General features: G+C 38.5%; 1 protein-coding gene across 3 annotated transcripts; it reads left to right on the forward strand.

Moving 5' to 3' along the window:
• The first annotated feature begins 4,662 nt into the window (after positions 1 to 4,662).
• On the forward strand, positions 4,663 to 29,833 carry MANEA (mannosidase endo-alpha). 3 transcript variants are annotated; one of them, XM_075747724.1, is made up of 6 exons: positions 4,663 to 11,205; positions 11,654 to 11,763; positions 17,441 to 18,033; positions 21,444 to 21,553; positions 23,945 to 24,021; positions 24,730 to 29,833. In XM_075747724.1, the coding sequence occupies exons 1-6, from the start codon at positions 11,035 to 11,037 to the stop codon at positions 25,364 to 25,366; spliced, it is 1,698 nt and encodes a 565-aa protein (XP_075603839.1). In that variant the 5' UTR covers positions 4,663 to 11,034; the 3' UTR covers positions 25,367 to 29,833. The 3 variants fall into 3 exon arrangements, with proteins under 3 accessions (XP_075603839.1, XP_075603840.1, XP_075603841.1); XM_075747725.1 differs by having other exon boundaries at positions 11,049 to 11,205; positions 11,654 to 11,741; XM_075747726.1 differs by lacking the exon at positions 11,654 to 11,763 and having other exon boundaries at positions 11,066 to 11,205.
• Positions 29,834 to 72,089: the final 42,256 nt, after the last annotated feature.

The raw sequence follows: 72,089 nt of genomic DNA on the forward strand, positions 1-72,089 counted from the left end.
AAAATGGTAAAACACTTTCCATTCTAGTTTATGAGCTCAAACTAACTGGAATGGAAGGCAGGAATATTTTTAACACAAATACATCTTCTTTCTTTTCTTTATGAGGAAAATCTGTGCTTCATAATGCTTCCACTATTGGAAGTTCTCATTCCGTAGTCGAATTCCACATATTCCCTCCCATTCCTTTGTGACTCCTTCAATGCCAGCACTTTCACAGTGCAGCCTGATTAGGCTGTAGCCTTTTGCCATCACAGCTGCACTCCTATTATCAGGCCACACAATACTTTTTGGTGGTTTAAGGTACTACATACCTTTGACTTACTTTAAGCCAGTATTTATGCTTCATATATGACTACAAATTTAAAATTGCTGTTTACTGGGAAATGAGACAAATAATTTATGTTAACCAGCAATCCTTTAAAAGAAAAATCACAAATTGTACATTTGTTACTATTCAATCACTTGTAGATTACTCATGTACCTAGTAGTCAAAATGAAAATGTATTAGTCTTTGTATGACAGTTATGCATCTCAATGTGAAATTTATTAGTGCTTCATTTATTCCTAAAATATAAGCTAGCAAAAAGTTGGAATTGCAAACATAGCACATTGTTCGATACTTGCACATCCTCATCACTGATGTTCCACCAAAAAGAAAGTCACTACTAATGATGATACTCACGTGTATAGGCAGTAATTAAGCATCTAGTTCTTTTGAACCTCACAGTTTTGAACACTGGTGGTAGTTTATTTAACTCTGCAGTGGGTAATGCAATCTCAATCTTTGCTGAGTCCCTTAGAAGACTGGAAGAACTGTTTTCATCCTGCAGAGCTATCCTGACCACAAAACAAAATCACCAGGCTGCTCTGTGTTGAGAAACTTAATGGGCACTCTAAAATGGGGCCTCTTAAAACTTCAAGACTAAAGCCTGTTTGAACATACAGTAATGGAAATCTATGCATGTGTGTTTGCATTTTATATGCAAATTGTCTTGTATGTCAATAAGAACAGTACTTATTTCTTCTGAAAGTTTGTATGCATTAATGTATGACTAGCAACTGAAATGATTGATTATTCTTAGAAGTGTGATGAAATACTATTCAGCTAATTTATTTCCTCTATTAATACTAACCAAACTAAGGATGCTTAAATGGTATTGGAACGCTCTGAAGCCAAATAGATATGTATTCAAAGAGTACTCACAGGCCAAATGTGTCACATTTTTTTAAACTCTCCCCTGCCTTGGCTCCTTTTCTTGCCAATATCATTTAATTCAGGTATTTTAAAAGCATATATCACCGTGTCATGTCAACATTCCTCTTCCTCTGAAGAACTATATCTTCTGCTGCAAGTGCTGAAAAAATATTAATAATTTAAAAAAAAAAAAAAAACAGTGCATAAGACTACCTTGGCTGAATTACATTTTCTGCCAGAAGAGAAAACAACATCATTGTCTCATCACAGTTCATTTAATCTAAGAGGAAGCACAAATGAGGCTTCTAATTTCTGAAGGAGATGAGACTCCAAATCAAATACATCTGTAGATTGATAAGTACTCCAGGGAAAATCTTGAAAACAATATGCAAATTCTTTCTGTACCCTTTTCTTTATGGGCAGAGAGAAGAAATTGTTTTCCCTCACCCTCTAAAATATTATGGAACTTTACTTCGAACAAGTGTATTAGAAAGAGTTACGTTTTAACTGGCTATACCTTTCCAGAAAAGGTCTTAAAACTTAGTAAGAAATGAAAGAAAGAAAAAAGCACATCCAAATATATCCTAACGTATGTGATGTGCAAAATATTTTCTGCATTCATTGCCCAATGAATAACCTTCAGAGAAATCCAATATATACAACACCACACAGTTCAATAAGCTTGGCAGGCATTCCTATATTAACAAGTTATACAACATTTTGGCCTCATAAAATTATTAGCTACATTAGATTATTTATTTCTGTAAGTAAAGGAAATTTCTACTTGCCTAGACATACAAAAAGTTAACGGAACTTTGAGGTGAGTATAGTATATGTCCAATGTCTACAGTTCCAACCTTTTTTCCAGCTTATCCTGTGTTTTGGTTTGGTTTTGTGTTTGCACTTTGTGGTTTGTTTTTTGGTTGTTTTGTTTTTAATTTCACAACAGAAATTAAAAAATATGCAAAACCCACTGTTTTTGAAAGAAAACCACCAGTTTTCTAAATTTCAAAATTACTTTAGACCCTGACGTAACTTCTATATGTATAGAATAGTTTCATTTCTGAAATGCTGGAAGAAATCTCTAATACACACAACAGTTTAGTGAACCACTCAATAAATCTAGGGATTAGTTTCATCACAGAAAAAGAGTATGACCTTTAATAAGGCTTTTTATATTCACAGCTTGAAGATCTACAGCTGTCCATGGCCTGCAGTCAGGTAACCTGGCTGTGCACTACTGAAATATTTCATTGCCCTAAATAGACTGTGCAACAAGTTTTTACTGTTTTCAAAATTACCTTTCCAAACTTGTGAGAAACAGGTGTATACCTATCCAAATCCCAAATCCCACCAAATAGTATAGTATCTCTGCTGCTGTTGAAACCTTTAGGCGAAAAATGGAGCAGGAATTTGCCACTTTTTGTAGCACAAAAGCAAGGTTGTCTTTAGCTTCTGCCCTGGAAAATGCAGCATGCAGCAATAAGAGGTTCTGGGAAGAAAGACTCAAAGAGGTGGTTATGTATCAGATAAAGTGGCAAAGATTCACAAAACTTCAAACGAGGAGCTCTGGAGTAAGAATGACTACCACAAGGAAAATATTTTGTTGCTCTCTCAGTGCCCAGACGGATCCAATTTTATCACTTAGTAAGCAAAGAACAGTATTAAAAATCAAGCATCAGGATTACAGTATTGACGCCACATTTTCAGTAGCAAGAGGAAAACAATGAAAGAGGGATGCATGTTCCACGTTTAAGGTAGTATTATCTGATTATCTGTATTCTGACTCTGTAGGAGTATTTTCCTATCTGGGAATATAGCTCAGAACTAAATTTCAGTATTAGATTAGGTTTCATTAGATTCCTGAAATTAAAAACCTCATTTGTGTTGTCACTAAATAAATTGTGATGGAACAGTGAGGTTTCCAGCTCCTGGCTTCTCACCTAACTTAGTCTCAAGGGAATTTTGTTTTCATACTTAGATCTGAAAATTGTCTGCTAAACATTCTAGAACAAAAACTGATTATAGTTCAGATTTGAAGAAGTAAGGAAGTGTAAGAAAGAGAGAGATTCATGATTTTTAGATGGATAGGACTATTGAGAATAGAATGAAAGGCAACAAGCACAGGCTATTCCCTCTTTTGTGTTTGTTCTGAAGCCAGAACACTCTGTTACAACTATTGTATCCATAAATAAAGAAAAAGAGAGAAGTTACAGGATAACATAGAATCATAGAATTTTGGGTTGGGTTTGGGTTGGAAGGGACATTAAAGATCATCTAGTTCCAACCCCCCCGCCCCGACATGGGCAGGGACACCCTCCACCAGACCAGGTTGCCCAAAGCCCCATCCAACCTGGCCTGGAACACTTCCAGGGAGGGGGCATCAATGGCTTCTCTGGGCAACCTGTGCCAGTGCCTCACCACCCTCACAGGAAAGAATTTCTTCCTGATATCTAATCTAAATCTACCCTCCTTCAGCTTAAAGCCATGACCCCTTGTCCTGTCACTCCATGCCCTTGTAAACAGTCCCTCTCCAGCTTTCTTGGAGGCCCCCTTTAGGTACTGGAAGGCTGCAATAAGGTCTCCTCAGAGCCTTCTCTTCTCCAGGCTGAACAATCCCAACTCTCTCAGCCCATCTGCAGAGGAGAGGTGCCCCAGCCCTTGGATCAATTTCATGGCCCTCCTCTGGACTCACTCCAACAGCTGCATGCCTGTCTTGTACTGGGGCGCCCAGAGCTGAACACAGTACTCCAGGTGAGGTCTCACAAGAGCAGAGGGTCAGAATCACCTCCCTCGACCTGCTGGTCATACTTCTTTTGATGCAGCCCAGGATACAATTGGATTTCTGCGCTGCAAGCGTGCATTGCTGGCTCATGTTGATCTTCTCGTCAACCAACATCCCAAAGTCCTTCTACTCAGGGCTGCTTTCAATCCATTCTCCGCCCAGAATGTAGCTGTGCTTGGGATTGCCCCAACCCACATGCAGGACCTTGCAGTTGGCCTTGTTGAACTTCATGCGGTTCGCACAGGCCCACCTCTCCAGCCTGTCAAGGTCCCTCTGGATGGCATCCCTTCCCTCCAGCGTGTTGACCACACCACACAGCTTGGTGTCATTGGCAAACTTGCTGAGGGTGCACTTGATCCCGCTTGTCCATGTCGCCAACAAAGATGTTAAACACTGCTGGTCCCAGTACAACCCCTGAAGAACGCCACTCGTCACTGGTCTCCATCTGGGCATTTAGCTGTTGACCACAACTCTTTGAGTGAGATCATCCAGCCAATTCCTTATCCACCGAGTAGTCCATCCATCAAATCCATGTCTCTCCAATTTAGAGACAAGGATGTCGTGTGGGACACTGTCAAATGCTTTGCACATGTCCAGGTAGATGACATCTGTCACTCTTCCCTTATCCATCAACACTGTAACCCCATCATAGAATGCCGCTAAGTTTGTCAGGCATGATTTGCCCTTAGTGAAGCCATGTTGACTGTCACCAATCACCTCCTTATTTTTCATGTGCCTGAGCATAGTTTCCAGGAGGATTTGCTCCGTGATCTTGCCAGGCACAGAGGTGAGACTGACCAGCCTATAGTTCCCTGGGTATTTCTTTTTTTCCTGTTTAAAAATGGGGGTTATGTTTCCCCTTTTCCAGTCAGTGGGAACTTCGCCAGACTGCCAGGACTTCTCAAATATGATGTACAGTGACTTAGCAACTTCATCCACCAGCTCCCTCAGGATCCGTGGATGCATCTCATCAGGTCCCATGGACTTGTGCACCTTCATGTTCCTCAGATATTCTCAAACCTGATCATTTCCTACAGTGGGTGGTTCTGCATTCTCCCAGTCCCTGCCTTTGCCTTCTGTGACCTGGGCAGTTTGGCTCAAGCATTTGCCAGTGAAGACTGAGGCAAAGAAGTCTTTGAGTACCTCAGCCTTCTCCATATCCTGGGTAATCAAGTCACCCATTTAATTCCGGAGGGGACCCACATTTTCCCTCATCCTCCTTTTGTCACTAACATACCTATAGAAATTTTTCTTGTTGCCCTTAACATCCCTGGCCAGATTAACTTCCATCAGGGCTTTGGCTTTCCTAACCTGATCCCTGGCTGCTCGGCCAGTTTCTCTGTATTCTTCCCGGGCTACCTGCCCTTGCTTCCACCCTCTGTAGGCTTCCATTTTGTGTTTGAGTTTGCTCAGGAGCTCTTTGTTCATCCATGCAGGCCTCCAGGCGGTTTTGCCTGCCTTCGTCTTGGTTGGGATGCATCGCTCCTGGGCTTGGAGGAAGTGATCCTTGAATTCTAACCAGCTTTCTTGGGCTCCTCTTCCCTCCAGGGCTTTGTCCCATGGTATTCTACCAAGCAGGTCCCCGAAGAGGCCAAAGTCTGCTCCCTAGGAAGTCCAGGGTAGTGAACTTGCTGTGTGCCCTCCTCACTGCCCTAACCCCACCATTTCATGGTCAGCAGCCGTTGAGCTTCACATTCCCCACTAGCCCCTCCTTGTTGGTAAGAATAAGGTCCAGCATGGCACCTCTCCTCATTGGCTCCTCTATCACTTGGAGAAGGCAGTTATCATCAACGCATCCCAGGAACCTCCTGGATTGCTTATGCCCTGCTGTGTTGTTCTTCCAACAGCTATCAGGGTGGCTGAAGTCCCCCATGAGGACTAGGGCTTGTGAACATGAGGCTGCTCCTATCTGTCTACAGAGGACTTCATCTGCTTGGTCTTCCTGGTCAGGTAGCCTGTAGCAGACGCTCGCTATACTGTCATCTGTCCCTGTCCTCCTTTTAATCCTGACCCATAAGCTCTCAGTTGGCTCCTCATTCATCACCAGGCAGAACTCCATGCACTCCAGCTAGTCATTGACATAGAGGGCAACACCCCTTCCTCATCTTCCCTGCCTGTCCTTCCTAAAGAGCCTGTATCCTTCCATCCCAACACTCCAGTCTCAACAGTCATCCCACCACATCTCCATGATTCAAATAAAATCATAGCCCTGCAGGCATGCACGTCTCTAACTCCTCTCGTTTATTCCCCATGCTACATGCATTTGCATAGAGGCATTTAAGTTGGGCCCCGATGAAGCTGACATACTGGCTGGAGTGGCTGCAATTCCTTTGTGCTGCACTTCAGGTATTCTCCTGCTGACCTGTGATCCTTCTCCCAGATCTGGGTATCTATTGCTGGCACTGGCATCAAACTCATAGGAGTGGGATGGACTGAGGTTCCCCTCCCCCAGCAACTTTAGTTTAAAGCCATTTTCACCAGCTTGGCAAGCCAGTGACCAAAGATGCTCTTCCTCTTCTCTGACAGATGGACCCCATCAGACCCCAGTAGATCAGGTTTCTCAAAGCGAGTTCCATGCTCTAAGTGGCCAAACTGGCTGTGGCACTAGCCCTGTAACCATTTGTTGACTCAACAGATTCAACTGGCCCTTTCAAACCCCTTCCCTTTGACTGGGACGATTGATGAAAAAACTACCTGTGCTCCAGAGTCCCTTACTGCTGCTCCCAGGGCCCTGCAATCCTTCTTGATACTCCTCAGACTGCTCCTAGCTGTATCACTGCTGCCCACGTGAAAAAACAGCAGCGGATAACAGTCAGTGGACTGCATGAGGCTTGGCAGTCTCTCTGTGACATCCTGGATATGAGCTCCCCATTAAGCAGCGCACCTCTTTGGAGAGTATGTCAGGTTGGCAAATGGGTGCCTATGTACCCCTTAGAAGGTATCACCCATAAGGTTTTCTTAGTTGTGCTGGTTGTTACACGGGGAGCAGACTGGACTGCCTTCCTCAGCTCCAGCATCTCTCCTGATGTGCCAGGTCTTTCCTCTTCAGTCTGCAGAGCGGTGAAAGGGTTCTGCGAGGACACCTCAGGCTTTGAGGGAGATCTCTTCCTCCTTGCCATCACAAGTTTCCATTATTCTGCATTATTGGCCTCCCTCCCCTCTGTGTGTGCTTGTCGGGGAGATTCTGGCTGTTCAGCTGTCGGCTGTGGCTCCATTGCAGACTGCATTTGGAGCCAGCTATCTAACTCTTTCTCAGCCTCCCTGATGTTACGTAGCCTTCTCACTGCCTCCTATAGCTCAGCCACCTGCTGCAGAAGGTCCTCCACCTGGGCACACCTTTTGCAGCCAGGTCTGACACCTCTCCCTGCCCCAGGAGAAAGGTCTGGGCACTCCCTGCAGCCTGAGGTCTGCACTGCAGCCTCTCCCTTCAGCAACTCTATCTGCATGGAGGCATTGGCTGTGCTGGGGTAAATGTTGCAGACCCCCCCAGCCAGAGCTGCAGCCCTTGCTGTCAGAGAAGTGCCCACCATTCTGCCTTGGGGGTCAGGTAAGATGGGTGCCCTTGGCCTGTCAAAGAACAGTGCCCAGTTGCTGGAGGAGATAATTATGGAAGCTGCAGGAAAGATAAGAATATACACTGAAGGCAGGCTAGGGAAAGGTACACCAAGATCTAACACAGAAAAATAAGCAAGCATAAGACTGAGAATTAAAAAGAAAGATAACACAAAATATTAAAAAATAAAGTTACCCAACAATATTACCACAATCATATTAACCTCCCTGGTTCCACCTAAACTGAACATAATTATTTAATTTCCTTAGTATGTAGAAAGGCTTAGAGGAAATAGTTTGATAAAATAGTTTTGGTTTGTTTTTTTTTTTTTCAATCAGCAAAAATGTTCTAACATAATAGAACTACGTCAGAACAACAAATTTTAGGTTTTTTTTCCTCTGATTAAGTGAATATATTTTTTATTTCTGTTTATTTCCTAAGAGTAGTAAATTTCTATCCTGTAAATATGTACTTTTAATGGAACATGACCAAATGAAGCTTCAGATTTACTTTTTCCACTCATGCTTTCTGATTATCTTATTTTCAAACAAACTTTCTTAGTTCCAGTAGGAGTCCTTCCACATGATAAAGAGAAAGTGAAAATTAAAATTATGTCCTCCATAAACAGAAGTGAAGAGCATCCTTATGCTATCTTTTCTTTTGAAAGACAGAATGGAAGAAGGAAAGAAGAATAAAAGAAAGAAAAAAGAAGAGAGAAAAAAGGAAAAAGCAAGAAAGAAGACAATGAAAGAAAGAAAATGCAGTAAAAGAAAAATTTTGTAAAACTGTGAGGAAATGATATGGATATGAAGTTTTCAAGTTTCAGTCTCCAGTCTATTCATGTGCCAACACATTTGTTATGAAAGCATGATATTACTGAATCACTTACAACATACTCCCTGTTAATGAAATTATTCAGATACTCGCAAGAAATAATATTAGAAATAAGTATCACTACAAATGTATTTCCCATCAGAGCACTCAGACAACATAAAGAAAACATTGTGCAGCAATTCTGCCTGTCAATTTTCTCAGAACTCAAGGAGAACCACGGGAGCTGTTGAATTTACTTGTTTATCTTGTTTATATCTACACTCATTCCAAGTCTTTTCATCCACATACGAGGTGAAATACTGCCTCTGTTGAAATCAATGAGAGTTTTGCTATTGATTTCAATGAAACCACAATTCTGGTCACTGTTTGTACTGTGTTTCTCAGGGCTTAGAGACGTTCTTGAAAAAAATAATCAGGCAAACTACACCGCAGGGATCCAACTCATTATAGTCACTTTTCAACAGGCAACGAGAAGAAATGCTTTCATTCTGTGGGAAAGCCATGCCATTTACCTAGTACAACAATTTGTATCAAGTCAATGTAGTGCTCATCAAGAAGAGAGCAGCTCTGAGTAGAAGGACTTGGGGGTGATGGTGGATGAAAAGTTCAACACGAGCCAGCAATGCATGCTTGCAGCCCAGAAAGCCAACTGTATCCTGGGCTGCATCGAAAGAAGTGTGACCAGCAGGTCGAGGGAGGTGATTCTGACCCTTTACTCCACTCTTGTGAGACCCCACCTGGAGTACTGCATCCAGTTCTGGGGGGTCCAGTACAAGAGAGACATGGAGCTGTTCGAGAGAGTCCAGAGGAGGGCCACGAAGCTGATCAGAGGGCTGGGGCACCTCTCCTCTGCAGGCAGGCTGAGAGAGTTGGGATTGTTCAGCCTGGAGAAGGCTCTGAGGAGACCTTATTGCAGCCTTCCAGTACCTAAAAGGGGCCTACAGGAAAGCCAGAGAGGGACTGTTTACAAGGGCATGGAGTGACAGGACAAGGGGTCATGGCTTTAAGCTGAAGGAGGGTAGATATCAGGAAGAAATTCTTTCCTGTGAGGGTGGTGAGGCACTGGCACAGGTTGCCCAGAGAAGCCGTTGATGCCCCCTCCCTGGAAGTGTTCCAGGCCAGGTTGGATGGGGCTTTGGGCAACCTGGTCTGGTGGAGGGTGTCCCTGCCCATGTCGGGGCGGGGGGGTTGGAACTAGATGATCTTTGAGGTCACTTCTGTAGCCAAAAAATAGGTCTGTAATGAAGGCCTACTTGTATTATATGTGATAAGAAACTATTCATTGTGACTTTAGGTAGAACACTAACGAGTCTTAGAATGAGCACCTGCTACACATCATGATAAAAAAGAGGAGCTACAAGACACTGCAAGGTCATTATGTACATACTTTTCAGAAAGTGAGGACACTAATTGCCTCCAAGAGCATCCTTATCTTCCTGAGGCATATAGTGAACAATTATCAACATCAAAGTATTGAGAAACTAGGGGAAAGGTAACTTGGGCCAGGGTCCCCATGACCACCAACCCATAAGCCCCCTACCCAAATTATACCACCTACTCAAAAGATAGAGGCAGAGAAAGGATCTGAGCATGCGTTCTAGTTTGCATACTAGGCAAAGAAATATAAACCAATTATTCTAACGGGGAGTGTACCACTTTGTAATCTTGGCAATACTTGTGTATAAATATGACAAGGGAACCTGTGTTAGGGGTGCCTAATTAGAGGAACTATCCTCCTGACACCCAGTGCTGCAATAAAATGAAATGCCTGCTTCTTAATGCTAAATTGGTGTTAAGGAGTTTTCTTTTATTCCCAAATTTTGGTGACACTTCCAATCCAAACCATTCTAGGATTCTTGATAGACTTCTGATCTTACATTAGAAAATAGGTATATACTTTTTTAATTGATCTGGTTACTAATCTTATTATGGCAACTATTCATAGCCCATTTTCACTATTTTACATAAAATAAAGAGTAAAGCACACCTGAAATGTTAACATAAGAAACATCAGTGAAACCATTTCTACATTACTGCAATTACATGCAATTACAGCGACTCTATAGTAGGAGTATTTATTACACTTCTATCCATGCATTTTTTTCCTGAGTTACTCCTATATAGCTGACATGGTATAAAGGTGGGCAATTACCCTAACGAACTGACTTTATCAACGCATCACCGTCCTGATCGCCTCACTCTAACGCGGGTGCAAACCACCATCCTTAGCGGTGCAGAGGTGCCACTTTCACTCAGGATCACTCATCGTCCACAGATTTCAGCCATGGGCTTTATCTAGCCACTACCATTGAGCAAGTTCTTTCTCAGTTGGGAAAGCAGCCAACAATCCAGCAAAGAACTTTAAAGAACTGAAGAATTTTTAGGTCTTGTGAGTAAACAAGGCTATTTCAAAGCCCAAGGAGGTCTAATATGCAGCTGCTCAAGTCTTTCCTCACAGAAGGAAAAGGCAGGGAGCACTAGCGAGCACCCAGCCGCAGGCAGCCTGACGAGCTTCCCCCCCCCTCCCCGGAGGCCCGCAGTAACCGGCGCCAAGCCCTCACAACGGCGCACGAACAGCGCGGCCGCAACCATGCGGTAACGGTACAAGCGCCGCCGTGCCGCCATTCCGCCCCCAGAACCGCTTCCAGCACCGCTCCGACCCCGCGCATGCTCAACTCCTGGCGCATGCGCATCTGCCCCCCCCCAGCCTCGGCGGAGCGGTGCGAGCCCGCCTTAGCCTTCCCCGGCTTGTCCGGCTGCCGCGCCCGGCTTCCCTACGAGCACGTCCCCCTTCCCGCCCTCTCACTGGCCGTCGGGCAGCGCCCCTGCTTCGGGTTGGTGAGTAATGGTAGCGGCCCGCGGAGCACCTGTTCTGGCGGCCCTTCCCGGGCCTCAGATGCGCCGCGAGCGCCGCCGCCCGCCGCGGGGGCAGGCGAGGAGACGGCCGGGCCGGGCTGGGCGCCGCGGCGTGCGGGTCCGCCCGGTGCTCCTCGGAATCGAGCCGTGCTGGGGAGGGCTGGGAGAGGCCGGGAGGGGAGGGGGACGTTGTCGGAGGGGCGGCGAGCGCTCGTCGGGCGGTGTCCGCCTTCCTCGCTCCTGCGAAGGCCCGTCGCCGTGCCTCTCACTCGTGGCTTCTGGCCGTGGGCTGGCGCTTGGCTGAAGGCTCCGGCGCTTGTCTCATCCGTGTAAGAGAAAAGTGCGAGCGCTTGTAATTGGGAGTCTTGCTCAGGGACGGGGGGTGAGGCGGCTTCGCTCGCCTTTCTTAATTCCAACTCTTGTCAAACAGCCTCGCTCTGCAGCTGCCTGTGCTGTGAACTGCCCCGGGAAGGTGGTTCCCCATGAGGAAGCAGGCCGAAGGTTGCTTTCTTTTCATGGTTCACAGCTGCTCGAAGTGAGGTGTGGGTTTTGATGTCCTGTCGAAGTAGGAGAGCGCTGTCGTGTTGAAATCAAATAGTCATATATATTAAATATAATTTTATGCTGGAGGCCATCATATCATGTTTAGAACAAAATGCAGCAGGATTGATTTTTGTTCTTGTTGCTGTCTTTCGTAAATTCAAATCTGGTTAGCAAAAAACCACGTTCCCTGTTTTATGAAAGCTAGTTATCCATATTAGAATTGTCATGTTTCAGATACCTCTTTCTAAATTAGGTGGACCAAAAAGAAACCTTATATTACTGGAAGTGCTTAAAAATATTTATATTTAGTGTATAAGCACAACTATAAATTGTCTGCTTGCCATATGTAATGTTGTCTTTTACCTTTAATGATTTTCAAGAGCTTTTTTAAAAAAGTTTTTAGAGGCTTTTCCTATGCAGACACTTCTTTGAGAAATTGCCCAGTTTTTCTAATACTAGAAATACTCTCGACGCTCTCACAAGGAAGATGTTGTCAGCCTCTGTTGCTTTTTTTGTTGTTATTTGTGTCTCCAGACTGGGATGTGCAATGTAAATTTCATGTTTCGGACAGATTCTTATCAGCCTTTGAGGAAGTTTACTAAAGCTCACCTGGTCAATCTCTTGGGAACCAAAGTACTGTTTCTAGGTGCATCTCTGCACGGAAGCTCCAGAATGAAGGGCTTTGAAGGCCTAGAAGCTTCAGTCTAGAGCTGTTCTGTCACTTCAGAGTTTTCAGGTTCTTCCAGCTGGGAAATCTTAGCAGAAGCTAAGCTTAGAAAACTTAGCTGAGAAGCTTTGATACCAGCCATGAGCTGGCAACCTCAGTGACTTTTGGATGATCTTACCCTTGCATCAAGACAGTCAGATTTTCAGAGCTTTCTTCTCTACTGCACTTTCATTTGTTATGGTCAAGGAACATCAGAACAAATAAATTATAGTATTTGCTGGTTCTTACCAAAATAGATACATCTGTTTTATCTGAACATACTTTGCATTGCATATTTCTCTTTTGGAATCAGTAAAACTGGAAAAAACAACCTATAGAGCAGAGTATTGAAACTTGAGTTACCATATGACCAAAACGATCTAGAGTAATTAACCCCCTTTTTTTTTTCTGTGACTGAAGAAGCATCCTTATTTTGGGAAACATGATGTGGAAAAAAAGCTCTGTTGTACCTGTACCTTTTTTTCTTGATATAGTGGAAAGGATAAACAGAAGGTTTGCCTGCGGGATATCTTAAGGCTGTAAATACCAGCAGTGAGGGAGAAAAAAACCACATCACTGTCAAGTACGAGCTTGAATGGGAGAGGTTATCCTTGAGACAGGCTTGCTATTAATTTTGGGAAACGGTTTAGAAAATACTTCAGCTTTTTTCATGGATGCATTTTTTTTTAATGGAGGTATTAGTTGTTTTAGGAAGAACAACTGGAGTTTTTTTACTACTGTGATAAGTTTCATACTATCTCTTCTCATATAAGAAACAAATTAATTTGGAACAGAGATGGTCATAGAGGGATAAATATACTTACATCTATTTTCTGCTTTTAAGTCTATATAGCAGCTTAAAAACTAAAAGTAAAATAACTCTGTAAGATTATTTTTTTTTGAGAAGGAGACTCGATGGTATGGCAATATAGGTTTTACTCTTTTGTGGTAAAGGAAGGAAATGTAGTATCTGTAATCATAAAAGGAGATGACACCAGTGTGCTTTTGGTCTGGACTTGAAGGTAACAATTCATGAATTGGAAAAGCGTGTGTGGTAGTGAAGAGTACATTGACAGAGTTAACTGAGGATCCTGACTTCTCCAGGCACCTTTCAGTGGAAAATTTCCCAAAGGACTTTCCAGTACGGAATGACTTAGTGATTAAAAAAAAAAAAAAAAAAAAAAGGTAGTGTAATGCACAGAGTGAAGAAAACAGTTTTCTTTTCACAGGAATGACCTCTGAGCTCATTTTTACCACTCAGAAACTAGATTTAGGGATGATAATAATTCTGCAGTCAGGTTGCATGCGTTAGCTGTGAACTGAATTGATAGAGAAGTTTTTGGAAAAGGAGCAGAGAGCAAAATTTTTAAAAAAAGATGTCTAGGATGCATGTTGAAAGTCATACTGTATTAAAATGTATTCCCCTAATCTCAGAAGGGAAGCATGCAGTAGAGCTGAAACAATACAGAAAAGAAACACCTCAAAAATGTTTAAATGCATCCAGTGATAGGGATACAATATCCAGACTAGAAATTTCTCTAAAGGAAAGCTCAGCGAATCTGATAGAATCAATTAAATTATTAGTGAAGTAGAAAGTGTAAATAATAATTAATAAATGTAAACAAATGCTTGCTTACTCTCCCTTCTAATTTGAGAACTAGGGGCATCAAACTAAACTAGCAGGTGAGTTTCTAAACAGGTGTTTTTTCATCTTGTGCAAAGAAATGACCTTGTACTCAAGAAGTCTCTGATCCACAAATAGCTGAAGGTGCGTATCTATTCTGGTAAAGCATTGCTATATATTGGACCTGTTCTTTGCCCATAAGCAAAGAGTGGTGATCTAAACTAACTTGGTCTTGCTTCCGACCTGTTACAGATGGGGGTTTTTTTGGTTTAGGTTTTTTTTTTTTTTTTCTTTTAATGTGAGTTCACTAGGTAAGAGAAAGAACTTGAACTACTTAAATTTTTTGACTGGTACACCAACATGGGTCAACAAACTTGGGGTTAGAATCCAAAAGCTGCTAACAAGTCATCACATGAGTCAGAGTAACTGTATGTGAGATTTTAATCTGCATAAAGCTGAAGTTCTTCAGGCTGACTTTTTCCTGCTGAGAAAGGGAACTGCTGTTAGATCCAAATGTACTGTCTACCTCAGTAAATTGAAGTCAGATTCTAAAATTTGGATGTCCGTAACACAAAGACAGAATCACAGCTATGCTATCTCTAATGGCTGTTGAATCAGAAATGTATTCTAAGATCTTTCCAGTTCCAAGGAGAGACATAACTTCAGGTAGCTGTTTCATATGGCATGTTTGCGCACTCTGTTTCCCCAATATTACCATTCTGCTGTGGCACTAGCGTTGATGAGCATAATTTGTCTGTCACTGTCTCTAAAGAGTAGCTCTGAACAAGACTAAATGACATAATGCAAGCATTGCCAACCTGTAGCACTTCAATGCAGCTTTTACAGTATAGGTATCTATGCCAGGGCTGAATTATGTCATCATCATTGAGACTGATGTCTCCCTAAAACACAAGCCTTTACCATAGGTATCACTTACTTGTTTTAGAAATTTTACATTTTAATGCTGAACCTCTGTATAAGCACACTAGAGGTTCATAATATGCTATGGTAGACCAGGGTCTGTCCTGATGATAGTCAAACTTTAGTTAGTGTGCTGCTTGTTTTTTAATATACTTCCATGATGAATATTCCATTGAAAAATATTTGTTGAAAGAAGAACGTGAGAAGATCAATACCTGACATTTCAGAAAAAGCACTTTATGATAGAGAAATCTTGATGCAATAGAGGAAGAATTTAGTAGCAAATATGTCAAAGAAAGAATAAAAAGGAACAGTTTCTTCAATATGGAATAGGAAAGCCCCAGTGAAAGACTTTATGAACATTCCTAATTATAGACATTGGAGTCATTAGTTCTTTTTACAGAAGAGATGAGATAATAATTGCAGAAGTAATTTATCACTGACAGTCCTGGATATTGTTTGAGGAAGATCAATACCATCTGGGTTAAATTAAACTGAATACATTGATACATTAGCCAGGTGAATAATATTGTTACCTTTAAAGAAAAGAAAAAATCATGACCCTTTAGAAAACTTCAGTTTGTGTAATCCCAAAATTGAGTTAAAATCACAGGGAGGGGTAGCATGATAGACTGGAAAGAAGACTGAAAAGGTCAGGAAAAATAGTAGAAGTAGTTTGAATGTATTTAAAGTTTCTTTCTTAGTAGAAGAAAAATGTTCAGGACTCCAAATAATCTCTTTGACAAAATTCTAAGATTTTGCGATGGATTGTGAGCTATAAAAAAACCAAACCTGTAATTTGAGGTAGTGATGTGAAATCTGTTAATGAAAAGCCTTAATTGAAGTATGGTAGGCATATATGTTGTAAAATGATTTTCCCTGACAGTAGCCAAAAGTATGGTTTCACAATCCAGTTGGGCAAAATATGCAGCAGCATTTTCGTTCTCTTCCCTTACCCAATCTGTGCTATTAACTCGTTTGTTGGCATTAGTGCTGTGGTACTCATTCAGCTGAGTCAGCTCTCTAACAAGGTAAAAGTGCACAGGGGTTTTTTTGTTATTTATTTTTGGGATGTTAACAGGGTTTTGCTGTTGAAGTGTAGGAGTCACCTCACTGTGAAAACCAGATAAATCCCAGAGGTTACTAAAGGTAGACAGCAAGGTGAATGGATTAAGGCTGAAAATGGAAACAGAACTTCCCATTTCGGTAGTGTCATACTGCTAATCCAATTCAGGCTGTGTTCTTAAAAAGCATATTCTAAAATTCCTTATCTAAAATGATCACAGCAGTAACAAATGAGAGTGTTGTGACAACTGAGCTATTAATGCACTTTAACAGTAGTAAAGAACATTGGTAGTAAATCTCAGTAAATTAAAGTAAGATTCTAACATTTTGAGGTCAATGACAGAAATACAATACCACAGCTATGCTATGTCTAATGGCTGTTGAATCAGAAATTTATTCTAAGATTTTCCAATTTAGTGTTGTCACTTTTATGCATAATCATGTTCCACATAATTCTGTGGTAACCTAAATTTTGTTAATTCTTTTCTCTGGCTCTCCTGTGTTTACTGTTGAACAGAAATTAAAGTTATAAATAAAGTAATTGGGCATTCCGTTATACTAATTTTCTTTCCCCCTACTTTCAGGGTTCAAATCTTGCTGTGTACTGTTGGTCTTGTTTTGAACTTAGTCCTGGAATTATACATAAAGTGTCACACAGCTGTGACATTGTACTAACAGGCTGCCAGCAGCTAACTTACAGTCTTTCTGGTTGAGGTACATCCTTAATGCTATGCTGTTTTTTGTTTACATAATTCAGAAAACAAATTAGAATTTTAGATATGTAAAGTAGCAAAGCATCGTCGTTTCGAGTTTAATTTGCCAAAGTATTTAGTCAGTGTGCTGGTTAATTAAACATGAAGTGGTTAATCTGAAGCCACTAAATAGCTTAGTAAATGAAACCTGCATTCTGAACATAAGCTGTATTTCTGTCATATTCTATTTTGTCCTTTACTCTTGTTCTGCCATGTTACTGTCCTTTCATGGCTTCTGCTTTTTTTCTTCTATTTTCTGTGTTATTTCTATCAGACTTGTCAAAACATGATAGTTCTGAAATAATGTAACAGAATTTCCATTTTTTCCATGGGATTTATTTGGGTTAGGAAAACAATGAAGTTCAAAAATAAGATGTTTTATAAAATGTGAGTCCTAGGTGATAGAACCTCAGAACCTGATGCACATTCTCAAATGCAGAAATACTGGGGTTTTTTTCCCCTCTCCCTTCTTTGCAAAGGGCAGTCAGCGTATGCATAGCATTTGTCTCCATGTTATTTCTATTATGTAGAAACTTTATGAAGCATTTCATACTGTTGAATTAGGTAATAAGAAATCTGACTTTAAAATATTTGTCTTTTGATCAGTTGCGGCCAAAATCCTTCTGTTTGGATTCTGAACTATGACATCATGGCAAGATTTCGCAGAAGAACATGCATCATTTTGTTGCTTTTCATTTTGTTTATTTGCTCCATAATGATGGCTTTGAAGACTCTGAGACCTGACAGAGCTGGCTTTGGGGATCCGTTTGGACTTGGTTTGTTGCCCGAACTTCAACAACGGATAGTACTTTTAGACAATAAACAGAATTCACTAAATAGGATTCAAGGAGATACTGTAACACGTGTCAGTAATTTGCATAGTATCGCAGTCAATACTATGAAAGCATCTATGCCTCCTGTAAACAAGTTGGAAGAAGAACTCTCTTCTCCTAATTATAACTTTCATATATTCTATTATAGTTGGTTTGGGAATCCGCAGTTTGATGGTAAATATATTCACTGGAACCATCCGTTGTTGCCACATTGGGATCCCAAAATTGCAAACAATTATCCAAAGGGAAGGCATAATCCTCCTGAGGACATTGGGGCCAACTTTTATCCTGAACTGGGATCTTACAGTTCCAAAGACCCTTCTGTCATAGAAGCCCACATGAAACAAATGCGTTCAGCTTCAACTGGTAATGAATGTTAACGTTTCAGCATGTTGTTCATTTATCCAGCCTTAAATACGTGAATGAACACAACTGACCAGTTCTTCCATTTTTCTATGTAATTCTGAAAATGTCTGAAACTAGTAAATGTCTTTGTATTTGAGTTTTAATCCTCAGCCAAAACCTACATCTTCAAAGCTCTGATGAGTGTAACAGCACAGAAACGTAAGAAATTTGTAATCCTGTAGGTGCGTGTGTTTCATGACTTACTGTTAAGCACTGATATCCTATGTAGAAAATACAGAAACCATCGCTAGAATATATTGTCTGTGTATTTTATTTTTGGAGATGAATACTTCAGTTTTAAGAACAGGTTTCAGTAAATCATGTTAATATGGTTATGGAGCTGTCTATTCAATTAGGAGCATGGTATCTTTTTTTTTCCCCAATACAAATTGATGTTCCCTTTCTTAAATACGATGGACTATATACATAAGAATATTTAATATGGTTTTGGTGTCATTCTTTGTTGTTGGGCTTTATGGTCCTTGTTATGTTAATTTTCTTTAAAATAAGTAGTCATGTAGTCTAATAGTAAACTCTGAACAGCTTCTGTAAGTGTAACTGGAGGAACATGTCCAGAGGTCATAGTGTTATTTGGAGTGCTAATCACCTTGGATTGAATCTCTTTCATTCACCTAATCACTAAGGTTTGATGTAATTTTTATATTTCCATTAGTAGTGTTTACTTGTATAATGTTTACATCTTGGTTATTGTTTTCTCCTGTTTTTTAACCTAACCTGTATTTTGTACAAGAGTTAATACAAACATAGGAAATTTCTCACCCTTTTCAGTAATACAGCTCCATTAACAGGAACACCAACAACAGTGGAAAATCTGTGGCAGAGAAATCACAGGGATTAGTTACCAGTGAGGATATTTTTAGTCTTATCTAAAGCAAAATAATGCATGATAGTGTGATGAAAGTGGAGAAGGCACATGTAGCTTTAGAAGAATATGTGATGTTTCTCATCCTCTTAATACAAATGTCTAATAAAGCTGAACTGCTGGTAGAAAAGGTGCAAAATACTAGGCAAAATGCTTTGCAAAATAAGGGTGTTTTTTAGTAAGTGAAGTTGTTCTTTCTTTGAAAAATCAGCAATGTGAATGAGTAGTTCATGCTTCCTGTGATGTATGCTTTGTAATATTACTGATACTTGTAAAAAGTGCTATTTTTTTCTGCTGTTATTCTGATTTACGGATTTAAGTATACTCTGATTTCTTCCATCTAGATTTGACCAACATAAATCGTCAACTTTTTTCCCTCAGGTTATTACTTCAAATATTGCACCTTTTTAAATAAGAATTATACTTTGTTCATATTTTGGTGTACTGTGAGGATGACTATTTACAGTTTCTTCTCTTTCTGTCATAGCCAATGTCTAATCCATTTTACACGCATTTTACATTCTGTCAAATAATAATTTTTCTTCTAGCCTTTTTTGAGGCTTTATCAGAAGCAGAAAAATGTAAGTGGTTCTTTCAGCCAATATTGTGTAATGATCAGACATGTAAGAGATTGGAACAGCAGGAGTCTCATGCACCGTTTCCTTGTATTCTTATATTTTGCAATTCTTTCCTTATTTATTAATTTCCTAATTTTTCACAGATTAATGCAATAGATTTTATTCCTCAGATTGCATGGTGAAATTCATTTATTTGCATCAGCCTATTTTTGTGGTAATCCACTTTGAAGTCCTTCATTTGTCTTAAATGACTCTGCTCTGGTTTTAAACGTGTTTATACTACTGTTTTCAGCATCAAGTCCATCCTTTTTTAGACTCCTCTAGTGGTACATAACTTCATTTTTCAGCCACAGGAATATTTTCTCTATTAAATAGTCTTTCTCAAAGACCAATGCAAATGTGAATTTATGTTCCTTGATGAACAATTCTGTCTCCTGAACTTTTTCCCTATTTCCTAATGGTATAGAAGAGGATCTTGACAGATGATGTATACAAAATACCTTGAGTATAACCTGGGTTTGTTGCTGCTGTTGTACTTGTCCTTTACATCTTACTCATTTGAATTTTGTCCTTTTCTATGTGTGAAATGAGAGGGTGATAAAATGCAGTAAAATACTGCATTTTTCTTGTCCTTGAGCAGACTGTCTCTTGTGATAATTAGTCTATTATTTTTATATTATCTATAAAAAAATATTTTATTTTTAATAAAATGTGGAGAGAATATTCTGAGGGTAACTGAACTACCTTCTATGTACAAGTGAGCTCAAATTTCTGGTTTTGATGTTAGAAGATGATTGTGTATTCACTCTAATTTATGCTTTCTTTTTCGTAATTTTGGACTTGTTTGCCTGGAAATTGTTAGTCAGAAATGTTGCAATGTTAATAAAACAGGGAAGTATATACTCTAAATTCCATCTGTTTCAGTGACCTGATTTGTGTACTTAAATCTTTACCTAGTTAGAAAGAATCCCATTGACTTACTCTTCCATATGTTTTAAATAGTATTGTTAGGAGAACATTGCTACATCACTATTTCATGTATTTCTTTGTGTCTTACCTTCTTCCTGATATTATTTCCAACTACACACCTAAAAGGTCTAACTTATTTATCTGACAGTGTTTTGTTTTAGGAGGAAAGGGTTTAGCCTTTCTGAAGAGGTATGTGTTCTTTTGCTTTCATGGAGAACGTCAGGAAAATTTACAGTATAGGGACATGTCAAAAAAGACGACAACAAATACAGGAATAATAACATCCTTAAATTACTGAGAGTTACTCAAGCATTTTTTTTTTAGGTAATAAATTGAAAAACTAATTTCACATGGTTGGAATGGGAGACTACAGCATAATAACTGCTTTTAGCAAGAAGGAAAGTTGTGGGATTACAGTCACTGCTTCTAGTATGAAATGGTTGTTTTGTAGTAGAGGCAGAGGTACAGTGCAGAAATATGGTGGGGAATAAAGTTTCATAAAATGAGAATCTCTTTCGTCACATGCATAGCCCTCATCTCTTGAATGTTCTCTAACCCTACGTATCTTGATGTTCCCTGGCTGTACTGTGGCATAGCTATAATGCCTTAGTTGGCAGCGTTCTCGTCTTGGTACAACCTGGAGGTTAGGATGCTGTGCTGAAAGGCGGGAGGGAGTAGCTCTTAGGCGTGGGACACTGAGCACAGATCTGTCCCCTTGACAGATGATCTTAGCACTGTTTGTTTTGTTGTCTTTTAGAGAGAGAAATTAAAATCCACTGTGAGAATACTGAGATTTCACAATTAGTTAAAAAGTAATTTGACCTTCTCATTTATATTATGTAGATTTCACATCAAACAGTAATTATAACTCATGACAATGTTATAACATACATTTTATATGTTAAACAACATGATTTAAAACTGATGTTTTGTATTTTCAGGTGTAATAGTGCTTTCATGGTACCCACCGGGTATGGCTGATGAAAATGGAGAACCAACTGATGATTTGGTACCTGTTATTTTGGATTATGCACACAAATATAATCTAAAGGTAAAGTGTTTTTAAAGATGCATAAAATAGGACTGCTTAGGAAAGTAAACCTTGGTAAGAGTTCACTTCATTTGACTCATGGTATAGAGCAGGGAGGCTTCTTATGGTGGCGATTGTTTCTATTTCTATTATGCTGCACTTCTTTTGGGTCATAGAAGCAGGTATAAGTGCCCTGTGAATTACACTGAATTTTGATAATACTTAAGCAATATTGCCTTATAACTAGAATAAGTATCGTAATCTGCCTTCTTTCTGTTTTGGTTCAGATCTAAAGCTTACAGAATCTAAGGTGTGGTGGTTTTCTTTGTCTAATTTTAAAAACTGTTTCCTAAAAATGTGTTGTTTTCAAATGAGTCTTAGGAGTTGAGGGAAGTATTACATATTTCAAAATATTATGGAATACAATGATCTATAAACTAAGGAACTTGGAGAAAGAAGAAAGACTAACCTCATTTTTTGCATTACCACATAACTTGCTGGCACCTGATCATAGAGGTCAGCAGCAAGCATCTATGAGTAATAAAGATTTAGAAGTTTTAGTTTGAATGAATGTCTTTATCCAGAAGGTATCAGGAACACTTGCCTTGGACAGTAAGGTCAGAGAGGTGCTGCACTGATTTTAGGTTATTCCAAGGCGTGACAAGATAGAAGGGCTAAATAACCGGCTTCCTGAAATATCAGATCAATTAAAGATTAAGTGGATTGATCAGTAAAATTGTGGCTTGGTTTTATTTATTTTTGGAGTAAAACTTGTATTTTCCCTTGGGATGAAGAAAACATGCATTGCCTTTTAGTCTTGCCAAGTCATAAACTTGAGGTTTTAAATTATCTAAGTAGCTGTATATGTTTCATCTCTGGAGGGTGTTGTCTGTACTAGGGACTAAAAATAGAGCCTGTTCATCTGCTCTGGTTTTAGTTGGTCGTGCAAGTTGCAGATTCTCAGAGAAATTTCCTGTCACTAGTAGGCACTGTAGATTATTTGACAAGCAGGAGGAAAGTTGGATTGTTAAATCAGATACAGAATTAATTTTGAAACTGTTAAAAATGCTGGGTGAATGGCATAATGTGACATAAGTTGCACATATGTACTAGTAAATTCTTAAAAAGAGGAAAAAAAAAAGTATTATCCTTCCCCAGAATTTTCAGATCATCTGATGGAGCTTGCACTCACCTAAAAGAACTTGTTAACATTCAAGTCTGTCAAAGGAGCCGAGGCAAAATGAAATAAGCTACCAAGGAAAATGCATGTAATACTGTGGTAATCATTGGAATATGGGTGGAACTGTTTATTGTTTGGAATTATTACTGGAATACATATACTAAGTATAGATATTACCAGGGAATTCTATCTTCACTGTAATGTTTTTAAACATTCTTGCACTAGTAAGTTATTATAGCTAAGTATTAGGAATGTCAGTAGACCAAACCCAACATACAAAATACATTTCTATTATGTCTGCTAAATACAAGTATGCTATATGTCCTTTTGATTTGCCTGGTTTTGATAGTTGGAAATGAAATGTAAAATTATAGTGCTCTTCAACCTGTCAGTCCTAGTGATTTAGTCTAACACTGTATTTTTCTATAGTTTGTACCTAATAGAGATAGATATTGGCTCTACAATAGAAATTTGCTACTGTTGCAGAATTGTTGAAGACTTTATTAAATGCATTCTGCTCTAAAATTGCTTCTGAAAACTATTTGTTTTGATTAATGTAATATACTCTTCAGTTTACTTGTATATTTGACAACAATAGCATTTTAACATTGAAGTGACTTCACGTGTATAGGTGAAATAATTCCATAAGCTCCAAGCTTGAAATTCAGAGCAGTAGTAGTACGTTATATTAGATTTAGTTCCAAGAGTTTATTGTTGTTGATAAATCTATAAAATTTTAAATTAAAGTTTTCATATCCCATATCTTAAAATCTGTTTTGACACTAAAAACTCTCCTTGGAGAATTATCTATAGCAAATTTAATACATTGTTTATTAATATATTAAAATGTTTCATTGGTTAATCAGTTCTTTGACATTCAAATAGATAAAACTTTACATCAATTTTTAGTTTCTGTTGTAGTTGTCTAAGTTTTCCGAAGCATGCTTACTACTCACTGTAGCTTATGGAAAAGAAAAGCAGTGTTTTGTTTTAATGTAAAAAACTAAATATTTACTTTATTACCAAACTTTCTTAGATCCGAAGGTTCTAATCTAGAGCGCTGCAGAAATAGAATCATGGTTGGATTATTTTCAAAATAGACTAAGGAAAGTGTTTGCTGTGTAAAGAGCTATATTTAATATGAGTGGTACTTGCTTCATATAATATGCAGTACCCGTGTGTTCGACAGTATTTTACATTTGTGTTCCTCTTACTGCATTTTCATCTTTCAGGTCACTTTTCACATTGAACCCTACAAAGATAGAGATGATCGCAGTATGTACCACAATGTCAAATACATCATTGACAAGTGAGTGCTTTCAGAGTAATGTCCTTTGGGGTTTGTTACATGCTGGTTTGAGGGACTTCTGTATATTGTGTAAATCTTGGAAGAATATATAAAAATGTGTACTGAGACTGAAGAAAACTAAGAAACTTTGGTCATATTTCAGTGGTACAAAACTCAAAGTTTATTTTTTAAATATTGAAGCATGTATTTTACATAGATACTTAAATGTAAATTGCTTTCAACATTCATTAGTATCACACGTCATGATACTTCAGTTTAAAGCAGTTAAAGTATTAGCTACATGATACATAAATTAAACATACATTTTTATAGTGACAAACTAGCAGCTAGAGCTTTAATGTGTTGACCTCTAATGATTTTAATTCAGCTTGACAAATTCTGTACAGCTACTAGTTGTTTTGTTTATCAGTGCTACTTAGACTGTCTTTCTTCATACTGAACTAGAGAATTGTCCTTCAGAGAAAACTAGTGCCTATAGCACAGTTTGACACTAAGTTACTGATTTGTAGTAATTTAAAGGTTCTTTGCAGGTTCACGATTTAATACTTCAGCAAACACTGGATTGAAAATGGGTATGAATTGCTATGTTTTGAAGCGCATGCACTGTCTTTTAAAATTAGTTTTTTAGGAAAAGTCTTCAGCTCAGATTGTAAAACAGTATTTTCCAAATGGCAAATTTTGTCTTAATGATACTTGTTTGCTTTATAGATACGGAGGCCATCCAGCCTTTTACAGGCATAAGACCAGCACAGGCAGATTTCTTCCCATGTTCTATGTTTATGATTCTTACGTAACAATTCCTGAAATATGGGCAAATCTGTTAACTGCTTCTGGATCCCAGACTATTCGAAATACTCCATATGATGCGTTATTCATTGCACTTCTTGTAGAAGAAAGACATAAGCATGACATTCACAGAAGTGGCTTTGATGGAATGTACACGTACTTTGCCACCAATGGCTTCTCTTACGGCTCATCTCATCATAATTGGGCAAGTTTAAAAGCCTTTTGCGATAGTAACAACTTAATGTTTATTCCAAGTGTGGGGCCAGGGTATATTGATACCAGTATCCGACCATGGAACAACCACAACACCCGTAATCGTGTCAATGGGAAGTACTATGAGACTGCCTTCAGCGCAGCCCTTTTGGTGCGACCAGAAATTATTTCTATCACATCTTTTAATGAATGGCATGAGGGAACTCAAATTGAAAAAGCTGTCCCCAAACGGACTGGACAGGTGGTTTACCTTGATTATAAGCCCCACAAACCAAATGTTTACTTAGAGCTTACTCAGAAGTGGTCTGAGAAGTACAGAAAAGAGCAAGAACAGTGGCTTATGTGAGCTATTGCTGCTGCAGTCATTTCCTAACGCATTGAATACATTGAGAAAGAAATCAAGAGCTGAAAAATCTGTTATTAAATGTGTTTATTATAGATATGTTCAAATTATTATATCTCTTGAATGTATATGCACTACTACTGAATTTGAATTTTGAAAATTAAAAAGATGATGAGAATATCAGCATTTCTGTCTTATCGGATATTGTAGTTCAAGAACATTCAGGGAAAATGCTGGGGGTTTGTTTGTTTTTTAAACTTCGTAATTTGCATGCTGAGCTTCTGGAACATCTGCATGAGATAACTCTACATGACCAAACAGAACAAGAATTTGGCATAGTTACACTCCTTTTATTCTTGTAGTTGCGTTTCTAATCAAAGTGATGCTGTAATCTAAATTTTTCTCCAGATAGCTTCCTGCAGGATGCATGTCTGTAGTATGTGGAATAATCTACATCTACTGTTTTTAATGCTTTGCACACAAGGAGTTCTTGATACATCACCAGCTTGTGGTAAAAACACTGAGGAGGTGTGTTGATGCAACACATGTGTGTTTTGTTTAAAATAAAAAAAAAAGTTTTTGAAAGATTGTGTTCCAAAGAACTGCTGAAAGATTTCTAGTCTGCTTCCATTTGTTCTGTTCAGTACGTGGTGCAGACTTTTGCAGATTACTGGATAGTGGCCAGTAACGTAGTTTTTTCTATGTTACTTTGAGTTTTTAAAAAAATGGTTTGAAACTGAGAGTGGAAGAGATTTTTTTGAGGGGGGGAAAAAACCCTAAACATGCAAAAAATAAACTGACACTTCCATTGTTAACTGTTGTCTTCTAACTGACTGCAGAGACAGATCTAGTGTGTTTTTAAAAAATGTTTAAAAATTCTAAAGCTAATATCTTACTAGTCCTACAATACCCATTAATTTAATTTGAAATCTGAGATTTCTGTTTTTCATATAGTTCATCTAGTTGTTCCAGGATTCAGGATAGTAGGTACTAAAATCTCATTACTGTTCAGATGAGCTCCTCAGCAATCCTTTTTTTGGCATTTTTATTCAACTTCATAGAAGAGCCCTGAATTTTGGAATAGTAGAAGTTGCAGTGTTTTGTGTATTTGCAGCAATCTTTAATCTGTAGCAAAGTGACTTTTTTATTTGTTTTTTTAATTTTATATACAAGGTGTTGATCCTGTGTTTTAGTTCATATGCCGGAACTGTTGTGACCACTAGAATTCCATTGATTTCAGCAGGACCCATGGAAATTACACTGTTTACTTGGTTCTCTCAGTAATCTGTCCATGAGGTTGTAAGGTGAATGTGAGGATGTCTGGTTCAAAAAAAGAAAACAAACCAAAAAAGAAAACAGAATGTTTTTTCTAGAAACCTTTGTCATTCCAAATAAACATAAACCAGTTACTACTAATATTTTCTAGAGTCTTTCTGGTATGAAAAAGGTTTGCTTATGTATCTTTCACTTATTTACAGTTAAATTCCCTTGTCATTTCTCTGCAGTTGTTAAAGAGATGAGGTGTCATATAGTGCCCTTAGCTGCTTGGAAAAAATGCAGAAATTGGGTGACAGAGATGTAACCTGGCGTGTTGAAGCGTGCCTCTAGAGTTATTGGAGTCTTATCTCGTCATAGTTTTTTGCATTTTCCTACTGCATTTCTGCAAACTTCAAAGTGTTTCTGAAACAAATGTTTACTAAGGCTTATTTTGTTTTACTTGTGCTCAAGTGGATAAACTGAAGTAGATACAGGTATAACTGCAGTCACAAAATAGTGACTGAGACATATGTAGCACTTGCTAGACTTTTACCGCTTCCAAATTAACCACTCCTTTTATTAAGGAAACTGATTTACATGGTTTTACTATAAGTCTCTTAAATTACTATACATAATTTGTTTTTATAATTTGTTTTATGTTTATGCTTTTACAGCCCAAAGAGCCCATATATTTATTTTAAATCTGAGGGAATGATGAAATTTGTGCATATCTATATTGCATATATTGGTCAGAAATCTTCTGAAATCAAACCTTTTGAAAGGACAAGTCTTTGTTTACCCCTTGCTTAAACATTTGTCATACACTGGTCTTTTCTCACTGTAGTTGTCTGAGCTGTTTACTAGTCTTGACAACCTTGCACTCAGCTTTCACTCCTTATGTTCTCCTGGTGGCAATTTATTTTCTCCATGACTATAAAAGTTGCTCCATTTGTTGCTGTTTATAGAAACATTTGAAATTTGTTGTAGAGTACAGTACAACTGAGGTAATCTATCTTTGTTTAAAATATAATTTATGGTAACAGTGTAATGGATCTTCGTTACTCAGAATTCTGTAATTACGCTAAAGGTATCATTTAGCCCTTGCCGTGAAGTGGTATGGGCTGTGACACGTTAGTGGCATCTTTAGAAGAATTTACAGAACTTACGTAGAAAAGAATGAAAAATAAGTGCCTAGACATTCATCACCCCGAGCACTTCCTGTATTTTTTCTGTGCTAGCTGTGTTTTAAAATACAAATACGCAACCTGATAAAATATTTCAGAGTTTAGAATTTAATTTGATGATCCTAAGGAGAGCTGATGGAATAGCAGCTACTAGAACTATGCTACTTGCCTGCCCAATACTTTATACTTAGACCAAAGCGCTACTTCTTGTTACAGGGAATGGAGAGTTTTGCTGATGGACTGCTGCTGCAGTCATGATAGGTTTTGGAAATTTGAGTAAAAATAGATCTGTGGGAGAGGATTTGTACAACTGCAAAGAAATAAGTTGTTACAAGTGCACAGTTACTGGAGTGAGTGATGGGGAAGGTGAATGTATTTAGAAGGTGATTGTTCCAATTTACAGTTACAGCTTAAAAAAAAAAAAAAAAAAGACTCCAATATGCAACCAAAATTGGGAGGGAGGGAAGAATATTTATTATGAGTTTAAGATCAGAGATGGAATTTAAGGAATATCTAGATTCTATTTCATTTTGGCCTCATACTGTTATTATTCCTAATTGAAAAAAAAAAATTGTACAAAAAAAATCGTAATGATTACTTTTAATATTTTTACACTGATGAATTGTATTTGACTCTTCTTGTTATAGTATGTTACAGTACTTAGAGTGATATACTGCATTTATATAGATTAGGCAAGAAACACTATGGGAAGTTTTAATAGAGATCATGCCATGCTATGCCTCTGCAGTTATAGAAATATCTGAACTTACTGATTACATACTACTGACTGAGTATCCCCGGAGGGGAAATGGTTTCTGAGACAAGTAGCAAGTCTGTGGTAGAAGAGAACTTCTTTTTAAAAGAAAAATCTATAGATTAATTTCTGCTTCTGTCAGTTGTGATCAAGTAAATTGTTTTAGTTCTGTGAGCTATCTCAGAACTAAAGCTTAATATGTCTTCTCTGAAATAAGAGTTTATATTAAAGCTTGTATAGTCGTGCATGTTTCTCAGATCTATAAACTTTTACTGAATGTTGAGGGAAAGAACACTTGCATATGCTGTAACTATTCCAGTGGCAAGCTGTAGATTATTGTGTATGTAGTTTCTGTACGGATGTTCATCATGTTTGTCTAGTGCCATTCGTTTGAGGTGCCAATGATTTTTCTCCTAAGAGGTTGTTGAAGCAGAAGGTGAACTCTTTTGTTATGAAACTTGATATGTATACACTCTGCATAGTTTGAATTAACACGTTTTACGTATGACTCGGGTTCTCTTGAAAACATTTCACAGAAGTGTTTTCAGCACTGTGGTGGTAGTTGGAGAATGTATCTCTGGGCACATGGACAAAGACGTACTGTAATTTAGGGCACTTTTTTGTGATTCTGGTGTACCTAAAAAGAGGAAATAAACTATTTACGGGCAAATTATTTACCACTTAATGTAAGCTGAAAATCTCTCTCCCAGTCTTAGGGTATTTTACAAGTATTGGTCTTCGTTCTTCTACTTGCTTAAGATAGCATCAATATTTCATTCCTTTTGTAGGTCTTTCTTTTGACCAGCATGTTAAATGTTGCATAAATTTCTAAAATGATCGTATTTCTAAGACTTCATAGTTGTAATATTCAGTAAAGAGAATTTACAAGATTATTGGCACTACAGAAAAGCCTGATATGAATTTAATATTGTATAGGTATAATTTTGTTCTGAATGGATAGTGTATCTTTGTGTATTGATCATGAATTAAAAAAATACATTTCTTTCTTTTAATACCCTACCTGGCTGTGGCAGAGGTGCACTTGCTTACATGCATATATTAAAACATGTGTGTTGTCTATTTATATATAATTATATATGTGCATATAACTGAAGTCATTATTTCTAAAGTACTATGTCATTGTATTAAAACTACAGGCTGGATTCTGCTACTTTCAAGTAAGCAATGTTTTTAATTCCCTACGATGTTTACAAAAAACCTAGTTGCTTATGTTTGAATACTTTCATGAACAATAAATATATGCCCAAAAAGTGATTTAAATGGTGTCATAATATTTTTAACCCTATGAGTTTATAAAGTTAATTTTTAATTTCCTATTACAATATGCATGTAGACTTTAATTAGACTAAAAACAGGCTTATCACAATGTTTTTAAACAGACAATACTCCTGAAGTTTTTAGGCCTATTTGTATTACATCGTATTAGGCTACTAAGTGAGTTCACTAGTGCATAGTGTTGCAGATATCTTTGAGTCCTGAGGTACTACTGTATTTTCACAAAATAAAACTGAATTTTACAGATGTTTAAGAGGGATGGGCGCACAAATAATTTGCCTCACAACAGAATGGTTTACAACTGAATACTACAGTGGGATCAAAGAAGTAGTTGTTGCATTCTGATAGTATATTGTATTGTTCAGATATGCAAACTCTAGAAGGTAACGGTTGCCATTTTACTTTAGTTTCATGGAAATGTGAAATTACCTTCTTGGTATTTGAAAAACATGTCTTGTTATTCCCTGCAAACTAACTACATTGGGAAGAAAGCAATTAAAGCTAATTCACACACATAGTTAGTATTTTGTATTTCTCTACATGAATCAACATACTTGAGTAATTTCACCATTTCATATCATCTTTGTGTATCACATTGTAAGTGACTCTTCCCTATAGTTAAGGTAGAATATTTTGCTTCACAATGCAAATGATTTCCTGAAAATTTCCTGTCCCAGGAAATACAAAAGGTAATCAACACAAAGTGTACTTGAAGTTTGAACTTACATACTACCTGTAATTGACGCTTCAGTAGGAGACTGTGAAGTACCTCTATATTTTAGTAGATAAAATATCTCCTAGGGTACTTCATGTTACTTCACGTGAATTTAGTAGAAAGAAGAAAGAGATAACAATGAAATAGTATTTATTGCCTTTTTTGTTTATCTAATCTGATCACTTTCTATACAGTATATGGAATGTATATTCAATAAATTCTTTGTGCTAAAGATAGGGAAGAAAGTCTGTTTGTTTTCTTCAGCTGGGCAGTGTAGATAGAGGATACTTTAATACAACAAAAAGCACCTATAGCTTTCATTTTTTAAACTTTAATTTAGTCTTTTTTTTTTTTTAATACTGTGAATAATAATGGAATATCCAGAATTTTAATACAGTAAAAAAAATTGAAAAATTAATTCCCTGACCCACTTTACTGGTAGATTTGGAGTAAAAATATCTTGAGCCTATCATAATTGTTTCAGTATTTTACAAATAGAAAGGTACAGTTTCTTAAGATGGAGTCAAGAAAGAAGATACTTACATTATTATACAACATGATAATCTTAGTGAAAGTGATGAGAATTCTATATGTTCTATTTTTGCTACTATGCAAAGCTGGCTTAGCACGTTCAAAACTTGGGACTTTTTAAAAAATGAATTCTGATCTTAGAATACATGTATACAAGTGTATGCACACACAATTATTTTTTTTCCCAGTTCTGTGTGAAAAAACATAACTGCCCTTGTATGATAGAGGAAATCTAGTGCGGTTTTAAGCAGTTCCCACATCTGTGCCTGTCAGTGTTCGCAAAGTGATCCAGAATGGTGCTCTCTTTGATCCTAGCGGTTAAGCGGTGCGGATAGTCAGAAGTAATCACAGTATTCAAGTTCACTTCCTACAATCTATCTAAAAGTATGGGGGTCAATTTACTGAACTTTACTGAACTTTTCATAATTAGAGAATTTTTATAGTGACTAAATGGAACCGTTCTCAACGTAGATTATAATGTAGCAAAAATGTATGTTGACTGACTAAAAATCCATATAGGAGAAAACTCAATCTGTTTTATTAGATGATGTCAGCCTCTGCATTCAGAGTTGATTTACCACTTTTAGAAAGTTTTTGTTTTTAAGTTGCATCTCATCTCTACTTAGAATATATAAAAGACACATTTTTATTTAGTTAGAATAGACGTTTTTAAAAACATTGAAGAGGTATGTTGCTAGCTCTGCATCAAGCTAACACAATGACAGGTGTTTGTTGGGTTTTTTTTCTTTTTTTAATACACTGAAATGAGCACTATGCATCTGAGAGCAGGACCTGGCCTTCAGAGTTGATTTCATAACTTGAAGTTATTGCTATGGAAACACAGCATGATCTCTCAAGACTGATTTCTCAAACTGCAATGTGATTCAACAAATAAAGAACAAACCAGAACTCCATTGGTTTTTAGAATACTAGTGAAAAATTAGGCTGCTAGTTTGTGGTGATTTTAACAGAAGTTTCTTGGAAAATTCTCATGTACTATGGTAGAAAATACTTTATCATAAAGCTAAGATTAACTGCTCGGTAAGATCAGGTAGCCAGCTGAAGTTTGGTAAGTATGAATTTATGTAATATATATTTCAACAATACAATATTTCATAATGTCATTATGACTAATCAAAATATTAACTATTTCTAAAAGGGAAACACATCGGCTCAAATCAATAACCTCAGAAAGCAATGTTAATCTATTAGTAACAATACTGAGATTTTTCAAGGGAGAAATAAGTAGCTGGCCATTTACTTTGTGAGAAGCTCAGCCTCATATATGATTCTGGGTGAGTACACAAATTTTATTCCAGATGAGTAAGGTAAGGATCTACTTTCAAAAAATACATTCTGAAAGCACAAATGGAAATCAGCATTAGTTGTACTGTTAGCATACTAAAAGTACATCTGCTTTGGTATCTAGGTCCTGCCTTTGGCAAGCTTCCTGATCTACTAGCACTTGGAATTTGTTGCATATATTGTACTTTTAAAAAAAAAAATAAAAAAAAAAAATTAGAGAACGAGCACAAAGCAAAAAATTTAAAATTCCATTGCAGTAACATGACATTGAAAAAGAAAAGCTGCGTAGAAGTGAGGAAAATAGTTAAGAGATGTCAAAGTGATAAAATGTTTGTAGGTTATATACAGGCAATATAACCATATTCAGATTATTACACCAATCAGAAAAGATTTTTAAGAGGACTGGCAGAAATTCATGTAGTTAAGCCACAGAATAAATAAAAGACATCTTTCAAATGATGATTCTGTCTGAATGATAAAACCAGTAAAGAGCCTAGGTTCTGGCATTGAGGCAGGCTCAAAAAATCCCCCACCAAACTTGGAGGAACAACTTCTTAAACCTATAAAAATAATAATGAACTCTTTCCTCCCCCCTGCCTCCTGCCAGTGAAAATATAGCAAACCATTGCAGGCAAGACATAATACAATATTAAGATGAAAAGAGGGAGGGGAAAAAAAAAAATACCTATATGCTAGAGGGATCATTAATGTGTATTTGTAAAACATGTCACAAGCAAACAAAGCTGGTAGTGTGCTGGTAGAGTTGAGAGATAACAGCAATGAAAGGAGCTTTCAAAGAAGGTAAGGCTGTAGCAGAGAACTTAAAAGTGTGTTTTGTAGCTATGTTTATTGCAGAAGAGGTTAGAGAGGTTTCCGTGCTGGATCCAGACTTTGTTGGTGACTAATCTGAAGAAATATCCTAAGCTGAAATGGGATACAAGTGATTTTTAAATTAATTGATAAAATAAACAGCAATAAATAACCCAGTCTTGATAGCACTCAGGAGTTCTCAAGAAACTCAAATATGAAATTGTTAATCTGCTAAAAATATTGTATATTCTGTCATTTAAATTGGGGATAGTCACACAAATGAAATGGGACGAATGTGGTATCAATTTTAAAAAGACTTCTAGAAGGGATGCTGGGAACTGTAGACAAGTGTGAAACCCATGCTGGATAAAAAAATATCAATAATAGACATTTAGGATGTATTGGGCAATGTTAATATGGCTTTTCCGAAGCAAACTCATGCACCACAAATCCATTACGTTTTTAAAAGTGTAATTGCAAATGTGGACAAGGACTTTCAGGAAGGTACTTGGCCTTCAAAAGATACTAAATTAAGTAAGTAGAGAGAAGTATCTTCAATAGATTAGTTGCCAGTAAAAGTTAAGAAACAGTTAATAAAAATGTTTAACTTTCATAGCAGCAGGCAGGTACTAGTCAGGTCCCAAAGAAACCTGTATTGGCATTTGTGCTACTCAGTCATTTTACAAAAAATATTTGCTAGTGATACGCATTTTTTGAAGATAGTAAAAATTAAAAACCTAATTATGTAATACTGACGAATTGGGTGATAAAATGTCAGCTGGAAAAACAATGTTGATGGATGCATTATCGGTAAATACTGTATGTACACAAAGCTGCATGACATGATAGTGGTCTCTTACTGCTTAAAATAGATATTTGGCTGTCCTTTTGTCTAGTTCTGTAAAAAATTAAGCTCAGTGATAGTAAACAGCAAATACATCATCAGGAGAGAAAACTGAAAGTATCACTGTACCATTATACAAATTTGCATCGTGCTTGTGTCTGCAATGCTGGTTATCCTATTTAAAAAAAAAAAAAAGATAAGATACATGGAAGGATTACAAAAATCACAGATTAAAAGAGTTTCCAGCTGAGGAAAAAGTACATTAAAAATACTCAGCTTCAAGGAAGATAATTCTTCAGAATGTGGTGATGGACTAGAGTAATTGAATGCCATGAAGAAAATGAACAGAGACCAATTTTCTGTTCCTTATAACAAAAGAGGGGCATCTAATTAAATTTTCAGCCTATTTAAATAAGGAAAGATTTTCTTCATTCAGTGCAGTTGAATTATCAAACTGTGGCAAGGATGTTGTAGAAATCAAAAATATAGTAGGTGCAAATTCACGTAGCATTGATTAAGACTTTTATGTCATTAACACAGTGGTCCAGATGCAACTTTTGCCTCAAAAGGTCTCTAATCAGCTGATTATTCAGAAGGTGAGAGAAAGTATTTATGGAAGTAAATATGAGTTCTATTTCATATACTGCTTTAGGTATTTTGTGATAGATATTGTCTGTATCGATTTCTGTATGGAAAGAAAAAATGCCTTAAGTGGTTTTTGAAATCAAGAGGGATGTTCAAATTGGAGGTAGAAAAGAGAGGAGGCAAGAAACTTTATGATTTGGTGGCAACTGAATGGTTTGGTTTTGTTTTTTGTTTGTTGTGAGGTTGAATGCTGTAAGCTTGAAACTATGGAACATCATAGGAATATCACGCATGCGATGCCCAACCAGAGCCATTTATTCTTGAAGATATTAAAGGATTGTGGTGTTCCAGCTTGTCTGCTGTGAAAAATAAGCCCTAGAGGGGCTGGAAATAGACCCCACGTGTTGCAGGAAAATTCACCCTCTCTAGCGTCTTCAGCCTGGTGCTGTAGATGATCGGTTTGATTGCAGCAAGTTTTAGAGCTTAGCAAAGAGACTCTGTGGCATTAGGGGGCCTTTGAATATGGATTATAGATGTAAAGAAGAGGACAACCAGAGCATTAACCTCCAGGGGATCCAGCACAGAGACTGTAATTTGATAAACTCAGAATGTAATTAGTTTTATAAACCCCCAGATTTCTCTTCTGATTACCAGTGGGGAGCTTTGTACAAGTTAATGATTGCTTTTCCCTTGTGTACCCATTTATGTTTATACATTGAATTTCATCTGCAATTTTATTTCCTTATAAAGTTAAATCTCATAAAGTCTTTTTGCAGAATTCATTCAGTTCTGAAAATTGGCCCGTGACTGAAGAATAAAATTCTTTAGTTGTTATGGTCAGAAAACTTTGGACTGCTGACTGCTAGTTACCACTTGTGACAAAGCTTGGTAAGCAACTGTGGAATCACTTCTAGGATATTTTACTGTAAAATAAAACATACAGCTTAAACCATCTTCAGCTACGCCTGAGGTGAGAAACTGGATTAAATTCATTCACTGGGGGTGGAAATATGATAGGTCTTCCTTCGAACACAGCTTTACGGGAGCAATGTGAGACTACTCACATGACATGAAGTAGCAAATTCTTTCTGAATGTGAAATGTGTTCAGCCATATTTCTTATTCATCTATAGGCTTTTTGAACAAATCTACAAAAACTAATGATTAGGCAATCAACTTTATCAGCTAAGTCTCACATTTTGAAACATTTTTCCTATAAAACTCTGAAAATAGGAAACTAATGAAAAGCTGGCTAGTTATATGAATGGCAATACTATAGTTGGCATGTAAAACACACGTAAATTAGCTTTTATTATGTAAAACACTGAAGTTTAATGGGGAAATTTTCAGGAGTCGCAAAGGAAAAATTGACAATTGCTTATAACAGTTTCCTTCAATAATCTCTGAAAATGCCACTCAATGCTACCCTAACAATTTCTGGAACTTGGGAAGGGATATTGCATAGTTCTCTGTAACAGAACCGTATACTTATTAAGGATTTAGAAAATGGCATTGTTAATTTTCATTACAGCTTATCTGTAAACTCTTTTTCTGTGTTGAAGTAATTCCTTCTTTGTTTTTGTTCTTATTTTCTCCTTTTTCATTTGAGATTGATTCATGTAGAAAATGTCCGTATTCCTAATTTTATGTACACAGGTGATTCTCCCCAGACCCAAATGCTCTCTCCTGAGTTGAAGTACTTCTTTTTTCATTATAAAGATCTATATTGGTTTCATTTTATTTGTATCACGAAGGAGAGAGGGATTGCACATCCCATAGATGCAGCTTGAATATGTGTAATGTGTGGGAGAGGGAATGAAGGAGGTGTTCATCATTTCACACAGATCAATTCATACTTTTATCTCTCTGAAAATGCAATGCTTAGACAAATTTTCACTGCAATAATATGCTACTAAATATGGTAAAACCAAATCTATTCGGTAAACATGTAAACAATGGCGATACTGAAGAAATATGCTTTTCCAGTGATATTTATATTGTCCTCTGCATTCTTTGTAAAATGATATAATGCATGTTCACAGGTACTTAGATCTCTTTTCGTGATTTAGAATCTAAAATACTTTTCTGTACCAAGTCTGTATTGATCAAAAAATAGATAAGACTTTTAAATTGTAAGACTAATTGAAATACATAAAAAATACCTTAGAGCTAGCTTGCAAAATGTTCATACTTAGCATGCTTATAAAAGCTTTTTCCTCTGCCAGTATTCAGCCTTTAGTTAAGAAACCTCTGAGAAGAAAGTGAACAAGCAGAGAATTCAGAATATAGGGATTTTTGTTCTTTTTTGTTTTGTTTTCTGCCAGTGCTTGAAACCTACAAAATAAGTCTCATATGATACAGAACTTGTGTGCTTAATCCTATGCACCCAACCACTCTTTCAGTTGACATTTTATAAAATGTTAACCTGTAGCATGTACAATGCATTAGAATACTAGGGTCTAATGGTGACTTTTGAGCTTTGGTTTAGGCCCTAAACAGATTTTCTAAAATCTTCTAAAGAATAGAGAAGCCAGCATATATATCTGGGTGGTATGAATACTTAACATGCTATGTACATAAAAGTATGGCAGCAACAGCCAAAAAGCATTTTAAATCAGAACAAACAAAGAGAAATTGAATAAATGTTTATTTTGCTTCCTCAAACCATATTTTTAATGCCAGTGCTTTCTAGTGAGCAAAAAAGCTAGAGGTGGCTAGATGCAATGTTCATGTGTTTATAAAGAACAGTAGAATCTGAAATCCTAAAATCTCAGGGGTTTAAGCCTTTCTTCCATGTAATGACAGCATGCTCAGCTTTTTTGCATTTACTGCTTGCTGATGTCACTGGTATTAGACAAAGCCCTGAGGAGGAATAAATGAAGACAGACCACCTGGCAAAAATAACAGGTTCAAAGGTGTCAGTCCACAGATCCACATGACAGAGTAACAAGATGGTATCTGCCTTACCTGAGCCAGCAACATTATAAGAGCAGCCTCGATAAGGAAGTAACATCCAGATTAGAGACAGCATATAGTAAATTCAGTAAAATATATAGTAAATTCAGATTTTGAAATCAAAGTTATAAGTCAGCAGAACAAAACTCAAATATCATCTGTCTGCAAGCATTAACACTCTACTAAAACAAAAACAGGCAGTTTCTTTTTTTTTTTTTTTTTTTTTTTTTTCCCTGTGCCTAACTTCTTGTGCAAGCTACAGAATATTGGATGGAAAGATGTAGCCTGTGCAGAACAGCCCTGCTAAGTCATCAGCTTGTAGCTCACTTCCAGAAGGAACGGGAGGAAGAATCGCATGTATTTGGGGCACGTACTCTGGAAGCCAACGCACACCCACGTGAAGTTTTTCACATGGAAAACGGCTGAGGTGGGGAGAAGGCACTCCTCCAGAGGGGACTGGGAAAATGCTGTTAAGGAGGGCAGAGCAGCCGATTTTGAGTGATCTGTAGAGCAGATGGGAATAGAAACAATTGATGGAGCGAAATGGAAGGTGGGGCTCTGCCCTCGCTGCCAGAATTGACAGGGATATAGTGTAATGTCAATATGTAATGTGAATCTAGTGCTACCAGAGATATGTTAGGGTAAGGTATGTGTAAACTTCTGAGCTTAGTTCTGAAATGCTGGGTTTTCCATTATCAACCCAAATTCGTGAAATTATAGAGATGTTATGCTATTCATAAATGTTTCCCATAAGGCTTTCCCCCCCTCTCTCTCCATCTTTACCTTTGCATATTTTGTTGCACCACAGATGCAGAAAAATAACTACATAATGTCTCTTGGTGAGATTCTTAGAGAAAGGGTGATTTTTATTTTATTTATTTTTATTTGGATAGGACTCAAGATAGAAGATTCGGTTCCCAGCTGTGTTAGAGAAACTTACTGGCCTCAGGCAATTGCCTTAGTCCCCCACGTGTAAAACAGAAGTAATATTCCTTATCTGTTATGATCCGGCTGTCTGATTTATTCAGTTGTCAAAAGTATTTTTTTCAGGCAAAGACTGTTGCTTACGATCATTTGTGTGCAGAGCACAATGGGTACCCTGCTACTGTCACATGCTTATCTAGATGCTGCTAAAACATAAGCTGTCTTCATAAACTAAGAATCTCAGCTTTTGTCTGGAGGTGCCAGATGTTTCTGCTTTGCATTCAGAGCACTTAAGACTCAGTTTTAGATGCAGGTGCACAAGACTTTTTTTTTCTTTTTTTTTTTTTTTCCCCCTGGAAACTAGGAAAAAAAGATACTAGCAGAAGAATTCTTTTATCAGCAGATACTATAATTGTACCGGCTGGGCTGCTAAGAGGGATGACAAGTAAATAGTGGAGTTCCCTTAGACCAGAGAGAAATGAGGGGCGCAGAGGGCCTCAGGGAATGCTGCAAATTGCATGTGCCGATCGTGCGAGAAAAGGGTTGTCTCGGAATTGCTTTTTCCAGAGCTGCAGCCACTCTTTGAGGTGTGTATTGGGTTTGCATGGCAAGGTTTTGGTAGTGTGGGGGCTACAAGGGGTGGCTTCTTGGGAGAAGCTGCTAGAAGCTTCCCCTGTGTCTGATAGAGCCAATGCCAGCCAGCTCCAAGATGGACCCGCTGCTGGCCAAGGCCAAGCCAATCAGCACCTCTGTGATAACATATTTAAGAAGGAAAAAACAGCTAGAGAGCTTTTGCAGCCGGAGAGAGGAGTGAGAAGATGTAAGAACATCTGCAGACACCAAGGTCAGTGAAGAAGGAGGGGGGAGGAGGTGCTCCAGGTGCCGGAGCAGAGATCCCCCTGCAGCCCGTGGTGAAGACCATGGTGAAGCAGGCTGTCCCCCTGCAGACCGTGGAGGAAGGATGAGGGGGTGTAGAGATTCCACCTGCAGCCCGTGGAGGACCCCACGCCAGAGCAGGTGGGGGCACCTGAAGGAGGCTGTGACCCCATGGGAAGCCCACACTGGAGCAAGCTCCTGGCAGGGACCTGTGGATCTGTGGAGAGAGGAGCCCACGCCAGAGCAGGTTTGCTGGCAGGACTTGTGACCCCGTGGGGGACCCACACTGGAGCAGTCTGCTCCTGAAGGTCTGCACCCCATGGAAGGGACCCACACTGGAGCAGTTCGTGAAGAACTTGATACCAAAGTAACCTGCCAGTAAGAGCAAAATTCTAAGCGTGGGTCCTTCTGGCATCCTCAGACAGCATTTAATGCATGAACAAGACTAGCTCACAGGGTAGCAAATCAGATAAATACATTATGGACAAGAAATTGTGCAGTGAAATTCAGATATTCTGTCAGAGTATGGGTGGGGATGATCTAAGGAAGCAGATTAAAGGGAGTAGGGTAAGGTTGAGACATGAACTGTCAGAAAAATGAAAGAACAGCAAGTATAGTGAGAAGTACTGCTACCCTCTAGCCAGCGTTTCCTTCATGAAAATAGCAATGGTTGGGCAATTTATTGAGTGCATGCACTCAGGGATTCAGAGTTAGGTGGGTTCAGCCGAGGCTTGTGTCATGGAGAGATAAGAATCAATCACAAACCAAGACAGTATTAGAAAATAAGAGAGAACTGAATTTTTGGGTTAGACTAAGCATCAGAAAAACTGGGAAAAGCTCCTTAGAAGTTTGCAGTTGACAGAGTTTGGAAAGAACACAATTTCATGTGACTACTTCCATTTCCTTTCATGCCTTCTTTGCTCAGATTGCTAAATGGCTGATTGACTGTGCATTGCTTGTTGCTGTCAGAACGATTGCACAAGAACAGGAAATGTTCTTGTTCGTATGAAATGGCGAGCCTTTTTTTTATTTCCAAGTATGTTTCCTCCTTCCTAGCATAGGTTCTGATGAACTTGAATTACTTGGTTGCTGGGTACTGTGTTTTTAAATGTCCTTAGCATGTTACTCTGTCATACATATCGTAAGAAGACAATTGTTGCTTGTATGTGATATCCATAATTGATTCTGCTCATTGAGTTTTTTAATGAATGATTTTTTTAAGATATAAATACAGAGTAGCTTTATGCACACCTAGATAGTAATTCACATGTATTTTTTGTATAGATAGATTAATTCAATTTTTTGTATCTCTTATAGCCTTTTATTTAGCTCCTAATTATAGCCAAGTGCTTCAGTTTACATTCTCTTGTTTCAAATGTGTTCAGATAATTTTGATGGTTTTACAAGCTCTGTTGGTTTTGTTACTGAGTCCAGATGAAGCTTAGTCTGGAGTTGTAGCTCATTTTATAACTAAAGTATTGAAGTTGTTACTGCCAACTCATTGCTGTTTATCATTATTAGCAATCATGGTATTTTAGGACTGTAGTGCCTGAGGGTAAAGAGTGGAATCTCTGCAATTTTCTGTTCCAGAAACATTAATAGGTTTATTGCCTCCTATTCTCAGAGAGAACTGCTCATCCTGTCCTACATGATACGGCTACTGCACATGCACAGAGATACCAGTGTTAATGGCACATATGTGAAACAGTGAACTTGTATACGAGCAATAGATTGGCTACCAATGGAAGCATATGCAGAGTAGCCGTTAAGTGGAGGAGCAAGAAAACAAGTGTATATCCTGGCAGCACCAAATGCAATGCATGTGTGCAGGGCTGAACTCTTGCATGTGCCCAGGGTGTCTGACACTCAGGGGATTAGCCACGCTTGGGCATCACCAAGCAACCTGCACATATTCAACAAGTCTGGAGCTCCCAGGACGTGCCAGTTCTGCACTTGTCCAGGGGTGCAAGAGGAGAAAGACCTGAGACCTCTCTGAGAGGGCAGCTGGGAGGTGGCTGCTCTTACACCCTCTTCTAGATTTCCTGTGTCCTGCAGGTGCTCTCAGATAAAATGGGGCCACCACCACCAATGGCTATATAACTGACATAGGCCAGGAAGATACAGAAAGTGGAATGGAAACCAATGCAATACACAAGTATATCCAAATTATAAAGCAACTGGGATCAAGAAAAAATGCTCTTAACCACCATTCCTAGGTTGATTGCAATAACATTTCTATTTCGTTTTGCTAACTGACAATCAATTAATGTCTCAAACTATAGCCTGTACAAATCTCAGCAATCTATTCAGCAGTTAACACAGATATATTGTATTGAATTGCTCTGGTTAAGTGGAACGTTAGCAGCATTTATTACAAAATCATGCAGTGCCTAGGGCATTTTACATAATGTTTTGCTAAGATTCTGTTAAAATATTATATATTTTTGTCTCATAATTTAGAACATATTTGGTGAATGATTTGAAATCCTTTTTTTCCCCTTAATTTATATCATTTAAAAAAGCATGACTAGTTTATAACTTTTCATCCAAATAAGCAAAAGTATCCACGGTATAAATAACAGGAGCTATTTAGTAGTTCAGACGACACTTGGGCCATTAAAAATGTTTGGGCAGCTATGTTAATGTAATTCCACTTGCAAAACATACTGATTTTTTCTCAAAGAAAATTTGTCAAGAGATCAGTTAGTATTTTTTTCTTTAATAGAATGCAGAAAAGGGAATATATTGAGTTTAGCAGAACCTTGCAAATTAGTGCATCATTGCACATGATAAAAACTTGAAAATTAGCAAAAAGGCAAATAAACATTCAAAACACAAGTACAGTCCATTACAGAAGTAAACTATATTTATTTCTGTTTAAGTGCATCATCAACAATATTGAACTGTCCAGGACAATCAAACACAGAAATGTTGTACAGATACTGTTGCACACCTATACCTTTTTTCCTTAAGTAATGTAGTTCATGTGGGGGGTGGGTAGACGGTGGTGTTTCACTGTAGTGCCTTCATTGCGTAATGCATGTACATAGTACAGAGTATCTCATACCTACGCTGTGAAATTTCTAATTGCTCAGCTGTATCCTCTGCATTCACATTCATATTAAGGTATTTCCTGAACTTTCGTCTCCTTTCAGCTAGAATACTCAAAATTTTAGGCAAAAAGAAATATGTAATAATAACTAACACATACATATACATCTATGTATTTATTCTTCAAAATGCTTACGTGCTTTTGAGAAAACAAAACTCGTATTGGTCACCTTTAAGCCTTTCTGTCGATCAAGGTAGCTACGATACTGCTTTGCTAGGAGAGGCTGTTGGATATAGTACATGAGGAATTATCCTGCTGATGTAGAGTCAAGTACCCTGTTCCTGACCCTGGCACAGGTCTTCATCATGGCTTTTGGAAAGCCTTTTCCCCGTTACATGCCTCAGACTTCTGCCTGGCGTTTGAGACTAATACTACTGATTCTCCTTTATACAACACTGCAAGATCTACACCTGACCAATGCTTTGCAAAACAGTGTTCCTTTGTTGGCAGTATTTTGTCTTATTTGGAAATCCTAGCCTTCATGTCCCAGCTCAGCTGATAAGTAATGAAGGAATATTCACATCATTTTCATTTTACATATCTAAAAACAACATTATGAAGAAACTAAAAAATCTTGTCACCTGGATTCTTTGCACGGTTACTGGTGCAAGCAGACACCTTCAGGAGAAGGTTTAGAACAAAGTAAATTACATTAATCTCCCATTCTAAGTATATTACCTTTTCCTGGGCTCAGCTGAAGTTGAGGAGTAGAGAAATGTGAATGGAATAAAGAGAGGGAAAGCGAGGGAAAATAAATATAGAAAATGTGAAGAAAATAGGATGAGAACAAAAGAAGCAAAAAATTAAATAGAATTAGAGTTTAAACTAAGTTTTACTTTTTTTCCTTACTAATCTGATGGCTTATTTTTGGCAAGTCTTTTTTTCTATGACATTTGAAATTGAATATTTAATGAAAATTTCATCCTAATAATAGCTTGAGGTTGCTTCCTGATAATTTAGCAGCAATAATTCTATCCTGCTCTAATAAACTGTGAGGCTTTTGGCCTCAGAGATTAACCTGAATATGATTATTGTCTAATAAATAGGGAACTTCCTCAAGCTATCAATATAAATCCTCAGACTACACTAATAACTGGCCTGTTTTACTTTGTCAAATGAGACTTTGCTGTGTAGACCACTCTCTGTCAGGTCAGAAGTAGAGAGAAATTGCTGGGAGAATCTTTGGTGAGTTTTGGTTTAGAAGCAGAGCACAAAGGGTGAAAGTACATGAAATATCCTGCAGAGCAGAGACTGGCATACGAATATCTCTGTGCATTGCTGTTCTTAATGAGCTAAGGCAAGATAGAAAGGGAAAGAAAAAAAGATACTTGCCTGTTTAGTTTTTTCTCCTTTTACTTGAGGTGATCGTGTAAATGTTATAGGCAAGATTTGCCCAAATTCACTTCTGGCTGACTGAAATGTTGCAGAGGCCAAAATAAAAGCAAATCCATAGGCTTGTACGTAATCCTGTTCATGGAGTTCAGGAATATCTAGGTGACCACAGACAAACATTTCAAGGCTTTGAAAAAAAGCATCAAGAACTAGCCTCTGTATTTAAAAGTTTGTTTGGGGTTTTTTTCCCCCTTTTTTCTCCTTGGTGTTTGCATTGTGTGCTTGAAGTATTAGTTTATTACATTAGAAATTACTGTAATGTCAGTAGATCTATGTTGCAGCTGAAGGACCAGAGTACTTCCCAGCTTCTAGGCCTGAGTACACACTTCAGCTGCATCTGTCTGTGTGGTGAGAAGACCTTGCCGTTCATGGATTTTCACACAAGAAAAACCCAAACACACAGGAGCTACAGCATTGCAAAATTACAGAACTGGACTGAAGGCCAGATCACGCAGCAATAGATAGACAACCACAATCCTCATCTCCAGTCTTTTATATTGTCTTTGTACTGAAGGTAATTTTCTAATTGTTTAATGGCTAGAGCTATGTTGTAAAGGAGTTGTAACTCAGAATTTCAGAGTTCTCTGTGTTAAGCTAACTGTAAATACACTGTTAACCATACCATCCACAGCTTGAATAGTGGCATGCGGTCATCATGCAGCTTGTCACGGTTTTGATCCATGCCACCTAACATCCTTCAGGCCAACATCTAAGCACAGTTTGGGGTGGGGTTGGGGGGTAACAAGCCAAAAATTTTTCACAATAGTCAGTATGAATGAGACCATGTTTTTGGAGAGGTGAAAAGAGAGTTTCGCTAGATGGATGCAATCTGTGTCATGCTACAGAAAACATGATAAAAAAACCCCTAAATTATTACCCCCCCCAAAAAAAAAAAATAGAGGAAAGGAAGGCAGGCATATCCTCACACTCTGGGGTCACTAATACTAGATACAGCCCCTCTTGCTGTGGTTAAATGTCTACTGTGTGCTCAGCTATATAGCTCAGCTACCTGTCTGTATGGGGGGAGCAATGTCAAACTACTAGCTTTTCCCTGCAGGAATTACCTAGAAAGCTGGGCCATGGCTAAGCTCAGGTTAGTCTAAGCAATCCCTGCTGCTAAGCAAACAATGGTCCAAGCTTACAGGAATGAATGAATACGTAAAGGCACTAGCCAGCACAATCCAGTAGTGGGAGATAAGCATAGAAAGGGGAAAACATTTTAATACTGGATTCTTTCTCATCATATTTGCTGAACTGCAACTAAGATTTTCTAAAATCAAAATAAAATTCAGTCGACTCTTTATCTCTTTGGCTGTTTTAATTAAAGTTGTTATTGATTTAAAATGCAAAATGAATTAGTAAATGCCTATTCTTTAAATTCTGAACTAGAGCTTTAGCTAACTCAAAACATTACATGGTATTGCTATTACACTTCTTTCCCAGGATTGATGATAATATTTTTTAATTAAGAGTTTTCAATATTATTTGTATTATTATTATTATAATTATTATTATTATGGATTTGGAATGGTTCATTTTCATGATAATAAATTAAATTTCCCTGTTGATTGATGTAGAAAGTATTTTTCAAGTGTGAGTGTATCTAAAACCAAATTTCAGCCATAGGTAGATCTCGTGATTGCTGTTGTCTGAAACTTTAGTTCTTCCAAGTTTGGGTTTTGGGGTTTTTTTTCTGGTAATCCTTATGTCACAGTCACATGTGCAGCCCCTAATAATAGCATGTGTTCTTCTGTTTTCCCTGACTTTGGATTCGAAGGTCATTCATGCTATTATTAACAAAATGCTCATAACTTACTTAACATCGGCTACAGATTTGTTCTTCCCACATCTGAACTTTCTGACAGATGTGAATGTCAAGACAAGGTGTCTAATTTTCTCTCCTGTATTGTAATGGAATGCATTTGCTTCTGTAACACCTTTAAAAGATATATCTACAATAGAAGATTACGAATGTCACAGGTCTTGCTTTGTTTGCATTCAATTCACACCCATGATGGTCCTTTAGGACATCGTACTGTAAGGTGCTGAGTGAACCCAGAGAAATACTGAGCAATGTCAATTCTCATAGAAACCAGTGAAGTTAAGGGCAGTTTGCTACCCAAGGAGACCTTTAGTATTTCAGAGTTAGTTAATCCATTTGTCTAGTAAAATAAATGGATAAGACTGTTGAGGAGAGCATCCTACCTGTGGCTCCCCTGAGGCGTCAGTGCTGCAGTCACAGGACTGCAGGCTGGCTGCTTTGGCACGAAGCTCTGCGCGGGCTGCAAAACCTGTCTCAAAGAGAGAACAGCACCTGCCAGCAGTGTTGACATGTTGGGCACGCGACAGAGTTTTCAGAAAACATCTGCCAAATCCAGTCACTGATAGAAGATAGTTTCTGAATCTGACAAAGCACAGTCATGAACTGAACCCAAGTGTGCGGTGTGCTTGGGCCTGTCGGGACTTGGGCCGCTCTAAGTGCATGCAGAAGTGAAAAATCTTCAGCCTGGGTCAGCAAAATTTCTCAGGTATTGAATCTTAAAATCACCTATATGCTTTGTAATGTCTTGGTCCGCTGCGCCCATCCCAAAGTAGGCAGTCAAGCCTGGATTCATAATTCCTCATCGTAGGCACTTCACTAAGCCTCATTTCCTTGCCCCCTCTCTAGATGATGGAGAGAAATTGAAATCTCCCCTTTCCAAATTGCCCTCGGAGACTGTGCTGTAAAAGTAAAACAAACTACATTAGGAAGCATTTCTAGGTGCTGCAGCCTGATCACCTATGCTGTTAATGTTTTAGGATGGGCCAATGCTAATTGCTGCCTCCTACTCCCTACCCCTTCCATGTCCCAGACAACTTCTGGGCATATTTCCAAAGGGTAGGTTGGATGTCGTGAGAGCGTTTAGCAGTGTGGCTGCAGACCATTCTCTCAGAGAGCAGCAGCAACAGGATTGCAAGTATATTTTATTTACTGCTGGACACAGCTTTTCATTCTAACACAAAGCACAGGTGGAAGAAGTGACAACTTTTAGTTATGAGTGTTGTAATTTCAGCATTCATACAAGAGGCCTGGCTTCTAGTTTCTTCACAGCATTTGGTTTCCAAACCCATTCTCATCTTTCCTTGGAGGCTCTTCTGATTGCCAGACTATTGACATAGCTTGGGTTAAAAGCAAAGCTATTTGTAACTTAATACTATGTCACATAGAATTCAAGCAATGAGGATATTAGTTAGTGATGTCCTGATGTTCTGGTCCTGACTGTAGAGATTACATTTGGATGGCATAGAGACCTTCTTTAGCCAAGGAAGTCTTCATATCTCAAACTAGAGAATCAATATTCATTGAGAAGTACGAGATTGAACGCACACTAATGAGAGCCAAATCCCCTATGAAAGCACATTGACTACTGAACTTTATGGCCAAATGTGGCCACAAATTTGTTCTGTTTCAGGTGCTGTCGAGGGACCCTGACCTTCTGAATCATGATTAGATGGAGATAGTGAATGTGTGCAACTGGGTCAGATACCTCATGTTCAGTATTTCCCAAGATCATGTGCAATATCGCAAATTTTTTTCACTTAAACCTTTGTTCCTGGCAGTAACCCTTATCTTTGTAAAAAATCTAATTTATCTCCAGAGATAAAATATTTTTTTTAATATTCAGATAGCATTTTGAATCTTGCTATGCTATTTTGCATCAAAGAAGTTTGACTCTTCTACATAAGACCTCATTAGTTTTGTCAGTTTTAAGTATACACCCAGCCATGTTCTTGGCTTTGAAGAAGCTGAGCAACATTTGCAGAAACATGTTTAATGAAGTTTTGGCATTTAAGGGTACAACAAAGGCAAATATCATAGCATGAAAGTAATATTTGCATGTTATAATAGGTAAATCCTGAAATATATTTAAATATAATAGTATGACACTGGAGCCATTCCTTAAAGTTTACCAATATCTGCCAAGGGTCGAAAGAAAAGGAAAGGAACACAGGAATATTTGAACATTTGAATGAAAATGGTGTACTTTTGTACCTATAGAACTTAGTCTGTTTGGGTACTTGTAAAAAATATTGTCTTGTGTACAGCAGAAATGAAGAATAGATGCAGGAAAAGACTAATGAATTCATGTGACTAGCCTATCCTAAATGCTAAGGATACATGTACAGCTTCCTCATAATATATTAATAAGTATTTGTAATTACAATAGAATGAATAAGAGTATAATAATATAATATGGCAATACTACAACATATATACAGGGGAGCTTCTTTGTAAACCCAGGCAATGAGTGAGATATAAAGCATAAAGGAGCATAAAGGTTTGAATTTTCCAGACATTTTAAGCAGGCTCCTGGGTTATTTTATATATTTTTATTCTTGCAATAGCATTTGAAGTCCCATTGTACTGTGCTTGAAAGTCAGATTAGTGCTGCTGTACATAAGCCCATTCCTTTCACCACTTTTGAATACGGGGTCAGCCAGTTTTGTTGAGGGCAAGGCTCTGAGGAAGGATAAGCAGGAGTGCTCAGATGACCTTCTCTATACATTCATACATTCTCTAGAGCGTGTCACTTCTTATTTGTCTCAGTCACATTGCTCAGATGCAGTATCTTCTTCTCCCAGTGTAGCATGAGAGAATGCACATAGACGTCAGGAATGCTGGTCATGATCGTTGTTCCAATCGTGGAAATTCACGGTTTGCACCTGTGCTTGATCACCTGCAGGATTTAGGGTGATCTGGCAGTTTTCAGTTCCCTACTGTGATTTATTTTCATGTTCACTGCCAAAGCGTGTCTATGTGGGTGCTTGTGTGTGCGCCTGCGTCGGATAGCTCATGGATTGCTGTTTGGGAATCACTGCTCAGGCTTAGCTTGCACAGCCATCCTAGCTAAAGATAACATTTAGTTCTCATACTGCCTGCATGTCCCACATATGTTTTGAAAGTGTCAGGCTCAATTTCGATCTTTCTCTCTGCCCTTCCTACTCTGTAGTGCATGCAGCTGACACCATGAAATGGATTTTTCTTCCATTTGAATTTCACTGATTTCTTAAATCCTGTTTGCCTGGAGGCAGAATGACAGCATGAATTCCTGCCTTTTCCACTTGGCTCGTAGATACAGTGCTCAGGAAAACACTATATGTTAAGCATTTAGGCATGACCAGAAGTACCCCCCACTATGGCCGGCTCTTCATCTTATTTTCCTTTAATATTTTTATAAAAACTTTACTACTGTTTCTCGTGCCCATTCAATACTTGTGGCTTTGTGTTCTGAGCCACTGCTCAGATCATCTTGCTTATTGAGAACACAGAGGGAGGCCATGACACAGAGTTTTTGCCAACCCACCTATATTGATTGAGGGTATGAAAAGTTCACCCCACCAAACTGACATCATGCTGTTCCCAACTTCTGGTTGTTTGTCTTCTTAGTTTATGTCAGAGTCATAAAAAGGCAAAAAAGCTTCTGCTGGCCTTGGATCGGTGCTGGGGATGGAGCGTGGATGCAATTGTGGTTGCAGAGCCTTTGCCGCTGGAAACTCTGTCATGTGGACAGAGTTTTTGAATAAAATCCAGAAACAGGGCAAATGCTCTTATAGCAGAGGTAAGCGCAGATTCAAACTGCAACTTGAACTCCTCTCCCCTTCCTCCACCCAAATGACAGCTGTATGACAGTACAATTGACAGTATTGAATCAATAAACATGGTTGGGTTTTTTTTTTTTTTCATTTTTTAACTCCACGTCTCTGTAGTACCTAGAGTTCTCTTTTTATGTGACCAGACTGCACTAACCATGACAAGTTCAGTGCCTAGATTGGGTTGGTGTACAACAAGGATCTATCAGGGATCTATCCCTAAGATATCTCAGAGGGAGAATTTTACAGACCATCTGATCAAGCAAAGGGACTGTGTGATGCTTTTGAGCAGGGGATTGAACTTTAAAGTTCAGTTAATAAAACATCAGAGGTCGATTGAATTCTGCCAAGTGCAAAGCAGAGTTTTAAGAAAAGTAATTTTGACCTTTGGTACCAATCTTCCACCTAAATCCCACTAAATGGACCAATTTCCCAATTTCTTTTTTTTTTTTTTTTTTTTACTCTGTTTCTTGTCCTGAGGCAGCCAAAGAAGATATACGGAGTAGCTGGATTTATTTTAGAAGTACTTTGTCAATAGCATAAAAAGTATCTTGTCTGTGATTACTTTGGGGCTGTATGGATTATCAGTGCTACCTTTATGCTGAGCCAAAGTATGTTGTTAGGAGGCCTTCAAGCCATGTAGGGCTTCAGGGCTTCTGTTGCAGGTATTAATTTTAAGTGAACCCTTCCTCTAAATATAGCACAGCCATGCAACAGTTCTCTGAGCTCTGTATTAAACATTGTGTAAAATCCTGGTTGTCTTTGTAGTAATGTAGCTACCAGAAAACTCAGGGGACAACCATGTCAGACCTGTGAATGTTTCAAAAATTGAAAAACAGTGTGCTCCAAGGAGCCTGCAGAAAATCATGCCCTTGGATTCAGATGATGTTACCATGTCAGCATGAATCACTTGAAGGAGGAGGGAATAGCAATGCTATTCTATTTCTAAACACTCTCCTTTACGTTAGTTTAGGCAGCATAGTTTCATTTCAAGCTATGCAGTGTTATACTGTTGGCATGTTACTTTCACTATTCGCTTAAAAATAGAGAATATAAAACAGGGAAAGTAAACTGCAGCGAGGGTGACAAATGGAATTTTTCCTCATGTAAAAAAAATGCAAAGTAATGAATATGTATGCAGTTGCTTTTTTACTGCGTGGGAATACAGTGAATAGGTCTTTGTGCCTCTATCATAGCCTTGTAATGCTACAACCTCATGGAGATTCTCATATAAATCAAATGGCGCAGAAGAATCTAATTTCTTCTAATTACCAAATGGGAAAGATGTCCCTTCTTCCAGGGAGTGGCAACAAACAACAATAAACAAACAAACAAAAAAAGTTTAATTAAAAATATTAAAAGTGTATTTTCGTAGAACAAAAAAAAAAAAAAAAGACTGCCATAATGAAAACAAGTAGCCTAGGAAGGAAGCAGAGCGCACTTTGAACTAATGATCTCTTCTACCCTCTATGAGTTCGTCCAGGCAGCGGAAGGGCTTGTGTTAAGCCTGTGCTTGCTTCTCTTTATAGCTGTTTTCTGTATTAATTTACAAAACCTGTGAAAGAAAATGTAAAAATCATATGTCTAGCTAATCACATGAACTAACCGTAAGATTCACATTCTGCAATATTTGCCCAGGAAATTAGGGTCTTATTTTGTAAACAGCTGACAGAAATGACATGCAACAAAGTGTTTGATCAAGTAGTTTGAACAGTCAAATACAGTGAAAAGTTCATTAAATAGATCTTTGATGAAAATATATGTTGTCAGAACAAAGCCTTCAAGCCAGGGCATATCTTTGAATACCTCTGAAGCACCACTGTATTTCCCATCTATTCAAAATAAGAAGTAAAATATGCAGAAGTGAATTTTCACTTGAGTCTAATGAGACAAGCATCAATCTATTTGTTACTTTTGGATGATTTGAACATAAATGATTTTATCGTCCCTATAAAAATATCTTCAGAAGAAGGCAATTCCTAAACCATTGATCCAAACAAAATTCAGTAATTGAGTGAACAGTAGTTCATACTATAACCTCTGAACCTAAGCATGGTTCAGGAGTGCTGTTGGAAAATCTGTACTCCACATGACTGTGGGCTGAATTCTTCCCCTGTGCCTACCTTGCACTGTCTGTGAACCCACAATCCTAATGCCCAATAGGCTGCTTGAATGCAAGTGCAGCAGGTCCTTATCCAACATTTAAATTGTGAGACTCTGACTAGATGTGGGATAGTTCTTAAAATTTCCGCTCCCTGGGCAATTTCTCTTTGTCAGGTTGCTGTATGTGTGCATTTATTTTAGACTCTACTGTTCACTATTTGGTTAAGTCATAATTGCTAAGAAAATACATCCTTTTAGTCACCATAATACAGAACTATTGTTTTGAAAATTTGTGCTGCTTAATTTACAAATCCAAGATGATTTAATCTGCTATCTTCTCCAGCAACACAATGAACTTTTCCAATCATCGTACTAAATTTGCTTAAGAGATAAGAGCTAATATATGAGCTCATTCAGCTTTGCCATCTATCATACAGTAGCAGTGAGTGTCCTGTTTGGTATGCAACATAATTAAATGTTGTCCTTGAGGAGTTTACATATTGCTTATTTGCATTCTCCTATTATAACAGGAAAATTGCTGCACCTTGTAAGCTTGAGCTCTACAGTCCTGTATCAAAGACATGTTTGTTTACTGTATTTTTAGAAGAGGTACATTTCAGAAGGTAAAGACCTTGCAAATGTTTGCTTTTAACCAAAGAAAATAGCTGGTATCATAATACGTACCTGAGGGCCCTAAAGTCGGGAGTGCTCTGTGGGTCAGACTGCTCCAGAGCGCCAGCACTGCGCAGCCCCCGCTCCTTCTCAGCAACTGCTGTTCACCCTGTGGCGGGGTGGTGCTGGGAGCGGTCCAGAGCCCTCCCAAAACAGCATCAAAAGGGCAAATGGCATCAGGAGGCAGCAGGACCAGTCTGCTCCTCGGGAAAGGTGAGCCAGGAGCCAAGGCTGACAGCACGGCTGGCGGGGCAGCACCCTCACCCTCAGCAATGCAGCAAGGAGCGAGGAGCAGGTCGGGTGGCAGCCCAGAGTCCAGTGGTCACCAGAGAGGTGGTGAGGCAGCTCTGAGGTCAAGCCAAGAAATCAAGCATCAGCAAGGTCCGTGGCCAGGTATGGATGTATCCACAGCGCAGCTCAAGGCACGGGTCCCAGGTGAAGGGAGACCATGGCTTGCCGCAGTTCCTGCTCGCATGGCCTGGCCGCACCGTCTCAGAGCTGGGCTGAGCACCCGCAGCCAGACCCCCAGGAAGGGCAGAGAGGCTGCAAATTTCTCCTGACAAACAGGAGACACAGAGACTGCTGAGGCTGCCGTAAAGCGCTGTAGTTGCCCCGTATTTTGGAGTGTCCCAGAACGATTCCCACAATGTTTCCACAGGAAAGTAATGTGGGTGCTAAAGAAGTGTCATGCTCTTCAGCATCTCCTTAGTGCCATGCCTGCGTAAAGCTGTAAAGCCAATGACAGCATGGGTCTCTACGTGTACGTAGAGCTAAGGACATCTGTAATGATTCACAAGCCCATATTTAAATGTTAGTCATTGACTATTTGAGTCACTTTGCTTTTAGAAAATCAGAAGTTAAACGTACATTGTCCTTTGCTGTTTTTGCAAGCACAACCCATATGGCACTAACGCAGTATGTTTATGCATGGCTTTAAAGTGTTCTTTATACTTTGTCAACACTGAGATCTATACATATTTTGTACACAGACAGATTTGTAGATTTATATAATTTACCCTAGTTTCATACAACATTAATTTGCTGATTAAAATCAGGGGGAAATGAGCAGAGAATCGCATACTCATTAGTTTATTGGATGCTTTAAGAAAAATGACTGTTATAGGGAATTATGTAGAAATAGTGGGAAATGTTCAAATCCACAGGAAAAGCAAGCAAAGAACCTGAAAAGCAGCAAGAAAATTAATTACTTCTGCTCTCTGGTCCAAAGAAGTAGAAATGCCACAGATAAAGTTATGTGCCAAACTCCACACAGGTAGAGATTTATTCTTCAGATATTTAGCAGGGAATGATGGAATTGTCACTGTGCTTTACACAGACTCGGACAGGAGAAGAGTCCCTGTTTCCTTTACACATTCACTGCTTGGTCTTGTTCAAACACGTCCTTTGAAACCAGAACATCTGGAGTTATTTGCCCCATGTCTCCTTCTGTGAATATGCAAGACAGGAGTGGCACGAAGAGCGCTGCCCTTCTTCATGGGAGCACTGGCTGTAAAGGAAGATAATGAGGCTGCTGCATTGCAAGAACCGAACATGCTGATTTCCTCCCCCACCTCCTCAAACAAAATAGCAGCAGAGGTGCAATTAATTATCATTATTTATTTTCTGGCTTTCCAGGACAGTGCAGATGTGCAGTGGGTTTTTGCTTTGGGTATGTTGTAAAATTGCAATCTAACCTTCCTAAACATTCAGGAATGCCCAAAATCAAAGCCCATATGGCACCTACTTTATCAACTTGTTTTCTTATGAGAAGATTTGCTTAAAGTGCGTGCTTACCCCAGCCACCTGTAGGTGTAGTTAGTTGGCTCAGACTTTCACACAAGATTAGAATCATAAAATTTGCTGACTTTTATATGATAGACCCCAGCTTTTAGGCAGAAAATCCCTAAAACTAAATGAAAAATAACATGCATGGCCCATACTTTAGACCTGCTGATTGATGTTGTTCACTCGCTTGTGTTCTCTGCAAGACACCAACACAAAGCTGCTGTCCCTCAGAAAGGTGCACTTCACTTTTAGACCACCAGTTTTACTGATATGCTAAGCCTAGCCCTGAACCAGGGTCAATGTCTAACAGTAGTTTATGTTATATGGCCTATTTCATGCCCCCAAAATAACACCTTGTTTTTACAGTGGTGTGTTTACAGTGGAGACAGAGGAGAATGTTCCTTCAAAATGTTAAGAAAATTTGTCATAATGTTTTTGGGTTAAAGGCTGCAGACTTGCCCTGATCTAAAAATCTGAACATTACATCTTTTTTTCTTTTTTTTTTTCCTCTTATTGCCTCAATTCCTTCTTGCTAACAACTTTGCACGAAACTTAAATCTCCCGGGACACTTAGACACTAGCCATGTTTCTGACACAAATTCATCACTTTTTGATCATTTCTTCCAGTAAATTGTTTTAGATCCCAATTCTGTGAGAACTAATAAAGTTAATTTCACTTATATCAAGAGCTTAATGGAGGGTTGCCATCAACTTTGCTGTAAGCAGTATCAGTCCTGCTGCAATAGGATTGTTCTGCAGTTTTATTTCATAGGCAAATTGAATCTTCGTGTGGCATACATAACTTCTGTAAGGCTTCTTAGAAAAAGAAAGAACCCCACAAACTAAATCTTACTTTTTACCTCCCAAGAGTAAAAGTAGTGAGATCTTAGGCCAAGAATACTTAATTTTCTTTCTCAACAATTATAGATGTACGCCCTGGACCAGCTCCACAGTTGGCAAGTGTAACTTTCTAGTTCTGTAGATATCTATTTTTTCAGGTGTATTGGCAGCATGGAGAAACAGATGGAAGCGTCTGGGTGACACAGGAAATGTCATCTCAAACTGGGATTCTCATTGATTCATGACAATTTTTGTGTGACAAAGATTATGAAAAACAGTGATAATTTTTCTGCTGACACAAAAAATAAAGTCATTATTAATTTCTTCTTTTGAAGGGAATATTGTGATTACTCGGTGGTGTCTGTACACCATTTTAAAGAATAATGAGATTTACTTTAAGTTGTTTATTTTCTAAATGTTTTGTTGTAGTTCTTACATAATTAATTCAAGGAAAAACCTAAAGGTACATGTTGTATCTGAGCTCAGATTTGATCGTCTTAATGCTGATTTCCAGTTTCATATCTGTATACCTACCCATACTGGTAGACCCAGCAAATTCATAAAGGCTCATTCAGGTTGGAGGGCCTATACTTTATCTAGTTTTACAAGGCCCAAGGATAAATCTCCAATCTATAAAGCAAACTGGGAACCATAATATCAAGGGGATTTATAAAACTGTCACGGTGAATTGATCATTAATGGTATTTTTTCTAAAATACAAGCACTATCTGAATGCAATTCGTAGACAATATGTCATATAAAAAGGTATAATCATTGCAATTAAATCTAATTAATTACAAATCAGTTTTCATTAAAATCTAATTACTCATCTAGATTTATGTAACTGGGAGCTGAAATTAACGATGGAGGTTTGTTTCTGTCATGTAAGTGCTACCCTCAGTCAGAGCTACTTCAGTCACAACAGCTAGGCAGCCAGAATTTAAAGTTTTTGCAAAAGATTCAGCTGCCTCTGAGTCCATGAGAATTATTCCTATACCGTCCTTCCATTTATAATGTCATTTCTCAGAGATGATCTGTGTTTTTCTGTGTGGTTGATGTGATCTTGTTAGCAGTCAGAGCTCCTGTGCATCAAGCACAGCACAGCCAGCCGGTTGAGGGAGGCGATTGTCCCACTCTACACCACACTGGTAGGGCCCCACCTCAAGTACTGTGTGCAGTTCTGAGTGCCTCAGTGTGAGGAGGACACCAAACTATTAGAGTGTCTCCAGAGGAAGGCGACCAAGGTGGTGAAAGGTCTCAAGGGCAAGACATAGGAGGAGTCACTGAGGTCACTTGGCTTGTTCAGCTTGGAGAAGAGAAGGCTGAGGGGTGACCTCATCACAGTCTACAACTTCCTCAAGGGGGGCAGTAGAGGGGAATTTTATTGATCTCCTCTCTCTGGTTCCCAAAGATGATACAAGGAAATGGAACAAAGCTGGATCGGGAAGTTCAGATTGGACATTAGGAAGAAGTTCTTTAGTGAGAGGGTGTTCAGTCACTGGAACAGGCTGCCCAGGAAGCAGTCATGACACCAAGCCTGTCAGAGTTCAAGGAGTGTCTGGACAACGTTCTTAGTCATATGGTTTAATTTCAGGTTGTCCTGTGAGGAACTGGGAGTTGGACTCAATGATCCTTATGGGTCCCTTCCAACTTGAGATATTCTATGATTCTATGATTCTTCAGTTCTTTCCCCTTTCCTTATGCCACCTGTGTTTCCGTGAAACCTTCTAAAGTTATGAATAGCTTTTTGGAAGTGCTTAGGCAGTAGCAGCTCTTGTAGGAATGCTGTCAGAGCTGCTGGATACTGAACACTTCTGAGCTATTTAATCTAGATGCTTAACAAGGAAGAGAAGCCACCTGAAAGATTCATCAGAAGCTGTGGTGCCCTTCATCTGTTTCACAGTCTGGCCAATGGCAATAACGGTCCATTGCCAGAAACATGGGAACAGTACATCTTCTATTACTAGGTGTAGCATCTGCTACTCTTTTATGTAAAATAATCTTCTTAGTTTTCCTTCATTTCAACAGAAGTATAAACAAACAAACAAAAAGAAAACCTCTTTGAACATCTCTGTAATTTTTACCAGATTCCATTCATATGGAGAAATGCTCATAGAAAAGGTTATAGCTGTTTCCCAATCAGACAATTACTAAGTCATTCCTAATTCAATAACTGTCTAGGTTGGATTAGTCACTTCTTTAATCTCAGGTGTATTTTTTCCAATGTGATAGGACTCACTCAGAAGAAATCCAAACAATATTAGCAACTCTGCTTTGAGTTGTCTTTGCATAAATGAGTGAAGAGACAATGTTGATTGAGCTGAGATCCTTTTAGTTTTCACAGGTTAGTCTGTAATCCCTACGTTACCGTGTGCAAGCACAGTAAGTTTTTGAAGGCAGATAAAACCAGTGTACTGAGGTTTTGTTGTTTTTCCACCTCCCCAGCCACAAGCAGCCACAAACAAGCCGCTCTCATCAGCACTGTAAGTGTGCCCTGGCTGTTATCTTTCCTTTCCCACAGAACAGATGCTAGATTGGACAAAGCACATATAAGGATATAATACACAACATTCCTGCTTAGGCACGGAGCCAGACTAACACGTTCAAACAGTCTTTTCCAACTCTAATGTTCACTAAACAGATTCTACTTAAAAGTATCAGTTGATATGTTAAGATAACCCAATATCTTACCTTACCTTGCTAGTTTTATACACCTTAATCCTACATAGGGTAGCTAGTACAGATTGTTAGAACATTAATTTAAAACAAGAGAAGGCATTATCTCTTACTATATTTTCAGTGCAGACTTCAAAATATAGTTTTAGCATGGAAGGAGAGTATCAAAAGCATAGATCTGAGCTGAGCATCATTAGCTAAAAGGACAGCTTCACTTCACTAGGGTGCTAATGGAAAGCTTTGTGTTGTATACTTTGCTCTTGAGCTTGTATACAACAACCTTGTATTCATTTTCTTGGGCCTTATATGTGCATGGAAAACTGTTTTTTCCCCAAGCTTCCTCATGGCAGTTTTTCTTAAAAAGCAAAAAGGAATCAGCAGATCAGGTTCTTCTGTGATTTGTCATATGACACAAATGCACTTTACCTTTTCAAGAATTGGAATTCTCACTGCTAAAACCAAATGACAAGATTATGTGTCATTGTCCTTGGAGATCTCCAGAGGAAGACCTACCATACAAATGTTAAGAGCAATTGTTGTTTTTACAAGTGGATGTCCCAAAAATGGTCCTTGAATCATCAGATTAGGTAGATATTGTACCCTTCAAGCACCTTGTCCTCTTGTATAGTGTTATGTGTCATTCTTCTTTTCATCACTTTCTGTTTTCCTATGTGATATAGATTGCTGCATTCAAATTTCAACAAAGGAAAAGAGAGAAATCTCAGGGCATTAACACTGCACCATCCCCAATAACCAGTTTGTATAATTAAAAAATTCTGCTTCAGAGAACTTTTCTTCAAAGCCCATCCCCAGTGTTGCATTGGCTGTGTCTACAGTTCCTTTGAGCTACCTAAATTTTTAATGCATCTACAACACAACTTATTCTGTGTAGAAAGTGTACGTCCAAAAAACTAACATTCCAGAGAAAGAATCTGCTGAAATAATACCCCCTACTCTGACAACCTGAGAGAAGAACCTCTGATCAGTTCTTCAGGATGCGTCCTCCATGGGAAAGGGCTTGGAAAGCAGAGAAGTCTAGCTGTCATTCATTGTCCGTACTTTTAACAGTTCAAAAACACCACTGTAGAAAAATCACAGAATCACAGAATCACAGAATCACAGGACGGTAGGGGTTGGAAGGGACCTCTGGAGATCATCTTGTCAAACGCCCTTGCTAAAGCAGGCTGACCTACTGCAGGTTGCACAGGATCGTGTCCAGGTGGGTTTTTGAATATCTCCACAGAAGAAGACTCCACAACCTCTCTAGGCAGCCTGTTCCAGTGCTCTGGCACCCTCAGAGTGAAGAAGATTTTCTTCATATTGAGATGGAACCTCCTGTGTTCCAGTTTGTGCCCGTTGCCCCTTGTCCTGTTGCTGGGCATCACTGAAAAGAGTCTGGACCCTTCCCCTTGACACCTGCCCTTTAGATATTTATAAGCATTGATGAGATCCCCTCTCAGTCTTCTCCACATTAAACAGACCCAGCTTTCTCAGCCTTTCCTAATATGAGAGATCCTCCTGTCCCCTAATCATCTTTGTAGCCTTCCACTGGACTCTCTCCACTAGTTCTCTGTCTGTCTTGAACTGGAAGGGAGCCCAGAACTGGACACAGAATTCCAGATGTGGCCTCACCAGGGCAGAATAGAACGGGAGGATAACCTCCCTCGACCTGCTGGCCATGCTCTTTTTAATGCACCCCAGGATACCATTGGCCTTCTTGGCCATGAGGGCACATTGCTGGCTCATGGAGAGCTTGTTGTCCACCAGGACTCCCAGGTCCTTCTCCGCAGAGCTGCTTACCAGTAGGTCAACCCCTAACCTGTACTGGTGCTTGGAGTTATTTCTCCCTAGTTCCAGGACCCCACACTTGCCCTTGCTGAGCTTCATTTGGTTCCTTTCCGCCCAACCGTCCAGCTTGTCCGGGTCTCACTGAATGGCAGCACAGCCTTCTGGTGTATCAGCCATTCCTCCCAGTTTTGTATCATCAGCAAACTCGCTGAGGGTACATTCTGTCCCTTCATCCAGGTCACTGATGAATATGTTAAACAAGACTGGACCCAGTACTGATCCCTGGGGCCCACCACTAGTTACAGACCTCCAACTAGACTCTGCACCCACTTATCACAACCCTCTGAGCTCTGCCATTCAGACAGTTCTCAATTCACCTCACTGTTCACTCATCTAACGCACACTTCCTAAGCTTACCTATGAGGATATTATGGGTGACAGTGTTGAGGCAGACAACACCTACTGCTCTCCCCCCATCCACCCAGCTGGTCATGCCATCATAGAAGGCTATCAGATTGGTCAAGCATGATTTACCCTTGGTGAATCCATGTTGACCACTCCTGATAAACTTCTTTTCCTCCACAGGCTTATTGATGACCCCCCAGAATAAACTGTTCCATCACCTTTCTAGGGATGGAGGTGAGGCTGACTGGCCTGTAGTTTCCCAGGTCCTCCTTCTTGTCCTTTTTGAAGACTACAGTGACATTGGCTTTCCTCCAGTCCTCAAGCACCTTCCTATTCTCCATGACCTTTCAAAGATGATGGAGACTGGTGTAGCAATAACATCTGCCAGCTCCCTGAGCACTCATGGGTGCATCCCATCAGGGCCCATGGATTTGTGGGTATCGAGTTTCCATAAATGATCTCTAACCTGATCCTCCTCAACCAAGGGAAATATCTTCCTTTCTCCAGACTTTCTCTCTTACCTCCAGGGTCTGGGATTCCTGAGGGCTGGCCTTAGCAGTAAAGACTGAAGCAAAGAAGGCATTCAGTAACTCCACCTTCCCTGTATTCTCCATCACCAGGGTACCCACTTCATTCAGCAGTGGGCCCACATTTTCTCTACTTTTTTGCTACTGATGTAGTTGAATTCTGAACTAGCAAGTGAATAGAGCTAATACTGGGGCAAAAACAACATTTAAAAACCAAAACAAACAAGCAAACAAACTTTTAATTGCAATTTCTTGGGAGTTTAATTATAGTTAAATAATTTAGTTAATAAATTTAATTCTTTTGCTGTATTAATATTGAATATTTAATTATCTTGGTAGATAGAATTAAATTATTCTTTTTTCTTAAACCCCTTTTTCCTAACAGTCATTATCACCAAGTGAGCTCACAAATGGAGGACAACAATCAACCTTTATATGGGGTGAACTGACAACTGTCAGCGAGTCTGTTACTGAGGCAGAATTACAGAGTTCTCAGGAATGGAGGCATGTGCTTCATCCCAGTGAAAGGGCTGTTTCGGGGAGTGGTGACACTAAATGCCATCTCACTAGAGAATAATCTCTTCTGGCAGACAATAATCAAAACCCTTTGGCAAGCAGCAAGAAAGATGTTTAAATGACTTCTGACTTGGAGAATAAAGCTGCTCATGACTAATCTATTTCCAGAGAAAAAGCGACATGGGAGCTCAAAAGCAAACACCCCACAAATCTTCTGTGTGATTTTCAGGTGGAAACAGAGTTCTGTCAAGTCTGTGAAACTGCTATATAGGCAGATTCAGGAACATTTTAAGATAAGAAAATACAGGGGCTTAGCAATAAGGAGTTAGTCAGTCAAGATAAGAAAGTTTGCATTATCGTTATCCTATGTCTTGACGTAACATTCTTTGCATTTCATGCTTCAGAGTGAGTTATGTAACAGTTACCATCATTTAAAGATGCTCGGAAAACCCTAATATATGAGAGATTTAGTAGAAGGACCCTCCTATTCTACATGCATACAGAAAGAACCAACTTCCAGCACACTTTCTGCATGAAAATCCCCTTGATTAAATGTGTAGTCATAATTGCATATAGATCAAAGTGCTAATCATCTTGGCTGACAGCACCAGTGATGCAAAGCACTAATATTCTATCCACTATTCCCTTTGAAAAATGCCCTCTCTGTGAAACACAGACATGCTTTGCATTCACCGGTTTAACGTTTTTGGAGGTTCATAAAGCTGGGCTTCTATCTTACAAGTTTTTCTTGGCAGACATTTATCAATCAGCATCTTTTCATTAAGCTGGCAGCCACTGTAAGAACCATTTAATCTCTGAGCAGTTCTGTCCTAGGGAAGCTGGTCCTTCGTACAGGTCCTTGTAGAGGTCCCTCTACGAAAAGGTCCTTGTAAAAGAGCTCACAGCCCAAAGTTCTAATTCTGTAATGATCTCTCTGTCCAAAGATCCCTGAACCAGTGAAGAATTTATTATGTTTGCCTCTCCCCATAAGGAAGCTTCAGGAAAAGGGGAACCAATGATAAATGAAGCAATCTGGAATGCAGAGCAACAGTCAGTGAAGGAAAAAAATAAGAACATATTTTTATGTGTTTAAAGTGAAAAAAAGGGGGACTAACTACTCTAAGATATGTTCATGTAAGTGAAACAGAATCAATGATAAACTGGCAGACATACTGGCAGAGTACTGTATTTTTCAGTACTTTGTTCTTTCAAGGATTGGGTTTCTAAACAAGTTTAAAAAGCACAGCACTAAATCAGACATCAGCAAAGCTCTGAGCTTCTTGAAGTCACTGCTATGACCAGACCTGTAGGCTTTGTTAGCGTGCATTCTGTTACAGGTATTTCATGACAAAAATTTGAAAGATGTTTACAGAGCAAGGAACAAGCCAGAAGAAAATAAAAACATGAAAAGATTAGAAGATCCTGAAAATGAGAAGATTGCTGTATGTTCATTAATGATCTAATTATCAGGATAATGAATGGCTATATTGAGTCATGGGGCTATTTAGTGTATATGAATATTGTTATGATTTAATAATAGGCAATGAACAAGCAAGTAATACTGCTACAGCCACAGCTGTCCAAATATATGTCAGAGTAGTTTGTAATAAAGAAATAATGTCTTTGATTAGACCAGATGACAGAGTAGAAAAAATAGTCTTTTCTCCAGATTGGAAGCAGGAGCAAAAAATTTTCAAATTGGATGCTGGGTAAGAACAAGTGGTTTCTGCTAAATTTCTGATGAACTTCTCCAATGCTAATTCTGATAAGCACATGTGGACCAGAGCGGGCAGTTTGCAAGAGAATAGATGCTAGGATCATTAGGTCCTAGTCTTGGAGAAGAGCAAGAAATATTCCCTAAATCATGTGAAACATTAAGGAATTACCTCAGGATGAGAAGAGAAGAAAGAAATTTTATTTATTGCATCACAAAACGATATCTCTTTGGGTCTATGTTGGGTCTATGACTTTAAGTATTTGGCAAAGTTATGAGTTTTAGTTCCCAGGTTTGTCTTTTGAAAGTATTGTATAAATCTCTGAGAATCAGGACTGAATTGTCAAGACAAAGTAGCTGCTCTGTGAAAAAGTTTTTCCCAGTGGTAGCTGTATATTTATGTCCTGCATTGATTGCATGTGTTAATTCATTTTAGTACACAGCAGGTGTGTTGTTTTTTCCAAGCAATTTCAAGGATGCCATTTTGTGCACTAGATGAAATTCTGGAATGCACGTTTAGATGTTTATTGTGAGAAAGAACACTTTGATCTATGTTGCTATGCGTAATCAAATCGGATAGCCAAAGATCAACATGCTTACCTCTAGAAAAACAGCACTCACAAAACACTCTTAATCAGTCTAAAGATGATGTTCACCAAAAAAGGATATTCTTCTAAGGAAATAAATCACACCTGAATATTGTCATGACTTACTACAGCACAAACTAAACAAAATACAACAGAACCCACTGTCCATACACTTCTGCACAAACCAAATATTTTTTTCTAAGCAAATTTCAATTGGGTTTTGAAATACTAGTATTTAAGGAGTTTGTAGCCAGGTGTTGGTCTCTTCTGCCAAGTAACAAGTGATAGGATGTGAAGAAACAGCCTCAAGTTGTGCCATAGGAGATTTAGGTTGGATATTGGGAAAAATTTCTTCACCAAAAAGGTTGTCAAGCACTGGAACAGGCTGCCTGGGGAAGCAGTAGAGTCACCATCCCCGGAGGCATTTGAAAAACTTGTAGATGTGGTGCTTAGGGACATGGTTTAGTGGTGGACTTGGCAGTGCTAGATTCATGGTTGGACTTGATGATCTTAAGGGTCTCTTGCAACCTAAATGATTCCATGATCCTATGATTCTATGTTCTACTCAGTATCAATATCTCAGTGCCTAACATCCTCCAACCACACACAAAGGAGAAAAAAAAAAAGTCTTTTTATTACACTAGATGCAATAACTCACTTCCGGAATATTTGCTTTTGGAAATACTCACTTTTGCAGACTAGGAGCTTACAGCCAGCTGCCTTGCCCAGGCAGAGTAGCCGTCTTTCCCACGTTCAGGAGGACGTAGTACACATTGAAATTTAGTAGTAAATGCAAAGAAAGGAAGAGGAACGGGAGTCAAACCTTGTAAAATTGAAATATTCTCCTTCCCCTGTTAGCCCATGCAACTGTTTCCTATTTCTGAGGTTCATGTTGGGGAAAATTTTCAGAAGCACAATGTGGTGAAGACTAATTTGGGTATTGCTGCAATTTATAGTTAAGAGGCCAGTAGAAATGTGAGCTTTCTGGACAGTTAGTGACATTTTATTGTTCCAGCAGCGCAGTTTGTCTCCCCATAGGCATAAAAAGAATACAGTGAGAGCACTTCAATGTTGTGCGCTTACATAAGCACCTGTAGAAGGTGTGATTGAGATATCGCTATATTAAGGGTAGTAACCAGCCTTAGAGAGAGAGTTGGAAGCTGTTTTCTCAAAGTGATGAGCTCCTCACTGCCTTCTCTCTGACATAAAGAGGCAAAATGATGTATTTTGGAAAAGTGTTGACTCAAAGTATTCCTCGTTTTTAAGTGGATAAATACAATAACTGCCACAAAAATACCAATTTGTATTTTTTTCTATGTTGCAATATGTTTTCCTTCTGCAGCTCTCTGTTTTGCTAGATTGGAAATTCAAGAGTCACAGCTTCAATTTGCACTTCAGTTACAAAGAGCAGAACATTTATAATATTAATTTATTTTTCTTATTCCAGTGTTTTTAGGAGTTTAAATCAAGATGGTTCTTTGACCTTTGCTTGCACATGTGTATCAGAAGTCATAAATAAATTCAATGTGACTGAGACCTTCAAAATTTCTGACAATTCTCATTTTGCATTAAAAAAACCCCGATATATAACATGCCTGGAATAACTAGGGAGAGCATTTAGTTTTTCAGCCAGTCCTTTTTAGGCAAATCAAAATGCTGATGTCGGGGACAAATTTTGCCAAGTATCATTTTGTTGTGGCTTGGTAGAGGACTGGCCAATACTGTAAATGAGATCAAGCAGAATCTACCTATCTAGTTATCACAATAAATGTAGGGTAATTAATCATATTATTTCTACTGGAAGGCAATTCTAGAATCTCACCACTCTAGTGACTAAGAAAAAAAAAATTCTTTTCAGTCTATGTATGTAGTTTATACACATCTTGTTGTTGCCAGTATTGCCTCTTAGCTTATGTAACCATTTCTCCTTCAGTCATGATACCCTCCTGGTATGTCTAGACGAAGCAACAAATCCTGTATAGATTTGTCCTATTCTCAGACTTTACTTTGAGGCTAAAGAAGCCACATTCTTTTCATCTTGTTTGTCTGAGAGGATCTTCATATCCCTTACCTTTTCCAATTTCATCTTTCATGAAAATGAGAGTTTACCAGATCAACCTTCCCACCACCTTCCATTAATTATACTCTCTTTTCCTTCTTTTTATCAAAAGTTGGTCTCGGGATAAATGTGAAGTTAAAGCCTGAAATTCATTTTCCGTGAACTTTTCCAATAATTAATCTTTGGTTAGTCACATGATCAATGGTAGAAGAGTAAATTGTTCTGAACCGGCAAATACAATCACAAGTTTCCTTTAGGAAAGGGGAAACTTCTGCACTGTAACCAGCCAGGATTCTCTAACTTCGATCTGTCACCAATTCTGGCTGCACCAAAGCTCTTTCAGCACAAATTCATCTCTGCATCCATTCACATCTAATTCTGGATACTGGCATGTAGTAAAGCTTGAAGTAAATCCTGGAGACAAGACCTATACCTTATCGACAGATTTAGAAATTCTGGCAAATTGTTTAAAACTTTGACCTTTTGTTGGAGACCGCTATTTCTAGGGGATAAAGAAACTTGATCAAATTATTGTATACTGGGTTACATTTAGGTTTATTTTGCTAAAAGAATTACTCCATAATCATATGGAGAGATCAAGGCTTGGACTTTTGGGCCATCAAGATCACGTGGTTCAAAGGATTTGGTTTTGTATGCTAATTTCCTGATTACAAGTTTTATCTGACTATGTCATCAGACTTCAATTTCTACATCATTTTGGCCTTCTAAGTGAAAAATTCATCAGAACTGAATTAATATAAAAAAAGAAATGGAGAGCAATAACTATCTGTATGAAATCTGAGTCTGTGTTCCTAATATACCAGTAAGTTTTATTAGTTGGATTTTTAAATGATAATTATTTAACTGAGAACTAACAGGAAAACATGTTTATTTCTTCCCATTCTTGATGTAGATGTGATGGCCCAATAACGGTACATCACGGTACATTGTAAATAGTTTTTGAAATTTCAGTTGATATACACATTCTGCCCTTCTTCAAAGTCTGTTCTCTCTTTTGACTTTTGTCCATTACAAAGGTCAACTAGGTAATTTTGTTTACAAGCTGAGGCAATAAATAGTACCATTAGAGGTAGCAAAGTTTGCAGGAGGCCAGTTTATCCGTATGTCTACTATATGTTTTATGCAATGTCCTTTCCCCACAAGTAGTTTTAAAAGGCATTCTCCAAAATGAAAATTGGATCCCACAGTACCATTTTAATTTGCACATCTGCTACTACTTTTCTTACTCACGTGATGCTGGTGATTTATTTATTTTTAAATTTATTTTCTGTCTACATTACAATACCTGTATTTTTTATTTCAGGCTTGAAGTATAAATATCACATTCATCAGACTAAACAATAAAGATGCAGGTAGTTTATATCTGGCCAGGTGATCATGATGGAAGGTTTGTGTAAGTCATAAAACTTCAGTAAATCTGAAGAGCTTGCCAGATCCACAGCCTTGTTCCAATTCTGAACATAGCCAAAAAAAAAACCCAAATGAAGGTGAGACCCTATAGAACCAGTAACATTGGAAGTGTTACAGAATGTTTGTAATAGGATGAAGAAGCTGTTGGATGCTTTTTTGTCAAAGATGCAAAACAGCAACAATACTGACAAAAGAAAAACTTTTAGAAAGTCAGTGAGAGATTCCAAGTGGATCGATAACAAATGAGGCAGAAAGTGTCATCTGTCAGAAGAAAAACAAGTACTTGAAAGGACAAGGGTCTTGCAAAGTGCTGATTAAATGTAATACACTACGTGAGGATGCACAAATCTTGAAATGCTTCAATGAAGAATTGTCCTCCATCACATCAGGAAAACATTATTCTTGCAGAGGTATATTATCATTAAAGTTGTTAGAATTTGTATAACAAAAAATTAAGAAGAAAGAGTAAACATGGAATACTGTGAAGGGGATGATCCAGATTCCAAATGTTCTAAAAGACAAAGCTCTGAATTACTTGCATTCACCAGAAATAATCTCTTTGCTAATCCCACTTACTAACAAGTCACAGCAAAACTAGCTCTATCTGTGAAGTAAAATGGAAGCTGCTAAATAAAAGGTTCGGCCATGAACCGCATCCATCACAAATTTTGAAGGAGTCCTTCATATTATCCCTACTGACTAAAGGGAATTTATTGTATATCCAGGATAAATTTGCCATAGATTATCTACTGCTAAAAAAGAAAGCTTTGAAAGCAGCCAAACCAAAAGCAATAAATATCCACATAATTTTGAGAAGAGCTCATTTACAGATGGGAGGTGACATTAAAGCAAAAAGTATAGATAAGTTCTGGTATTCTCTACCTTCCGTTCTGGATCAGTGCTCAATAAATTTTCATGCCAAAGGATTAATTACATTCATCAGCTATGACTGAAGAGATGATAACATTATTTTGTCAAGACTTAATTTCTACAGTCACTTGTGGGAAAAAGTCATCCACGAAAGCATCTGATGTTTGTTCAGAAGTTAATAACCATCAGTGTGAAGTTCATTGGAATACCAAAAGAGATGGGACACAAACTGCAGTTTATTCACTAACTGCAGAGACTGATAGAGCCCAGTGCTTCCAGAAGCAAGACTTGTGTATCGTTCACTCTTATGTGCATAGGGTCCTGTCTTAGGACAATGTGAGATATTAAGTGCAGGGAAAACATTCCACCATGTAAGTGAAACCCAGTGCTCAGAATGTGTTCATTGGACTGCAGCCTGCAACACCATTATTTAATTTTATGATGATTAAACAGAGAGGAATAAGCATCATAGTGTTGTCTTTGCCAAACCGGTCTCTGGTGTCACAGAAAGCCTGTAATGCTTGCAACACAGAACTAGAAAGACATAGAATCACAGAATCATAGAATATCTCGAGTTGGAAGGGACCCATAAGGATCATTGAGTCCAACTCCCAGTTCCTCACAGGACAACCTGAAATTAAACCATATGACTAAGAACGTTGTCCAGACACTCCTTGAACTCTGACAGGCTTGGTGTCATGACTGCTTCCCTGGGCAGCCTGTTCCAGTGACTGAACACCCTCTCACTAAAGAACTTCTTCCTAATGTCCAATCTGAACTTCCCGATCCAGCTTTGTTCCATTTCCTTGTATCATCTTTGGGAACCAGAGAGAGGAGATCAATAAAATTCCCCTCTGCTGCCCCCCTTGAGGAAGTTGTAGACTGTGATGAGGTCACCCGTCAGCCTTCTCTTCTCCAAGCTGAACAAGCCAAGTGACCTCAGCGACTCCTCCTCTGTCTTGCCCTCGAGACCTTTCACCACCTTGGTCGCCCTCCTCTGCAGACACTCTAATAGTTTGGTGTCCTTCTTACACTGAGGCACTCAGAACTGCACACTGGGGCTGCACGGGTGCAGTATAGAGTGAGAAGAAAGAGTAGGAAGGTGACGCCATAACCACGGTTCATGGATAAAGGAGTAGAATCTGTTACAGATCCTTCCTTGCTTCCATTAAAAATAATCCAGACTGGATTACATTTTACATTCTGATCTATCATGTTGTCTCAGTCAGAGGAGATAGAATAGGCTGTCCACCGGCTCTCAGTATCCCAGCACCAAAGATGCCTTTTGTCTATCTTCAGTATGAATCAAAGCATAGCTGAAGCTACCCATGCAATTTGTATGTTTGACATAGGCAATGATGAAAGGAATAACATGAGAGCTCTGGAATATGTCCCCACACATTATTCTCAGAATTAATGGCTTGAGCAACATCTGCAATTTTATGTCTGAGATGTCACTTTTTGAAAACTATGCTAAGAATCTAGTTTAAGTATCTATTCAAGGGTAGTGGGTAGAGGTATCAATGTTGTAGTTAGATCTTCATAAAATCATATGAGGCACATCTCTAGATGACTATGAAAAGGATTTCTTCCTTGGTTACAAGATGATTACATTGTTGATGTTTTTCACTTCGAAGAGGCATTTAAATTCATCAGCAGTGATGACATCTGCCAAATAGATGTCAATGTTGTAATTTGAAATTGTTTATTTTCATGAATCATGTGCATTGCTGTGATTTTTTTATCATGAACTGCTTACAAGAGAAAACATTCTGGTTGTCTTACACTGGTATCAGGCTGTGATTAGAATAGCCTTCAGAAAACAAGACTGGTTACCCTATTGCATTCCCACGATTCTCTTGGCTTTTGTATATGATAAGCTAAACTAAGCATAATACTGCTCATCCAGTGATCATCTAACAATTCTTTATACCTGTTCTTCCATTTCCCAAATATAGGTGTGTCTCTGTTTAGCTGGGACATTCAACGTCTTTTTAAGAATTTCAGTATTTCTACTGGAAATGCCTATGTCTACTGGACAGGTTATTCAGGAGACAGTAAATACTGACACTCAGATTCTAGGAGGCATAAAGATAAGGAATACTGTGTGCAGTTTTGGGGCCCTCACTACAAGAAAGACATTGAGGTGCTGGACTGTGTCCAAAGAAGAGCTATGAAGCTGGTGAAGGGTGTAGAGCACAAGTCCTGTGAGGAGCAGCTGAGGGAGCTGGGGTTGTTTAGTCTGGAGAAAAGGAGGCTGAGAGGAGACCTTATTGCTCTCTACAGCTACCTGAAAGGAGGTTGTAGCCTGGTGGGTGTTGGTCTGTTCTCCCAAGTAACAAGCAATAGGATGAGAAGAAATGGCCTGAAGTTGTGCCAGGGGAGGTTTAAATTGGATATTAGGAAAAATTTCTTCACCGAAAGGGTTATCAATCATTGGAACAGTCTGCCCAGCGAAGTGGTGGAGTCACCATCCCTGGAGGCATTTAAAAAAAATGTAGATGTGGTGCTTAGGGACATGGCTTAGTGGTGGACTTGGCAGTGTTAAGTTAATGGTTGGACTTGATGATCTTAAAGGTCTTTTCCAACCTAAACGATTTTGTGATTCTATGGTACTCATTTTCCAGCTGTGGACAGCTAGAGGGTACCATGGTACAACATGTTATCTGAGGTATGATTCTCCTACATAAATCAAGAAAGAAAAATGATAGATTTTTTTTTTTTAATCCAGATCTACAGATGCTTAGTTTTTAAAAAACCTAGCAGATATTGAAGCCTTGTTCGAAACGTTTTAGGATAACTGGATGATGCTATGAAATGTGCATTTATCACAGAACTATCAGGACACTGTATTTCTGCTTTTTGAAAACTATTGACCTGAAATGTAGAAATGTAGACTTCTATCTCACAACTATTCCTGATTTATAAATGAAGGTCATGAATATTAAAGTTAAAACATGCAGGAAAAAAGGCTACTTGTATCTTCTATGTAGAGAGGGCAAAACTTTAAAGGACAGGCTAAAGGCTTTCCTAACGTTTTGGTCTTTGGTTTGTTTCTAACATGTATACCCAGTATACATTCCTAAATATATGTCCATTGACTTCTGGCCTTCAGTAACATGTTTCCAATCAAGCAAATTTTGCCAAGCCTTTTGACATATGATACTGCAGTAGTAATGCTGAGAAAATAAAATATCCATTTGTTTTTGTTTGCTGACAACAGAGTTTTTAGCTTCTAATATAGTAACACAAAGAAAAAAAACAACTGTCAATGATAAATGGTGGCTTATACATATTGCTACCACCATGAAGCCTAAAGTGAGACAGAAAAACAATGCATCACTGCTAGATTTTTATGTGGGACACAGACATTAGGGATTAAACTACTTGTATTAAACAAAAATGTCTGCTGTGGGCAGATTCAGTCAGGGAAGAAGGATGACACAGAGAGCAGCAGCAACAGAAGTAATAACAAAAAGCTGAGTAAGGAAAAGCTCCTACTTGGAAACACTGTCTTTTAATTAATAAGAGAATCAAATATCAATCCCTTTCCACTGCAATTCTACGGCATATCAACTTTAGAAGAGCTCTTTGAACCTTTGGGAAAAAAGGCAGCAAGTAATCAATACAAAATAATCTTTTTTTTTTTTTTTATATTATGTGAAATGGAAATACCAGTCTCTTAATTCTAATATTGTACATTGATCTAGTGACACAAAGACAGCCAGCAGAGAAAAGTGTCTGTAGTTTCTAAAGGCTCAAATGTAGCTCACATCATTGTCCATGATGAGTGGTGATGTCTGTCGTGGTTTAGTCCCAGCCGGCAGCTGAGCACTATGTGGCCGCTTGCTCACTCCTCACCTTGGGGTGGCATGGGGAGGAGAATCAGAAGACAAAGATAAAACTCATGAGTTGGGATAAGACAGTTTACTAGAACAGCAAAGGAAGAGGAAAATAACAACAACATTACTTATAAAAGAGTATACAAAGTGGGTGACACACAATGCAATTTGCTCACTGCCTGGAACCCAATGCCCAGCTCATCCCCAAGCAGTGACTACTCCTCACCAGCCAGCCCCCCTTTATATACTGAGCATAATGTCATACGGTATGTAATACCCCTTAGGCTAGTTTGGGTCAGCTGTCCTGGCTGTGTTCCCTCCCAGCTTCTTGTGAAAATTAACTTTAGCCGAAAACCAGGACAATGTCCCAATAACCAAAGGCAGTTAATTCCAACCAGCATTATTGGCAGAACCACAGGTAATCTAAGCAGACATTCCAGAGAACTGGAGCTAACTAAGGAATATTATTATCTGAGATGATTGCTACCATAAAGAGCCAGACAAAAAGTATACAAGTCAAAAAGAACAAATGCACTTACATATTTTCCCTGATTTTCTTTACAGAATCACAGACTCACAGCATCGTTGAGGTTGGAAGAAACCTCTGGAGATCACCAGGTCCAACCCCTGTGCTCAAACAGGAACACCTAGAGCCAGTTGCCCAGTACCATGTCCACACCTCTTTTGAGTATTTCCAAGGACGGAGACTTCACAACCTCTCTGGCCAACCTGTGCCAGTGC

Source organism: Balearica regulorum, chromosome 3, assembly GCF_011004875.1.
Source record: "Balearica regulorum gibbericeps isolate bBalReg1 chromosome 3, bBalReg1.pri, whole genome shotgun sequence".
NCBI classification, from domain to species: domain Eukaryota; kingdom Metazoa; phylum Chordata; class Aves; order Gruiformes; family Gruidae; genus Balearica; species Balearica regulorum.

Excerpts from the sequence above, each read along its gene's own strand:
- MANEA (XM_075747724.1), top strand. The coding sequence starts at position 11,035 with ATGCTCAACTCCTGGCGCATGCGCATCTGCCCCCCCCCAGCCTCGGCG. Across the intron at positions 11,206-11,653 it reads AGCGCCCCTGCTTCGGGTTG|CCTCGCTCTGCAGCTGCCTG; the intron begins GTGAGTAATGGT and ends CTTGTCAAACAG. Across the intron at positions 21,554-23,944 it reads CACACAAATATAATCTAAAG|GTCACTTTTCACATTGAACC; the intron begins GTAAAGTGTTTT and ends TTCATCTTTCAG.